The sequence below is a fragment of the Callorhinus ursinus genome, unplaced genomic scaffold (genome assembly GCF_003265705.2).
Source record: "Callorhinus ursinus isolate GAN/ISIS: 27379988/994484 unplaced genomic scaffold, GSC_fseal_2.0 scaffold17, whole genome shotgun sequence".
Taxonomy (NCBI): domain Eukaryota; kingdom Metazoa; phylum Chordata; class Mammalia; order Carnivora; family Otariidae; genus Callorhinus; species Callorhinus ursinus.
This window is the reverse complement of record NW_027397079.1, coordinates 23,603,118-23,675,206: the sequence shown is the minus strand read 5'-3', so window position 1 is coordinate 23,675,206 and position 72,089 is coordinate 23,603,118. Positions and strand designations below refer to the sequence as shown.

The 72,089-nt window shown below is 37.2% G+C and overlaps 1 long non-coding RNA gene across 1 annotated transcript; it reads left to right on the top strand.

The window, feature by feature from the left end:
• The first annotated feature begins 43,364 nt into the window (after nucleotides 1-43,364).
• On the top strand, nucleotides 43,365-50,068 carry LOC141374388 (uncharacterized). Its single transcript, XR_012381216.1, has 3 exons — nucleotides 43,365-43,488; nucleotides 47,252-47,408; nucleotides 49,710-50,068. It is a non-coding gene; the product is annotated as an uncharacterized lncRNA (long non-coding RNA).
• Nucleotides 50,069-72,089: the final 22,021 nt, after the last annotated feature.

The window sequence follows — 72,089 nt, the reverse complement described above, 5'->3', positions numbered from 1 at the left end:
TCATTATTAAATAAATAAACATATTTTATGAGTGTGTAAAAGGAGCCAAAATAGATTATAGCAGCATCCATCAATGTCACTGTACTGTTTAGAAGAGATCAGATTCCTCAAACCAGATCGGATGTCATCAGGCCAACTGACTGAGAAGATGTTCTCTGCTGAGTCATGCTACCCCACAAGGCCTTCCAAAGTCTGCTTCTTATAGATCAGCTATCAGCAATTTATCCTTGGCTTGCTCCGTGCAAATAATTTGATGCAAATAAAATTCAATTAAAAATCCCACACACTTCACCTCTGACTCATCCAAGGTGCACATTGCCATAGTAATTGGAGACATCTGTCCTACTGAGCAATACAGGAATAGGCTTGTGCAACTCAATCTCCCACGCTGATTAAGTGACTACCTCACGTGGAACTGAGATGGGGATCAAGGTTGGGTACAGAGGGGTGTGTGTGTGTGTGTGTACACACGTGTGCACACTCGTGCGTGCATGCACACACAGAGATGTTCTCATGTACACTGTCCGTTTTTCTGGCTCTCATTATTAGTTAAAACATATCCATTGTCAGTTCAACACCAGAAAATATTAACTCCAACTTTTGAAGTCACCTCACTCAAATACACAATTCTACTAGAGTGCACAAAAAGATAATATTAAACAATATGATTGGCATTACCAATAATCAAAAGAATGCATTACAATTTATCTGAACTATAAAATATTTCTTTTCATTATGGTCAGTATTCCACCTGTCAAGTTCCTAGCTAATACATCTTAATAAACAATGAAAAGTAGTTAACATAATAATGCTTATTTAAAATATTCATACTTAAATACTTGTTTTCTCTTTCCATAAATATAGGCTTTTTCTCAGTCTTATTATAGATAAAGAAGACCTCATTATTTACATCATTTTTGGGGTAAAATTTAAAAATTCAGCCTAAAGTGATAATTTTAGTGGATTTTGGGAAAGCCATCTACATTTTTAAAATGCTTGGTTTCCTGAGGGTTTGAGTGGCTCAGTCCATTAAGTGTCTGGCTTTTAATTCTGGCTCAGGTCACGATCTCAGGGTCACGATCTCAGGTCACGCTGAGCGTGGAGCCTGCATAAGATTCTGTCTCCTGTCTGCCCCTCCCCCCCAAAAAAGTTTATTTTCTTGAAATCAAATAATAGCTTAAAAATTCAGAATTACTGATTTTTTCTTTGCAAAAAGATTTTTTAATGTTTAAATTCATTAATATTTCTGGCTAAAGAAGTATCATATATGCATGAATCTTCGATAGTTTTTCAACCCAGCAAGTTCATCTGTCTGAAGTGTTTTGGATTTAAGTGTTAGTAGAATTAATAAAATTGTCCAATATTAGAAGCTATTTTCTTTTAAAAATTAGCCATATTTAAAATGGTATCAAGTTAAAATATTTCTGTGCTTGTAATTCTGATAGATTTAGAATTGATATCAACTCCATAAGCTGTGGAATAAAGCAAAAGAATTGTACTTCATGTCTTGCTGAAAATTAGTTTGATAGTATCTGAAGAGGATGATGAATTCAGACCTCTTGGCATTATCTACAATGGAATAAAATATTGCCTTGAATCTCCTACAAGCTTGTAGATATGTGCAAAAAGACCTGTTCAGACTTGTGTTCAAGAACCTCAATCACTGCACATAGATCAGAATCTCCTGGCTTATCTGAGGTTATGCACCCTTCTGACTTCTAATTTCTAAGTCCAAAAGTGAATTAACAAGACTTACTTTAGAGCAACTTGTTAGAAATTGAGATCTCTCAACCAACCTACTGAAAAACTCTTTCATTGGGACTTAAGAGGAGAAAGAAACAAACAGTGGATTTTAGAGAATACAACCCATTCTTCATGTGATATGAATTGTTAATCTGTGTCTGGTTTCCTACCACAAGACTCACACTCTGCTACTCTTCTCCATCGGTGTGGAATTTAAAGAAACAAAACAAATGAACGTGGGGGAAGAAAAGGAAAAATAAAATAAGATAAAAACAGAGGGAGGCAAACCTTAAGAGACTCTTAAATATAGAGACCAAATAGGATTGTTCAAGGGGAGGTGGGTGATGGGATGGGCTAAATGGGTGATGGGTATTAAGGAGGGCACTCGTTGCGATGAGCACTGGGTATTGTACGTAAGTGAGGAATCACCAGATTCTACTCCTGGAACCAATACTGCACTATATGTTAACTAACTTGAATTTAAATTAAAAAAAAAAGGTCTTCATGCCTTTCTTTCACTGCTAAATCTTAATTCCCTTCTATCCAAATGATCTATATTTTTGTTGTTGTTCCTAGAATTTGCAAATGAGCATTACCACCTCTGACCCATTACCCAGACCCTGACCAGAAAGCCCTCTATGTGCAGAAAGCACACTCTGCAAGGACAGAAATATTATTCTCTCTCTTTCAGACCCATTTCATATTATAACCCTTCCAAGAAACATCCTGATGACCCCATTTTATAGAAATACAGTAATAAAATAGAAGTGTAGCCTTGCATGTATATTGCCTTTCATATTTTGGTCTTTGCAATACCATGAACTGGCCATGAGGGTACTATATAGTCATTCACAATGAGGCAGGCTTAAAAAACGTTACGGTGAACTGATAAGGTAACATTGGCAATTCCATATTCTACCATCTTTCACTGTCAGGAAACAATGTATCCCATATAAGTGAATTACTAGAACTTCTTTTTCATTTTGTTAAAAAATACACATAATACAAAATTATTAGATGTTTTATTAAATGATGCAAGAAGTGAATGTTTCAGTTAGTAAAATACACTGCTTTAAGAATGACATGTTCAGAAATTTATATTGAACTATTTTTATAATGAATTAAGTAATATCTGATATAGAACAAAATTTAACTTATCTTGATGATACAGGATCAATATACACATAATTTTACTAGGCCAAAACATAAAAATAATAATAATGATGATAACTTTCATTGGTACAGTTATTTTAGCAATTGCAAAGTACTTTAATAAATACCGACATTCGGACAGTCCTGCAAGATATTTTCCACATTTCATAGATGAAGGTGAGGGTTGCAGGGTTCAAGTAACAGGAGGTTCACAGCAAGCACACAGGAGAGCCACATGCTTGAGCATGAAGCCACAGACATGTGGATAGGAACTGTCAGCCCTCCACTAAATGGCCCTAGACTACTATGTGCATTTTCTTCATCCTTTCGTCTGATTAGTCAGTCAGTTATCAACTCCTCCCGTTGCCAGAGAACAGTTAACAGTTATTTCTTCCTGCTGCCAGTTGTCATCATCTGTTTCCAGTCTATGAGCTGGAAAATCAGATAATCAAGGTTGCTGAAAATTAGACGTGAAACAGATTAAATAGCATCTGAGGGACAACTTCTATGAACTCAATCAAGTTCATGGCTTTGGTGCACAAGTCCCAGACAGACTATCATAGTAGTTCATGAGCTTTCTCCAACAGCCCCTTGGTTTATGACTAGATTTTAGAAGAGAGGGTATACTGTTACTGCTCCTTGGCCAGGTGAAATGTGACTATATTTACATTTTGCCCTCAAACTGGGGACAAGAACATGCCAACAGGTGTGCCTTCTCATCTCCACACCAACCTCTTCTGTTTGGCATTCTTCTTTATTCCAGTGTTTTAAGAGGGACCATTAATGGACACATGGATTACTTCTCCGTGTGTGGTTGCCCATGACACTCAGAGTGTGGGGCTCATTCCAATGCCAGTGTCTGAACCTGTGTTACCACTCAACTAAATAAGTGCAGAAATTAAGAGTCAGCACGTAAAGATGCCTATAAAAATTCAACGATGATGCAACATTTCAATCTTTTTTTTACAGCACTGCTATACAACAGATTGGGAATTTTTTTCCAGAAGTTCCATGCCATAGAGAATTTAAGAAGCATGAACTTTGGTGTGTCCATAACTAGAGTACTAAATAGTAGACAAAAAAGGTTATGTGAGAATCCCATCTGGCCCGTGAGTCTCCAGAATATGAAACACTAACTTGTCTACCCTTTTTCCAAATACTGACCTGACCTGCTTTCCCTCCTTACTCTGTTTTAGTTCTCTGGCATTAGGAAAATTTTCCCAATCTGCTTTGATAAGACATTGGCCTCCAAGTTAAATGGAGGCTTACAGAGTCTAGAATACAGGAACCAGGATAAATCACATTTAAGCTCTTACATAAGAATACCAGAAAGAGAACAATTAAAATAGTAACTTGAATATCACACTCAAATTTCCAGGGATTTTACATGTCCAAAGCAGTTGGACTTGTAATTCACTGACAGCTCTTTTATTTGTATACCAGTATAACTTGGACATATGTGACAATGCTTTCTACTGACTTTGCAGATAACCAGGTACCATAAACAGACAATTGTTCAGTAAATTCTGCTTTTGGTGGTTCTAAATATGATGGTAACAAAACATTAATCAATTTAAGTAGAACCAAAACCTTCTTTGGGTTGCATAAGCTGAAAAAAATAAACAACCATCACAATTGTTTAAAGAGGCACAGATTTGATGAGAAATTTTTGAGATAGAGATTTTCATTCCATAAAAATATTTAGTGTTCACCATGCCTGGCATTTTTCTTTCCTTCTTTTTTTTTTTTTCTTTAGATGCTTGACATAAATGCATGAATAAGATCAACAAAACTCCCTGGCTCTGTGGAGTTTACTTTCTAGCCAGGAGAGAGATGGAGACAAGAAACAAGAGACATATTAAATAACTGATTTACATAATATGTCAGAAGGTGCTAAGTGCTTCAGATAAAAGACAAAGAAAAGCAGAGTAACCAGGACCAGAAGCATAATAACACAATAATAACAGTGTGATGAGGACAGTTCTCTGAAATGTGATTTTCCAGCAAAGTCTTGAGCAAAGATTTGAGCAAAAAGTTGGAACTAGGCAGTGGCGAATAATAATATTATCTAGAGTTAACAGAATACTTACCTAAGAGATACTCACAATTTAATGACAATATTTAGCATAATCTTATTCAACCTGAGTAAATGTATTAAATGAAATGGAATTCGTGGTCTGCTCTAAGAAGTTTGAGTTTCAAAACCAAGAAGACTGAGCAAGTTCAACAAAATAATGTGAACTTTATGTGTGTACATAGTTGAGAGGTTCAATCCCATCTGCTCTCATTTTCTTTCCAATCTTTAAGAGAGAAATGCAATATATATATATATATATATATATATATTTTTTTTTTTTTTCTAATCGAGACAAGGGAGACACATGAGTTTCAGGCTGTCATTTTGAAGACACATAATTGGATCTTCGCCTCTTTTCTTTTTTCTGCTATAGTTTTAAAGGCCAGAAAAACCTGGAAAATAAAACCTTTCCCCCTCAAGCACTTTTTCTTGGGCTAGCTGAGAAGTGGAAAAGCTGAAAAGATGATCAAAGAGAGTGCTAAGAAACCACAGGTTGGAAAAAAAAGCAGATAGTGGTCAAAGGCTTCTCAGTTTGAAATCCCAATCTTCTGAGGAGCCACCAGAGATAGGATGACAACCCAACACTGGGAATTCCAGAGCTGCTAATAGGCCATGTAGGACCTCACAGTCAAGCAAGTATTTAGGTATGTATGTATGTATGTATGTATGTATTCGAGGTGAGGGAAGGAGAGGGAGAGAATCTCCAGGACACCGATGGAGGGCTCAATCCCACAACCCTGAGATCATGACCTGAGCTGAAATCAAGAGTGGATGCTCAACTGACTGAGCCACCCAGGTGCCCTTAGATTTTGATTTATAGAACCGCATTCTCATTTGGTATGGGAATAAAATTAGTCTTAAAGCAATTTCTGATATTCGAGATGAGAAATTACAGAGAAAATACCAGACATAAACATTTGTTTCTTTAAATTGTGCTCCTGGGGTATCACCTGTACATGTGAAGTAATTCTAATTAGTAATACTAAGAAATGTTTATCTAAAATTATCTGATATATGCATTTATCTATTAGTCTTACTCTTTGTTTAGTATATATAAATTTTACCTGGTGCTTTAGACCATGCAAACATTCTACATATCATCAGAGAGTCTGGTATATCTAGGTTCAAAATTTGTCCCCTCAAAGGTAATCCTAAAAACCTAATACATAAAATTAAAATTTCAAAAGTCTTACCCTATGCACTTGCTTCTTAGACTATCCTATAAAGCAACATTTTCCAAGTTTTTCGCTTCCACACTATTCCAATAGAGCTCATATAGAGAATTTGGATTTTTATTGTTTATATTAAAGCCTAATATGAATGCCCGAAACTTCTTTTTAGGTTCTTCCAAAGGGAAAAATTCTCACACTACCTGATTTTTCCTTTCAATATTTCAAAAAAGTGTTTGATCTCTTTTCTGAAAGAAAATACCTAAGATGATAGAAAGAATATGATTTCTGAATGTTCTACTATTTTCTACTTGTTTTCAAGCACTAACATTTTTTGGGTGAAGGAAAAATTTTAAGTTTTTAATAATCATCAGATTTTGTCATGACTGCATGATAGATTTTTCCAGAAAGAAAAGGAACACAAATCACAGATTAAGATAAAAATTGTGGACAAAACATTTGCTATTGTGCCTCAAAGTAAGACATGAAGAAGTTCAAACAAAAGTGCAGTAATTCCACTTATATACATTGTCAGATCCCAGCTGTGCTCAGATACCACTGGAGCTTGGGGCACAGCTGTGACATTATAAAAGGGACGCGATTGCCAATCAGAGCTTGGCTTGAGAGATTCATGGTCCAAGCTATTTGCTAATAAAGCTTCTGGAACTCTGTGTCTGTTTCAGTTATTGTCCCCATGAACAACCTTATATTGTGCAACTAAAGACATTGCAGAATTTCTCTATTATACTTTATTATTTGCCATAAGGAACTCTAGCTTTGAAATAAAGTTCAACAGTTTCTCTTATCACTATACAATTCTCTTTTTGAGGAGACACCTGAATATCATGGAGCCAAAAGCTAAGTCCTTATGTTTACTCCGTGATTGACTGGCTTATTGATGGTTAATACTCTTTGAACGCTTATTGAAAATGGCTTCTAAGCTAAAGATCGTACCATTCATAGAATCACAGAGGAGAATAATTGTCATTATTACTGTTTTGCACCTGAAATGAAGTCTCTAGTTGCCTAAGTCTGTACTGTGGGTATGGCCCAAAATGGCAGCTTTCCCAATAGTGTCTCTGTGAAACCTTAACCTCATGAAATGTGTTTGTTTTTTGTTGTATGCCTGCCAAAGAACATCTTTGGTCAAATAAGTTTTTGATCCTCCTCTTAGAGAGTAACAATGTGCACAAACTTTTTACAGATTCCAAGATATCCTGGAATAAAAAAAAATATTTATCTCTGTTTAATATCACATTATATCTCTGTAGAACACTTCTCCCTAGAATATTAATCCATATCCCAGGGCTTTATGTAACACAAATGGGCAAGGTATTTTAAGTGTTGTTAATTTTAAAAGAATCAGTTGCTGTAATCAAAATTTGTCTTTGATCACATAAGAAAAAGAATTAATTTTTCCAGAAACGACTGTATATGTGACACTATCGTTCTGGGAGATCTTGATTTTTTATGGCATAAGTTGTATTGAGCTGGACACATTCTGGATAAAATTCTGCCTTTCTAGAATACTTACAGATAGATATCCTATCCTCTAATTGTGTATAATAGTATTTACACTTAAAGATGCAGAGAAGTTATATAACAGGAAGCAGAATTCCATTAATAGACCCAAAGATATTGCAAGAGGTAAAGTTATAACTTCAGATATGGTGAATATCAGACAATGTCTTCAAAGTTCAAAAATATGTTAAATTCCTTGTCCTTATAAATCAGCATCACTTGTTTTTTACACTAGTTTTAATTTGTGACCGTAATTGTTTAAAAAAAAAGAATTTGAACATAATTTATGTTTAAAATGTCAGATCTAGGGTGCCTGGGTGGCTCAGTCGGTTAAGCGTCTGCCTTTGGCTCAGGTCATGATCCCAGGGTCCTGGGATCAAGTCCTGCATCAGGCTTCTTGCTCTGCAGGGAGCCTGCTTCTCCCTCTCCTCCCCACTTGTGCTCTCTCTCACTATCTCTGTCTCTATCAAATAAATAAATAAAATATAAATAAATAAATAAATAAAATGTCAGATCTGTTTATAGTATACATTTATTTAGCTTATCCTATGCCTGGCACTGTTCTAAGCATGTAATATCTATTAACACATTGATTCCTCATAACAAACCTACAAGGAATGGATTTTTATTGCGTCCATGTTAAGTATCTTGAACAAGGACACAGGGCTGGTAAAAAAAGAGTAAAGGCACTGATACTCCTAATCATTATGCAATGTTGCCTAAAAGTTTTTCTCTATTTCCAGAGATCATAAAATTTTTCTTCAACTGTCCTTTAACTTGTCAAATAAAATGAACTTGGATCATAATTGTAAGACTGATTAGAAAAATTTAATTCCATTAGAATTTAGAATGAGATTGCCCTAAATAGTTTGCTTCTCATTTTTTGGACTATAACAATTCTATAGCTTTTATGAAGATTAAAAACTCATGCATGCTCTTTGTTTTCTTCTGAAGTCTTTATTAGTAGAAGCCAGTTTCATAAGAAATACATTTTCTAAATAAACTTGCTTGTTGCTTCTTAGGTCCCTTCAGTCATGTTGATTCAAGTGAATAAAATATAAACCATCAAGTGATATTATAAATGCTAAGTACATTGATCTCAGAGGTAACTTTTACAAATAGCTTCATTTATTCCTTTTCTGGATGCAAGGATTAGGTATTTTTATTTATGAGATTAGATCTGCATATCTAACCCAGACTATATCATTCATCTTCATACATTACTGAAACAAAATCATATATTTTCATGGTGTTTAAAGGTCTGCAAATCCTCCAAATTCTATTCATTTAGAATAAATTCAAGAAAATTTAAAAGGCCAGGTTGCACACTGTTCATAATTCAAGTCTTCCGGACAATTATAAATGTGCAAACAGAAAAGAACGTTCTCCTGCATTTTGATAAGTCACTATCTACATGAAACCTAATTACCTATTATAACACCAGCGTTTACCCAGAGGTAATTGGGAGACACAACTGTTAGCATCACAAATTCAATATTTTGTTGTTTTTTTAAGATTTTATTTATTTATTTGACAGAGAGAGACACAGCGAGAGAGGGAACACAAGTAGGGGGAGTGGGAGAGGGAGAAGCAGACTTCCCACCCAGCAGGGAGCCCGATGTGGGACTCGATCCCAGGACGCTGGGATCATGACCTGAGCCGAAGGCAGATGCTTAACGACTGAGCCACCCAGGCGCCCACAAATTTGATATTTTGTGAAACAAACTTTGATTTGTAGATAGTCTATATATAATATATATACTAACAAAACCAAATAATAAAAGGAAAACTTCAATGTGCTTTGGTATCCTACTTTAATAATTTTGAAAATTCTGATAACCTTGTGTTAGAAAACTGGAATTCAAGCATCTCAGAATTAGCATTTGAAAAATGGGATTTTATTTATAGAAACAAAACGTATGCCCATATGTGCATGTATTTAGGACAATATTACATAATATTGTATTTAGGCCATATTCCAAATATATGTAATTTTTTTTCTGCAAAGCTTTTGCTGGATATCCTGTGTGTGTGTGTATGTGTGTGTGTGTGTGTGTGTGTGCGTGCGTGCATGCGCACTCATGCACATGCATATATGTGAGAGCTTAAAAATTAGATTGGCTCTTGAAATTGAATCAAAGAACCTTAGTATGACAACTGTAATTTTGAAACAATTCCCCAGTGAATAGTTTAAAAGAATATATATATTTTTTTCTTTTACTCATGAGAGGAAAATGTTATTTGAGGATCTAAAGACCAATCCAGAAGTCCCTTATCCATTGTAGAATAAGAAAAAATAGTGAATCCCATTTCTGTTTCTCTACAAGTTTATCAATTTTTGATTATGCTTTGAGTAGCAGAGTTTTAAGCCAAAGCCTTTATAAATCTATTTCAACAGAGCAAAGCTATCATCATGCCTTCTGAAAATAATGGCTTCCATGAGATTGTTATAATAGATCATCCTGAATTAGAAATCCTTTATGTACTCTCATTCAAAGCAAGCAAGTGATCTGAAATGGAATGTGTGCCTCTTTATTCCATTCACTTCGCCACACATTTTCAATTCAACAAAAGTTTCCCGAGTACCTACTCTGTGCCAGGCACTGTTCTTAGTTTAAGAAACAAAAAGATGAAAGCTGTCTTCACAGAGCTCATACTTTTGCTAAGGAGATGGACATGAAAAAGAATTACATCCACACAAAAACCTGAACATGGATGTTTATACAAGCTTTATTCTTCATCATCAAAACCTGGAAACAGCCAAGATGTCCTTCAGTAGGTGAACGGATAAATAAACTGTGGTACCTCCACACAATGGAATATTATTCAGTGCTAAAAAAAAAACATTAACTATAAAGCCATGAAAAGACATGGAAGTACTTTAAATGCCTATTACTAAGGGAAAGAAGACAATCTGAAAAGGCTACATAATATATTTCTGACTATGTGGCAGTCTGAAGCCAAAACTATGGAGACAGTAAAAAGATCAATGACAGCCAGGGTCTGGGAGGTGGCAGGGATGAATAGTTGGAGCATAGAGGATTTTCAGGGCAGTGAAACTACTCTGTATTATACTATAATAGTGGATATATGTCACTATACACTTGTCCAGACCCATAATGTACAACACCAAGAGTGAACCCTAAGGTAAGGTAAGAACTTTTGGTAAGGTAAGGTAAACTATGGACTTTGAGCAATAACAACGTGTCAATGTGGATTTACCAATTTTAACAAATGTATCATTGTGGAGGGGAATGTTGGTAATGGGGAGGCTAGGGGGAGGGGCATATGGGAAGTCTTTGTATGTTCTGCCCAATTTTGCTGTGAATCTAAAATTCTCCAGAGTAAAATCAATTAAAAGTAATAATTACAGTATACAGTGGTACATGCAAAACAGCATGACTTGGTGCAAGACTTGGAAGCAACAAAGAAACTGGAAGGAATCCCCAGTGGAATGAACAAACAAGAAATAGTGCATAAAATCATATCTAAGATGGGTTGTGAAGGCTGAATAAGTTTTCTTAATACCAAAGTTCTTGTTCTTCCTATAATTATGATTTAATTTCCATCTTCAGATAATAGCACAGTGAAAATATTTCTATTCTAGAATGGGAACAAGAATAAGGTTTTAGGTCCCAGAGTCCTGGGATGGAACCCCGTGAATTTATAGTTATAATATCGTTAGAGTAATAAAATAAAGATTTTTTAACAATGATGTGATACTGCTAACCTCATGGTAAAGATTTCATAATTTCAGCATAATGGCTGATAAGAGTTTTAGGGATATATTTGTGTCTAAAGCAGTAGATGTTAGCTATCCAAAGCATTTAAAGGAGCTAGAAAAAATGATGAGAAGGGATGTAAAGTCAGATAAAAAATGGAAGAATCCATCTCATGTAGGTAAAGTCATCAGAACTTCATTAAGTAAAATACTTATTGAATATGTACTACACACAAAGGACAATTCTAGGCTCCTAGAGTATAGAGACAGAAGCAATTTTCTTTCATTGAAGTCTGTAATATGGTAGAGAGACAATTTAGTAAGTGATGATAATGTGGTTAAAAACTTTAGCAGAGGTATCCACAAAATCATATGGAGAGACTCTAGCAAAGAAAAGACTAAAGAAAGTGTTAGCCACTTGGGAAAACAACAACAACAAAAAAATCAAACAACTGTGAAGTACAGTTTGAATAAAGGAAACAGAATCTACCAATTCGGCAATGTAGGAGACAAGATCGAATTGTAATTTTAGAGAACAGGATATATGGAGACAAATTTCCTAAAGGATCACTCAGAAAAGAAATTCATATTTCATTTTTTTATTATTTTTATTTTTATTTTTTCTAAGATTTTTTAATTTATTTTTTGACAAAGAGAGACAGCAAGAGAGGGAACACAAACAGGGGGAGTGGCAAAGGGAGAAGCAGGCTTCCCGCTGAGCAGGGAGTCCGACACGGGGCTCCATCCCAGGACTCTGGGACCACAACCTGAGCCGAAGGCAGATGCTAAATGACTGAGCCACCCAGATGCCCCACATATTTCATTTTAGATCAATATACCACATTTCATTTGTTCATGTGGAAATTATCTCAATTGAAACAAACTGCTAGAAAGGTCTATCATAAAGCCAATCTGTATTGAAGTAGTTTTATTCTAGCTAGAAGACTGTGGCTCTTATTCGTAATGCGCGAAGTTATTCATTTAAAAAAAAAAAAGGCTTGGGGCACCTGGGTGGTTCAGTCATTAAGCGTCTGCCTTCTGCTCGGGTCATGATCCCAGGGTCCTGGGATCGAGCCCCACATCGGGCTCCCCACTCCATGGGAAGTCTGCTTCTCCCTCTCTCTCTCTCTCCCTGCTTGTGTTCCCTCTCTCACTGTGTCTCTCTCTGTCAAATAAATAAATAAAATCTTAAAAAAAAAAAGTCTTACTGCCCAAAATGGCAAATAAGTTCACTATTACATGCCAAACCCAATTACCTCTTAGATGTTTGGTTGAAGCATTTAGTATAAAGATCCTAAAGCCTTGTCTAGGCCAGGAGGTAAAGAGTGCCATGCTTGATTGGTGGTATCTGCCACTCATCAGGAAGTAAGGAGTGTTAAAACTCAAACTAATTTCTTAAGAAGCTATTTATTTTGCATTAGGCTAAGATCCCTGGAAACAAAATCCATAATATCAGTGATGGCTAACATTTATCCAGCACTTACAAAGTGTTTCCCCCATAGAAGAGCTTGACATCTATTAATTCATTTAATCCTCACAAGAAACTTGAAAGATGGAAACTAAGCCACAAGAAAGTCAAAGAATGCGTACAAATTTGGCAGCTAGTGAGGCTTCCAACTCCAGCACTAGACTTGAGAGGAAGAGCTCTTGCAAGCTATACAATTTTCAGGGAGAAAAATATTTCTCTGTCTTTTAAGGGTCTTCTGGCTGGTCTAAGAATTAAATTGACATGAGACAGATTAATGAGATAAAACAAAAATAATTATGTACCTTCAGGAAATCCACATAAACATGAAAGATTCCAAAGACCACCAGGCAAAATGAGTTATTTCTTTCATTCTGGACTAAGGAGAAGGGGGAAAAGGTTTGGCACTTCAAAGGGAAACAAGACAATTTACAGCAAGAATGGAAAGAGTAAATATTTCATAAACAAATATTTTTTGGGCCATCCAGAAAAAATGGAGGCATAGAGAAGACTTTGATGAAATAGGCCTTGTTACGTTCTTCCCCATTTACCACACCAAGTTCATATTACATTATAGTTATCTATGATGATAGCTCCCTTCTTGGAGCAGGTTCTCTATCTAAATTCTTTTAGGTAGTTATGTGGGTGGCAAAAAGAAAAAAACCTTCTGTTTCTTAAAAATAATCAACCTAAAATAATCCCCCCTGCAAAGAGACATATTTTGGGGTGGCAAATTTTGCTCCGCTACATAATAGAGCCTCCCTGTCAACCATCCGTGCTAAATTATTCATAGGACAATGTCAGCTATATCAGTAATGCCCTAAAGACTATATATATTCAAACACTATTCAAATAAACATTCAACAGGGTTCATGCAGACATAGCAACCTCTCTCAGCCCCTTTACTCTGGAACCAACCAGAGTTTTCACTGTGCAGTCCTCTAACTGAGTTGCATTTTAGTGTCCACCAAATGTGGGACAGGGAAAGGAGTCTGTGGTTCGGCAGTTTTACAGACTCAAATCCCAGTGTCTGTGAATCTGCACAAATAACTTGTCTGAGCTTCAGGGTCCTCATGTCTAAAATGAGAATATATAAAATAGCACGTTTGCCAGTACTTGGGAGTAATATATCTTATTCTTCAAAGTTCCCTAATTATTTTGCTGAGGCATCCTATATCATAATAAGAACCACAAGGGCTAATCCAGCCACAACGCTGGCCTTGGTGGAGAAGGGCTGCAGAGATGTCTCCGGGGCACACTAGGAGGAAGTACAGTCAGGATGAGAGCCTTCACCATTACTAGCCAAGAGCACGGCTCTCAATAGGCTGGGACCAACATAACATATACCTGAACACCTAGCACAATGCCTGACATACTGTGTATCTTCCAAAATGTTACTTTCTATCACTTCTATATATCTTTGTATACATGAATAAATAAGTTAGGGCACTATTTTACTTTTTTAAAGATTTATTTATTTATTTGAGAGAGAGAGAGTGCTTGTGAGTGGGGGAGGGGCAGAGAGAGAGGGAGACCAGCAGACTCCCTCCTGAACGAGGAGCCCGATGTGGGGCTCCATCCCAGGACCCTAAGATCATGACCTGAGTCAAAATCAAGAGTCAGACGCTTAACCAACTGAGCCACCCAGGCACCCCAGGGCACTATTTTAAATGCAAAGTTTCTATTTTTAATTATTTAAATATAAAAAAGAGAATTCCATTGTGACTATTATTTCCCATTTTCAACTTATTTTCAATTTCCATTTCCATTTTCAATTTATTCCTTTTACATTCTATTTTGCAGGAAATGCATAGTTTGGATGAACAGGGACAAGACAAGAAACTGAATGTGTGTGGTATTTTCAGAAGAGGACCATATGAATCCTACAGTTCTATAATGTTGTCTTTGGGGTTATGATATGTTTAAATATGGTAGATCTTTTCCATTTCTTAATGCATATCTATGCTTGTCAACACCAAATTACTCAATATACTGCTGATATGTTTGGGAGAAAAATATTATTCATTTAAATATTCTTGAGTTGTACTTTTTTAAAAAAGATTTATTTATTTATTTATTTGAGAGAGGGAACGTGAGCAGGGAAAGGGATGGAGGGAGAAGGAGAGAATCTCAAGCAGACATCCTGCTGAGCACAAAGTCCAGCACAGGGATCAATTTCATGATTCTGAGTTCATGACCTGAGCTGAAATCAGGAGTCAGATGCTTAACCAACTGAGCCATTCAGGCACCCCAAATGGTAATTTTTTTAAGCAATTTCTTTTAAGTAGGCTCCATGCCCAATGCAGGGCTTGAACTCACAACCCTGAGATCAAGACCTGAGACCAAGAGTTGCATGCTCGCATGCTTTATCGACTGAGCCACCTAGGTTCTCCCTTTTTAAAGTAATTTTTAAGCCATATAAGAAACTTTCATAAAATATACATAAATATAAACTTTTGAAGCTTTTTAAAAGATAAAGACATTTGTTGAAATAGTTTATAAGAATCATGTATGAAGGTAAAATACACACACAGAAATAAATAACATGACTCTGTTTAGTGAAATTATGGCTCATTCCTGTGAGTAAAAACTGAGAAAAATCATTAAGAGTAAAAGACCCTCTCTTTCTTTAAAAACTCTCATACTGACTATGGCTTTGCATTCTGCATAAATCCTTGACTTACTAAGTACTCCTGAGATTTAGGTCATTCACTAAGATGTGATTATTTAAAATCATTTTTATACAAAGTATTGATTAATTGATATGGCCTCCTGTGTAATTTCATTTTAGCATGCTTCTGGATTATAGAAATTATCTTAAGATATTAGGTTTGTATTTATGATATGACTCTCTTAATCATCATTATAATCATGAATTATGTTCACTAATATTAGTTTCTTCATCTATGGCAAGTAATCAAGAGCATAAATGGGCTTTGGAATCAGAAAGTTTGTATGTGAGGTGGTGAACTAGCTGTGTGATTTACCAGTCCCTTACTTTGAATGCAGGAGGGTTGTATGCTATTTATTATGCAATATTTCAGTAAAAGGAATAACCATTATATATCCTTCAAAGCATGATTTTCAATGGCTTCATAGATTTAACATTTGTACACACTATAAATTGTTTTATAAAAGGCCAATTAAAGACATTTCTCCCAATCTTCCTATGTAAATCAATAACCTATATTTTTGCATGAATTTTCATTTCCTCATACTATGTTATTCACATCGGAAATCTTCCTCCATTGTGTATAGCGTTTTTGAGAATATTGATGTATCTCATCACACTTGAAACACAACACAGTGTGCGGCAGCATGTGCTCTTACCTGCACTACAAACAGACCCTATTTCCCTAAAGTCTCACCAACACGGGCAATGACCACATTTTTTTTTTTAATTTAACAACTTTCTAGAGAAAATACTATCTTTTTTTAAATTTATATTTCTTTCAGTACCAGGAATTTGAATACTATTCACATGCTTATATCCATTTTCCATATATCTGTGTATTGAGTGTCATAGTTAGACTTAATGGCTAAAGTACAACTTACTGGGGCACCTGGGTGGCTCAGTTGGTTATGCATCTGCCCTTGGCTCAGGTCATGATCCAGGAGTCCTGGGATAGAGTCCCAAGTGGGGCTCCCTGCTCAGTGGGGAGTCTGCTTCTCCCTGCTCATGTTCTCACTCTCTCTCTTTCTCAAATGAATCAATAAAAAATCTTAAAAAAAATAAAGTGCTCCTTATTGTCCACGCTATAAGTTTCAGTAGTTTTTAATTCTATTTGGCACACTATTTAGTTAAAGTAGCAGGCTAGTTCTCCATTATAAATTATACTTCATAGGTTTGATATATTTAATTTGCAAAAGAAAGTAAATAACCAGCAAGCATTCTGAAAATGCAAATTTAGTATCAAATAAATAAAGGGATTCTTTGACTTCAGCTCATATAGGAGTTATTACACAAAACCATGAAATAGCAAATTCATTACTGAAGTGGCTACGTGATCCAACTGTAGTCAACAGATATTTAAATACAAACGGTTCTGGGGCACCTGGGTGGGCTCAGTTGGTTAAGCGACTGCCTTCGGCTCAGGTCATGATCCTGGAGTCCCAGGATCGAGTCCCGCATCGGGCTCCCTGCTCGGCGAGGAGCCTGCTTCTCCCTCTAACCCTCCCCCCTCTCATGTGCTCTTTCTCTCTCTCTCATTCTCACTGTCTCAAAATAAATAAATAAATCTTTAAAAAAAAATACAAACGGTTCTAAGATAATAGCAGTTTTAGCTGTAGTTTTTATTTCCTTTGCTGAAAGTCTATGCGTCCCTCCCACCCTCTAATAAAATAGTTTTTCGTGTGAAACTCTTTACACACATGTCTAAATATAAACTTAGATTTAATAAACTTCTGAGAAATACTACATATGACATAATAAAATGCTTTTGGGTACTACAGCATTTTCTCCCTCCCCACATCAAACAAGAATGCAGTTTTCGCTCAGTCAACCCCAGATCTCCCCTGTAAGGGGAAAGAGGGAAGGTGATTTTGTTTTACATCAGGGCAGACATTGTCTGTTTCATGAGTTCTTCAACTGCAGTGCCCTCTACTTCCATCATGAAAGTCATTGGCAGTTTCTCAAAAGGCATATTAGTACTTCCTGACTAGATGCTTTGTTATTTTTGCTCCTTTCCTTAATCACTTAACCCTTCACCACACAGAACAGCTGGTGTGGTAACACACTCATCTAGAATGAGCGGCATGGAATGTTTTACCAGAGCTTCTCCAACCATCAGTTGGGAGTCTTAGGAGTTCATCATATTAAAGAAGACAAGGGTATTGTTTGATTTTATTTTTTAAATCAGTAAATAAACTAACCATACATTTGTTTTCTCTTTCAGCAGAACAGCATGAAAGCTGCCAAATGTATCTTAAAGGAGATTAGAAAACTCAGTCACCAAGGGAAACCGAAGCAAAAATGAACTACTGGGGCTTTATCAAGATAAAAACCTTCTGCACAGAGAAGGAAACAATCAACAAAACTAAAAGACAACCTATGGAATGGGAGAAGATACTTGCAAATGACATATCTGATAAAGGGTTAGTATCCAAAAATCTATAAAGAACTTATCAAACTCAACGCCCATAAAACAAATAATCCAGTTAAGAAATGGGCCGAAGGCAGGAATAAACACTTTTCCAAAGAAGACATCCAGATGGCTAACAGACACATGAAAAGATGCTCAACATCACTCATCATCAGGGAAATACAAATCAAAACCATGATGAGATACTGCCTCATACCTGTCAGAATTGCTAAAATTAACAACACAAGAAACAACAGGTGTTGGTGAGATGCAGAGAAAGGGAAACCTTCTTCTTACACTGTTGGTGGGAATGCAAACTAGTGCAGCCACTCTGGAAAAGAACATGGAGGTTCTTCAGAAAGTTAAAAATAGAGCTACCCTATGATCCAGCAACTGCACTACTAGGTGTTTACCCAAAGAATACAAAAAAACAGATATGAAGGGGTAGGTGTACTCTGATGTTTATAGCAGTGTTATCAACAATAGCCAAACTATGGAGAAAGCACAAATGTCCATCTACTGATGAATGGATAAAGATGTGGTATATATATACAATGGAACATTATTCAGCCATCAAAAACCAGAAATCTTGCCATTTGCAACGACATGGATGGAGCTAGAGTGTACTCTGCTACGTGAAGTAAGTTAGTCAGAGAAAGACAAATATTATATGATCTCACTCATATGGGGAATTTAAGAAAGAAAACAGAAGAACATATGGAAAGGTGGCCGGGGAGGGAAGGAGAGAGGGAAACAAACCATAAGACACTCTTAACAACAGAGAAGAAATGAGGGTTGGTGGAGGGAGGTGGGTGGGGGAGGGGCTAGATGGGGGATGGGTATTAAGGAAAGCACTTGTGATGAGCACTGGGTGGTGTATGTAAGTGATGAACCACTGGATTCTACTCCAGTAACCAATATTGCACTGTATGTTAACTAAAATTTAAATTAAAAAAAAGGAAATTCAGTCACAAAGTGTGCTTAATATTGACTTTCTTGGTGGTTTTGACCCTATAAATATAATTTTAAATTATTTTTAATATTACTTAAATTTATGTTTCTATGTTATAAATTTATGCTGGTCCATTTAAAATGGACCAGCATATAGAGAAATCACATCAAACAATATGGTGAGTTGTTTTTTAATATATATTTAAATAAATCAAGACTTTTCTTATATGTTTACTCTGTGATTAGGGACGCCTGGGTGGCTCAGTCAGTAAGCATCTGCCTTTGGCTCAGGTCATGATCCCAGGGTCCTGGGATCGAGCCCTGCGTTGAGCCTTGCGTTGAGCCCTGCGTTGAGCCTTGCTTTGAGCCCTGCGTTGAGCCCTGTGTGGAGCCTGCTTCTCCCTCTACCTCTGCCTGCCATCCCCACTGCTTGTGTGCTCTCTTTCTCTCTCTGTCAAATAAATAAAGTAAATAAAATCTTAAAAAAATAAAATAAATAAATAGCATGTTACTTGTTAAAAACAAGTAAAGGTGGAGAAACATTTTCCTTAATATTTTCAGAAGTTACTAAAATAGTAAACAATGAAATTAAAATATAAATTAAAAAATATAATGAGCTTTCCTATATTATAAAATAATTTGTTAGAAAAATAATTTCTTAGCATATAATATATAAAGATGAGGGAGCTGTTTTTTAATTAAAATAATTATGAGATTATATTTTATAGTAAAATAAGTTTGTAAGTCAAAAAGTTTAGAAAATGCTGGTTTCAATAAACCATGGCTCTCATTTGTGTTGTAGGTGGCAGGACTGTCTTGTGAAAGCCAAACACATTGCTTTGGTTTAAGCTGAAATGGGAGAATCAGCAGCTTTGCCTTGGGCTGTGCAACCCTTCTCCGACTTGCTCTCGCAGGGTTCTCTGTGGAAAACGATTTGAAAACCACTGCCAACCTTCTTCCCCTTCAAAGCAAGCACACTCTAGACAAGCTCTGCCCACCCACCGACGCTTCTCCGCAAATCGAACTTCACTGCCATCTCTGGACTTCATGTAATGTAGATGCTGATTTACCTACGGACAAAACTTTTATGTATATAAAAGTATATATATACATATAAGAGTTTTTACATATTACATATATATATAACGTGTCTCATTAATATATGTAAATAAATATTATATATGTAATATGTACAGCAACCGTGCTATATTGAATAATCCAAAATATCATGGGCTACAAAACCAAACATTCAGCTTAAAATTATTTTTTGCTTGCCACATGTTCATCTGGCAGGGGTGCACTGTTCAACCTGGTTCTCTGTCAATTAAACCCTTCTAGTTCTGCCCACTCTTATTAAGTCAATTAGAAAAATTCACTTTGCATTTGGGTTCATTAGCTTATTAAGTGCCCCACTGGGAAAGTTGAAACTCTTTGGCAGGCATATGTAGTTTTCTACAATACTCTTGATATGGTCTGCCTTTACTTTTCAGTGAAAATATTTCACTTTAGAGTAGATGAAATTATTTTTTCCCCAAAAAACACATAGGGTATGAGGAGTGATTATTAAAAACATGGTAAAATTTCAGAGATTTCTGAAAATCTATGGTGAACTAAGATGTTTTTATTAGGATTGAGTTTAAGACAGATGAATACTCATAATTGTGTTCAATTAAAAAGTGTACATTGAGAATTCGCTGGATGGAATTATTCAGCTCAGTGGTGTGAGAATTGCAAAAATGGGTACGATTAGGATTAATTAGGAGTTAATTGGTCTTCATGTGTGCTAATGTATGATGGATAGAGTTAGGAAGACTTATCTCCTACCAAGAACACAGCTAGAATGGAGACCAGAGATGCTACAGGTAGTTTTGTGAAGGTAATTTTCCATTATTTTATTATAGTAACGTGAATATAGAATGATATAGGAGCATATTAGAATGATTTTGTTTTTTTATATATGTTTAGAACTACAGAAAGTAAAGCGCAACAAAATCTCCTCGGTTCCTAATTGCCGGATTTAATCAAGACGTTGGGTATGCACTTTGGATATCAGATATAGATCTCAGTACATGGGAAGTGCCATGAGCTTTTTTTTTTAAGATTTTATTTATTTATTTGTCAGAGAGAGAGACAGAGTGAGCAAGAGTTGGGGGAAGGGCAGAGGGAGGGGACAAGCAGACTCCCCACTGAGCAGACTCCCCCTCCCCAAGGCAGGGCTCCCTCTCAGGACCTTGGGATCATGACCTGAGCAGAAGGTGGACACTTAACTGAGCCACCCAGGCATCCTGCCATGAGTTTTTATATTTCTTTATTGACATGATTACTAAACACAGTATTTGGGTTAACAAGCATTGCAAAATAGCTAACTAGTAGGAGAAATACACACAGAAAGAAATTCTTGCCATTCAAGGCTGGATGTGTATTGAATATTATTTTAGAAAGACAAACAATAGAAGAGACATGGTATAATGTAGATAGTTTGGAGGATCAGATTCCCTTTGTAGACTTGATGGCAACTGAACTGGGCCTTAAAATGATAGGATGAGTAACAATGACTTTGGCTTGGATGTATGTCTTATGGAAAGAAAAATAATGTTCTATAGATAAGTATAAGGGCAAATGTATTCGGCTTCAGAGTTCATTATATTTTTAGACCTGAATTAAAACATGTTTGTATACCTGTAGCTTAATTGGTGACATTCAATTCTTTTTCCTTGGGGCTGAGCCACAGTAGTTTGGGTTTCACATTGAGGTAACTTTAGTAGGTCAGTATTGAAGTAATTCTGAGATGTGATGTTTGCGCTTATCACTTATTATTAATTATTGATGCTTGCAAAGCACTTTCGTTTGTGTTTACATCCCTGTCTTACACGTATGGAACAATGTGACTACATTGATCTGCAACCTGGTGTGCTGTTACTCTGACAAAACAGATGTTCTGATCAGAGTTGAAGGCTCCTTCCATCAGCCAAATTGATTGCAAGTGACATCTGACAAAGTGGCTAATCAGAGCAGTAGTCAGTTCCCTTCGGTGCAGACACTATCCAATCAGACAGACCCTCACTGGCCAAGCGGAGACCAAATTAGAAGAAAAGGATCAAGAACATTCTCCACCACACCGTTTAATGAGATGAACTAACATCCAGAGACTGGCCAGTAGATTTTTCCATTCAAATATATGTCCTAACATGAATGCAAAAGATGCCATAGTCTCTAACATCCATTCATGCATTGATATTATATAGACTACATTCTATTAAATTATGTTGTTAGTACACTAATTTACATGCAATGATTTCTATTTTGGCTATGTGCTTTCGTATTGATTTTCATTCTACAGTGAAGAACATTTTTAATACTCTTGTGCACACTTTTAAAAAATTAATGCAATGGAATTTTTACTTTTTTATTAAAGAATCTAACATCTTGCATGCTTAATACTTTTTACACATACCATATATCATTACAGAATGTGTAAGTGCTAGATAAACCAGTATTTGAGATACTAGTAAAATAAAAATATTAGCTTAAAAAAATAAATCAAACATCAAACTAATGCACATTCAGGTTAATTTCCAAAATCATTTTTTTTCATTAAATAAATGAATTATTTACTTGTATCAATATCAGCTTATGGATTCCTAACTTAGTGAGTTATAACCTATTATTAGTGTTGTTTATTTTGAAGTTAAAATTGTCCCAGAGTTGACCAGTGAAGCCTCTTCAAGCCTGTTCCACCTCTGTGATTGAGTGCCATTTGTAATGTGTTGCAAAGTCAAGAAACATGATACATTTTTAAGATAATAACTCATTGAAATTCAGTTAAGAGGTTTCAATCTTGGCAGTCTAATAGGTTTGATAGTCTTATAGATGATTTCTTCTAAGACTGGACTGCTGACAGCTGCTTTCTTCACCTTCAAACCCTTCTTAACCTGCAGGGATTCAAAGACCTCTTCAGATGCATCCAAGTGAAAAGTGAACGACTCGCCAACCAGGTTAAAAGTATAGAAAAAAGTGGCAGACAGGACGAAAAATAGGGAAGGGAAATGGGAAGGAGGCCAAAAAGGGCAAGAAAAAAAATATATATATATATTGAACTGGGTCTTAAATATATATATGTTTATATACACGTATATATATATGTTTGGCTATATACACATACACACACATATATATGTATATGTTTGGCTTCTTTCACTCAATATAAGCTCCTAAGATTTTGTTGCTGTTTCTTTGTAATTTGTTCTTTTTAATTGTTGTGTAGTATGAATACCACAGCTTTTAGTTAGCCATTCCCTAACCATATAGGTTATTTCAATTTGAGGCCTATTACGAATGGTGTTATGGACATTCTTATTTGCATTTTTTGTGGACATATACATTTCTTTCTTTCTACTACATACCTAGAATTGGAATTCTTGGGACATAGGGTAGGTGTATATTAAGCTTTAGGAGAAAATGACAAATAGTTTTCCAAAGTAATGGTACCAGTGCTAGTGATATGTGAGAGGTTCATTGCTCCATTGTCTTATCAACCCTTGCTTTGTCATTCTTTATAATTTTAGCTATCATGATGAATGTAAGCAATATCTCCTTGAAGTATTAATCTCTTTTTTTTTTAAGATTTTGTTTATTTTGGGGGAGAGAGAGAGAGAGAGAGAGAGAGAGAGCATGAGCAGGGGGAGGGGCAGAGAGAGAGGGAGAGAGAAACCCAAGCAGACTCTGTGCTGAGCATGGAGCCTGACGTGGGGCTTCATCCCACAACCCTGAGATCATGACCTGAACCTCAGATGCCCAACCGACAGAGCCACCTAGGGGCCCCTCATTGTGGTTTTAATTTCTATATCTTTTTTGGTATTAACATTTTTTAAAATGCTCCCTGGGTGACTATAATGTACATCCAGATTTGAAACCACTGTCTTAAACCCTGTAGCTTGGAACTGAAGAATTGCCCCCGAGCTGGAAGGATGGAAAGTATTAGGAAGCTGGGAGGAGATAGCTTACCGTGAGCCCAGGCTACTGCAGTGGAAAACAGGAAGGGTTCATGAGAGATGAGGCAGTCAAGAAACAGAGGCCAGGGCCCATTTGAATATGGAAGTCACTAATGTTAATGTCAGAATGTGGGTGGTGAGAGAGAGAATCTGAGCCATAATTTAGAGTGTTCAAATTTGAGAGAAGAATAGTTTAAGCTGGGTTGTTTTATCCCTACAAGTTCACCAAGATTTCATCATGAGGAAGGGAGAAAATCCACAGCAACATGTTTTAACATTTGGAGCAGGGACACCTGCTCCACCTGCTCTCACCTTCCTTTACTTAGGAAAAAAAGGAGTTAAAGAAAAATCCTCCATTCACGAGGGCTTCATGGAGAGTGGTTTCCTAAGTAGACATGCAGGCTTCAGTGATTTTAAGACTATAAAAACAGGTGATAGGGGTATTTGCTAAAAGCAGGATAGAAATCCCACATAGCAGTGGGAAGCGAGTCGGAGGGGTGGTGGATGGGCTGAGTCACATACACGGACAGCACAGATCTGGATGTCCCAACTGGGGGAGAATCCACGGGAGCTTTGGGCATCTACTAGTGCCATGGGCAGTGATGGGATGCTCTGTGTTTGGGACTGGTCCTCATGGTTTCCTTGAGAGTTTCTGATTCCAGTTTTTTGTTCCTTGAGACTTTCCTCTCTACACTGTGTGGAGGTGTGTGGAGCTGCTCCCCAAGTCTCGTGGGGGGTGTGACTGAGATTTGGGGCAGAGTTTCTTTGAGGGGGAAAAAAAGATTTTCTGATCTAATAAATTTTGGAAATGATATATGCCTACAAATTATATTATTACCTAGTCTTTGAGAAGTCATGTGGTTAAAAAACAATCCAACTTTAATTTTGCTTAACCCAATGTTTTCCAAGATCTCTGATTACAAAGCATGTTGAGGGATAATGGTATCCATTGAACCATGTATGGAAAACATTACCCCCAACATATTTATTCTTGGTGTTAAGAAATTATCTAGCTGGTACACTTCTCTACATCACTCTAACCCACGTAACTAAGTTTCCTTGACCCCACTATAGGCTCAGTCCCTACAAATCCAGCAGAGAAAAATCTAAGGAACATGACTTCAAAATCCAATCTACCTTAGCAGTAACTACATCTGTATTCTAACTCAGGTTTGGTAACGGAGCTCCAACCTGGTGCCTGTGATTGTGTCTAATTCATAAAATTACAAATGTTTTCTCTTCCCTATTTAAGCCTTGCTTGGACAGCAGGTCTCATATTCTAGCCCAGCTAAGCTTCACACCCTGTCATGTTCATACCAGCTCCTGGAACTGGAGCCATGAACTCCATAAGCATGAGAGGAATTTCGTTTTCTTACTGCCACTGTAATAATTGTGAATTTCCTACTTATTTTTTTTTCCTGACACATAGTCACTTATTTATCTTTTGCCTTGTAGAGAATCTCCATTCTCTTCTTATATCCCTTTCTGCCAGGCTGGTTTTCCTCTCATCTTCTGTAGCTGATTTCACATATGAGTACTTGTTTCCACGGTGTGTCTGTCTGGTCTATATTATCACGTGCTGACCTACACCATTGGTCCTGAATATCCAATTGGAAAGACAGCTTACTGCTTCTATCTATCATTAGAGCCACAGATAACTGAGAGCAGGCCAATGAGAGTAACTAAGGGGAAAAAGGTTTAACGCCATTTTGAGTTTAATGAAATTTAACCATAGAAAAGAAAGTTGAAGTGGCAAGTTTGGTTTTACCTTTTTTATTCTTTCTTTCTTTTTATCAATGAAGACATCAGAGAACTCATTTCTGGTTAGTTTTTTTTTTTTTTTAAGTTTGTTAGTCACCATACAGTACATCATTAGTTTTTGATGTAGTGTTCCACGAACCATTGTTTGCATATAACACCCAGTGCTCCGTGCAGAACGTGTCCTCTTTAATACCCATCACCGGGCTAACCCATCCCCCCAACCCCTCCCCTCTAGAACCCTCAGTTTGTTTCTCAGAGTCCATCGTCTCTCATGGTTCGTCTCCCCCTCTGACTTATCTAAATTTTTATTTCAAAGTTTTTAATTTAATTTTATTATGTATGTTAATCCCCATACAGTACATCATTAATTTTCACTGTTTTCATTTAACACCCAGTGCTCCACGCAGAACGTGCCCTCCTTAATACCCATCACCGGGCTAACCCATCCCCCCACCCCCTCCCCTCTAGAACCCTCAGTTTGTTTTTCAGAGTCCATCGTCTCTCATGATTCGTCTCCCCCTCCGATTTCCCCCACTTCATTTTTCCCTTCCTTCTCCTAATGTCCTCCATGCTATTCCTTATGTTCCACAAATAAGTGAAACCATATGATAATTGACTTTCTCTGCTTGACTTATTTCACTTAGCATAATCTCCGCCAGTCGCAAACATGTTGATGTAAAAGTTGAGTGCTCATCCTTTCTGATGGCTGAGTAATATTCCATTGTATATATGGACCACATCTTCTTTATCCATTCATCTGTTGAAGGGCATCTCAGCTCTTTCCACAGTTTGGCTATTGTGGACGTTGCTGCTATGAACATTGGGGTGCATGTGGCCCTTCTTTTCACCACGTCTGTGTCTTTGGGGTAAATACCCAGTAGTGCAATTGCTGGGTCAAAGGTTAGCTCTATTTTTAATTTTTTGAGGAACCTCCACACTGTTTTCCAAAGTGGCTGTACCAACTTGCATTCCCACCAACAGTGTAAGAGGGTTCCCCTTTCTCCACAACCTCTCCAACATTTGTTGTTTCTTGCCTTGTCAATTTTTGCCATTCTAACTGGTGTAAGGTGGTATCTCAGTGTGGTTTTGATTTGAATTTCCCTGATGGCTAATGATGAACATTTTTTCATGTGTCTGTTAGCCATTTTTCAAAGTGCTGGAACAATCTTAAAATTTGTATGGAATCAGAAAAGACCCTGAATTGCCAAGGAAATGTTGAAAAAGAGACACAAAGCTGGGGGCATCATGTTGCCCAATTTCAAGAGAACTCATTTCTTAAGAAATGTTTCACTGTCACATAGGTTTCTGTTCTCATTGATATTTACCTGGATCGCCTTCATTCAGTTTGGATATTTCTGAGCAGAGATTCTGAAGAAAGCATTTCTTACCATTTATACATATGATATTATGAGTTTGACATAAACTGGCATGTCATGTTGCTCCATGAATATCAGATTTCTGACACCCAGACCCAAAGGTTCCAATTCTTAAATCATGACTGCCTTATCTTCCCTGACAAAATTGAAAGCAAGAAACACATTTTGCATCTAAGGTATGAAATTAATGTGATGTATTTGACCTTTGCAAAGTAGATGTGATATGACGAGGCTAAAACTTAGCAATGCTTCAGAACCTAGTACCTTGGCAATAACTAAGCAAAATGATATTCCCCTCCATTCTCCATATATATATAGATAAGTATCTGTAAGAGATTATCTAACTGTTGTTCCTAATGAAATTATACATAAATACCAAATAATGGTAATCATCTATTTTCAAAATCACCTCAACATTAATCAAAATATTTTAAAAACTAATCGCCCAACTTTTTATTTCTCTTAGCTCTTTTCTTATGTTAACTTGTATAGTTCAGTTCAGCTCAGTCCCAGCCTTACTCACTTGATCCTTAATCTCCACTTTTTTTCCTTTTTTAAGATTTATTTATTTATTTATTTGAGAGAGAGCAAGAGAAAGCATGAGTGGGGGAGGGGCCAGAGGGAGAGGGAGAGAATTCCAAACAGACTCCCTGCTCAGCACAAAGTCTGCCATGGGGTTTGATTCCATGACCCAGAGATAATGACCTAGCCAAAACTAAGAGTTTGATGCTTAACTGACAGAGCCACCCAGACACCCCCTCAGTTTCTGTTTAAATATGCACCGGCCTCCACCTCTCAGGCAGCATGCAGTTCAGAGGCTACCCATAGCTTATACGCCAGTGTCCCTTCTGTTCTCCCCTCCACACTGTACAAATAAAGTACCTAGAAATTACTAAATCCTGGAATGCTGCAAAAAAAGACACTATCTTTCCTTTCCATGGGAAGACTGGTTTACTTATTTGCTCCCCTTGTCCCATGTCTTGGCTGGAAAGAGGCTGTAGGATAAAATAGTTTCATACTTGGATATATTAGCTCTGCTTTTTCCTAGGTAGGTAACATTGGCAAAATTATTTTAATTCTGTAAGACTCAATTTTGCAAAGGCTCCAAACCTAGTTTGTATATGATCATACCACTTCTCTGCTTATAATCCTTGAGTATCTCCCCATTATCTATAGGATCGAGTCCATTCCTTGTCTATTTAAAGATGAGAACCATCTTTAAAACCCACACTTATGCACTAGTTAGGCCCAATCCCTCACTGCCAATGATTTGCTGGGCAACCTTGGACAAATTCCTGGCCTCTCTACGTTCTACTTTCCACAACCATAAAATACATATTGTGATACTACATACTTTATATGAATGTTAAAGTCAATATAATGTCTGACTCACATAAATTTTCAAGAAATGATAGTTACCAGTATTATGAATTGTTTCTATTATTTTGGCCATCCTTTCATATTTTTGGTAGGCCTTGTTCAAAATATGCCTCTAGACATACATAAGTGGAAAATTTCAGTTTCCACAATACAGACACAGATAATGCATGACTGTACAGAAATTTCGGAAGACACATGAAACTAGTTCTGGGAACATGGCAGAGTGAGGGGCAGCATTACTGGTTTACATGGATGTGACTCATGTCCGGACAATGGCATGGCCCTAATGAGACTGAGAGTGTCAGGGCCTGGGAGTGCCTTTACCCAAGGCTCCTTGGACCATGTAGATTTGTCACTTGTGCAGAGCTGCTGGCTGCTACTGCCAACCAATGAGGGTCATGAAGGAGACCTTGAGAAGCAGTGCTTGCTCAGCAGTCTAACCTCAATCACACCCTTGTGGTGTTCAATAAAGCTATGGAGCAGAACAGATCACCGTCCTTGAGCGGCAGTCCCATCCACAAACCCAGCCCTTGGAAAATACCTTGGAAATACCCCGGTAAGCCTTCATTGCTCCATCTGCCTGAAAGGCCCAATTCCCTTGACCTGTCCTTTTCACCAAATTCCCTGTTTTCCTTAATTTTCCCAATAGCTAAACTAAGTATTACACTTCAGTGAAATATACCAATGGTAAAACTGGATAAAAGTATTTAGTGGTAAGATGCCCTCCTAGTGTTCATTTTTAAACCTGGTTAGAAAATGCACGTGAGCAGTTCTTTGTCCCTAGACAATTCAATTTCTGAAGGGCTTGGTCCAGAATGCCTGTGTGTGCGTGTGTGTGCGTGTGCGTGTGTGCGCGCGTGTGCGCACGCGCGTGTGTGCGTGTGTGTGTATGTGTGTGTGAAAACAGCCCTCACTCCTACCCTTTTACGCCCACCTCAGATCAAGTATTGCTATTTAATAACACTAGTCTCAGGTATTTTGACTTCCAGAGCCTCGGATCTAAGTATCCTTCAGAGCTTTCAGCTGTGGGCACGCAGCTTACATAGGAAAATATGAACAGATCTGAAAAGAACATGCTATTATTTTCCTGTTCTGTTGTGCATATTAATTAGGAACAAAAATCTCTTTTTCCTTGTGCCTCCCATTATAATTTCAGTGACTTCAAAACAGGAACTGTACTTTGACATCCAGCCACAATGCCAGGTCCATCGTAAGACGAGTGATAAAATCATTATTTAATGAGTAAATAGATGCATAGGTGAATGAATGGATGCTGTTTTCCTAAGTCTTCTTTCCCTTAAGGTGCATGAAAAAAACCGAACATTAAAAATAATAGTGTCTAAATCTAGATAGGATATGCCTACATTTCCTTCTTTGTAATTGCATCTTGATTTAAACCTTTTTCCCCCTCTCTTCTAAATAAAGTTCTCTGTCATATTCAAAGCTGGCTAAAGGAGATTTTGCCAAACTCAGGGTATATGCAGGCTTAATGTGAGCTAAAATGTCAATATTCATACCGCTCCACTTCATTAAATCCACCTTCCTAGTAACTTGGACTGAGTAAAATTTATTTTTTTTAAAGTCCCAAAATTGTGCTCGTGTCAGCAATGCAGCACCTGTTAGTCATCCTGGACCCAGTTCACCTTTTCGAAGCTACTGCTCAGCGTTCTGACAGGCAAGGTTTATGACAGGCAAGCTGAAGGTGAGGGGGAGGGATGTACAAACAGCGGCAGACAGCCGAGCACTCACCTCTGCCAGATTGCGTGTGCGAGGCTCCGAGTGCGTGAGGTCACACTGTCAGCAGCCATGATGGGAGAGTGGGCTGCCATGCCCTTAATTGGGTGCACATGCTTTGGCACCACTGTGCCCTGATTAGCACGGTGCGGGCCGACTGGCACTAGCCTGGAGCACAGCACTTTCAGGGGCAGAGCATATGGGAAGTGCAGATGTTCAAAGGGTGGCTTCACCCCATGTGCAGCCAGCAACCCTCCTTGAAGAATGATCGTATCCTATCTTAAGTAAGTACATGCAGAAAGGATCTGCATAAAAGGGCTCTCTCATAATCTCCTATTCAGAGACTCCCCACTTGGTCCTCCTATCAGGCACTCTGATTTTAAAATATGTGTCATTGAAGCACACAAACATTCTTCCCTGTTCTATCACTGAAAGGGAAGAAAGATTATCAATAACACTGAATATCAGAGAAAATCAAAGATTCTCCCACAGCAAGCCAAATGTTACCAGGTCATATAATTTAGCAGTATACAGCATTAGGGTATTATTTATGCATATACTAATTAAACAAGTTTATGAAGCACCTACAATACACCAGGAACGTTGAAGGGATAATGGACCGAGGCATGCAGAGAAATGAAGGCCAAAAAAAGAAATTCATTTACTTACAAAGGACACAGTGTGGCATGGTGAAATGTAAATTAGATGACAGCTAAGTAATTAATCCCGATTCTTCCAATAATTAGCTGTGCTCCCTGGGCCTCAGTTTTCTCACTCAGAGCTAATCATGTTCAACTAAATGATTACAAATGTCCCTTCCAGGCCTAAAATGTTATGAATTGATATCCTTTATCTTCCTTATCATGTAGTTAATTTATTTCCATTCGAGAATCTCAGAGCCTACTCTGTTCCAGGCACAGTTCTAGGTGGTGGAGACACTCTGGCCATGAGACACTTGAGCTTACATTCTGTGTGGCAAGACAAATTTTAACATGTAAGTAAGTGCATACACGATATACTGCTAAGGACTCATCAGGACTGTGAAGAAAAGTGGCACAAGGAAATAAAAATAGAGAGCACTAGGTAATAAATTTTGTAAGGATGGCCAAAGTAGATGCTTTTATCACATTCTACTGGGAAGGTACCAAGAATAAACATGAATGCCAATCAATTAACAAGATAGTTTTAGATAGTGATATTTTTTTTAAAGATAAGAAAGTTGATAGTTGATGAAGGAGTGGGGCCATAGGTCATGCCTGGCTTTAGGGGAGTTAGGATCATCTTGGGGAGTTAGGATCATCATGTCAAGTTCAATGGAAATGACATGACAATTTTATCCCGAAGGAAGTGTACTCTGGTGGTTGAGTTTAGAGAGTGGATTGCAAAAGGGGGTATGTTTAGAAGCAGGAGGACCATGGGTGGTCCTGCAGAAGAGAGACAGCATTGGCTTGCATTGGAATGAGCAGTGGAAATGAAGTGAGTAAGTTCATGACAGATGGAATGTGAGGGCAGAGAAAGAGAGAACATAAAGGATAATTCCGAATTTTCACTTGAGCAACAAGGAGGATTGAGGTATTATTTACCAAATGGAAGAAGACTTGGGGAGATTAAAATCTGTGAAATAGGATCTGCAGAGGTTGAAATGAGGAGGTGGAGCAGGAAATAGACTGAGTCGGGACTCTGAGGCAGGAAGAAAACCAGAAGTGTGGGGCCATCTGTATATGCAAACTTAATAAAGGGTAGCATAGAAGGCTGAGCAGTGTTGAATACCTATTTGAGATTTTAGTGATTAATTGAAAGGGAAATTAGTCAGTAGGGTTGTGTGATTTTTTTGAGCAGTATACAGGTGCTCAGCAGCAGTTATGAGGACAATTGATGGCTTTACCCGTGACTGGACTTTTGTCTCATGAGTAGAACAGATGGCAACACCAACACAGGAGTGAAGCATGTTTGCAAGGAAGTGGTTGTAATGAGGAGTCATTGGCTGCAATCCTCAAATGGCAATGTGTTGGGCCACACGTCTTAATAACTGCCATGTAGCAACGTAGCAGAAGTTCTTTCCTGGGCACAGCTTTTGCCCATGGAGCACAGCTTGTGTCAGAGAGCAAAGTACAGGAGTGGAATCATTAAGCAAATAAAAAGAGTGAACAAACAAACTGGAGAAGTGAAGGACCAAGAATGTTTAAAGGAGAGTAAGTGGTAGAGTCAATGGGCTGGGGCTATCTATGTGCTCGTAGAACTCTAGAAAGAGGAGACTAGTGTTTAAAAGAAGGAGGAATGAGAGGCATCTGGCGACTCAGTCAGTTAAGTGTCCCACTCTTGGTTTCAGCTCAGGTCATGATCTCAGGGCCATGGGATCAAGCCCTGCATCAGGCTCTTTGCTCGGTGTGGAGTCTGCTTGTTCCTCTCCCTCAGTTCCTTCTTTCTCCCCCGCCCACCTCTCTCTATCTCCCTCCCAAATAAATTAAAATATTTTTTTAAATAAAAACAAAAGAAGGAAGAATGAAAGCTGGTTGTTTAACAGTGAAATGCTTGAAATGGTGGCATGGATACTTCAGAGATTTTAGGAATACTGACACCCCCCTCCCTCTTCTCTCTCCTGCTCTCTATCTCTCTCCAAGACTGGACAGCTGCTCCAAAACATTTACCACCCTCCTTTACCTGAGGTTCCTCATCTCAGGAATCCATGCTGCCCCAAGTTAAAAGTTAAAATTCACTTTCCCAGCCTCCCTGGGGCATTATGATCTAGAATCTGCCCATCATACTTGCTGGCAGTGTTTGATTTTAGAAGCTGGTGACTAGAAGCATGTACCCCAAAAATATCCATTCAGAAAATGTGGAAACACACACATCCAGCTCCCAGAGGTAATGGTGGCAGAGATAGCATCCTATGCTCACTTCAGCAGAGCCTGCTGGCTGAGCAGCAGCTATGTTTCCACTGGAGCAGGTCTTTATGGGATAATTTGGGTCTTGTTCCAGACTTTGAGGCCTCTAGTCGTGGTTCTTGCACCTTTGTAAAGATTGTGTGTGTGACTAAATATCCTTTGCTATATTCCTTGTCTGCTTAAGCTAGTGGGTTTTAACTGATACAGATATGATACAGTTCCTGGTGATGGTAAGCATTTGGTCATGGCAGTGGATGAAGGAGGTGAAGCCATCAAGAAATGGAAAGATCTGGATCTCAAATAAATAGAAAACTTTATAAATTTTTCCCTGGAAAAGTCTGGTAATGCTTGATACTCAAGTAAATGCATATAAACATCTGGACATCCAAACAAAATTCAGCGAAGAACTCCTTGCAGGTCACTTTTCCAGCATCACATCTACCACTCAACATACCCACACACTGGAAAGGATATCAAAGGCCCTGGTGTCCCTGCCGGGGACACAGTGACACAAAGATGCCTATGTTTTCCAGTCCTTTCTAGCCCAGGATTTTGTTTTTCAAAGATTTATTTATTTATTTGAGAGAGAGAGCACAGTGGGGAGGAACAGAGGGAGACAGGGGGCTAGATCTCATGACCCTGAAAGCACGACCTGAGCCAAAATCAGGGGTCTAATGCTCAACCGACTGAGCCACTCAGACAGCCCTCTAGCCCAGGAATTTTAACATAGTATTTACACATACTAGACGTACAAAAAGTCAGGCTAAACAATTATCACCTTAGTTAAGAGCTTATAATTTTCTACTTGGATGATTTAGCAGCCTCCCATCTATTTTAAGTTTTCCACATAAAAGTTATCATGCCTCTTCATTTCCAAAGAACATCAGTGAAAACTTATTCTCTTTTATAAGACCAAGACCTTCAAGAACATCTGGAACAGAATTCTATCTGTTGAATCTTATTTGCCATTGAAGTTGACAATAAGACATAATAAGGACACAGGCTTGGACTTTACCCAGCTTTATCTTTACTCTCTTACTTTCAAAGCAACCTTATGCATGCTTCAGTTTTCTGGTATATATAAAAAATAATAATATAGTTTTTACTTTTGTGAGTTAATAATTTGCTTTATGATTTATAATAAATCTTTATTTTTCTCTGATGGCTAGTATGTTCCAGTGAACAAAAACCATTACTTTGGAAATAGTTGTTTTTATTTTTACCAAGTCTCCATTTTAGGCACGTCACTTAATATTTCATTCTGCACAAAACAGAGATATTAATATCTAGCTTGAAGGACTGGGTGAGGCTAAGATACAAAAGTAAAGCACCGAGCATAGTGCCCCATAGTGGGCACATAAACATACACAAATCACTCTGTTCTATTTCTGCAGAATTAGCTAGAAGTTGGACAGAAGAATCAAGTTGTACATGAGTTAGCAGGACACACAGAAAAATATGATTAAATAAATGCACCAAACTTTTCTCTTTTTTTTAAGATTTACTTTTATTTTTATTTTTTTAAAGATTTTATTTTTTTTTTATTTGAGAGAGAGAGAATGAGAGATAGAGAGCACGAGAGGGAAGAGGGTCAGAGGGAGAAGCAGACTCCCTGCTGAGCAGGGAGCCCGATGCGGGACTCGATCCCAGGACTCCAGGATCATGACCTGAGCCGAAGGCAGTCACTTAACCAACTGAGCCACCCAGGCGCCCTTTACTTATTTATTTTAGACAGTGAGGGAGAGAGAGCAGGAGGGGGAGGTGAACAGGGAGAGGGAGAGAGAGAGAATCTTAAGTCAACTCCCACTGAGCACGGAGTGGGACAATGGGGCTCGATCTCATGACCCAGGGATCATGACCTGAGCTTAAATCAAGAGTCTGACACTTGACTGAGCCACCCAGGAGCCCCTGCACCAAACTTCTCTAATTATAATTTTTAAAAATTTTTTATTTATTTATTTGACAGAGAGAGAGAGGTAGAGAGCACAAGCCTGGGGGAGAAGTGAAGGGAGAAACAAACTCCTCACTGAGCAGGGAGCTCTACGCGGGGTTTGATCCAGGAACCCAGTGATCATGACCTTAGCCAAAGGCAGACACTTAAATGACCGAGCCACCCAGGCCCCCTCTAATTATAATTTTATATCAGTTGTGATTTTGAATAACTACCTAACAATCGGACAGAAGAATCAAGTTGCCAGCAAGTTAGCAGGACACACATACATATACAAATACATACATATGATTAAATGTTTATTTTTTTTTCATTTATCAGTTGTAAGCATCATCTCTAAATTTGCTCTCAACATCCTTTTACAATGATGAGAATTAAGCTCTCATTTCCTTTCCATCATTTTCCCAAAGTATTTGTAACATATTTTTTCATTTTGCTGAAAACATACTTTTTTTTTTTTTTTTTTTTGCTGTCCTTGATTCATCCTGATTCATTATTATGACCATGTAAATGTTTTCAATGCTAGCCATGCAGTGCACTAGGATTATATTCCCTCTTAACATTTTCGGGCTTTGCTCGGTTGTATTGGGCATTCGTTTGCTCAGGCTACCACAACAAAATGCCACACACTGGGAGACTTAAACAGAATCTATTTCCTCACAGTTAGAAGCTGGGCGTCCAGCGTCAAGGTGCCAGCAGAGTTGTTTTCTCCTGAGGCCTCTCCTTGGCTTCCAGATGGCTACCTTCTGGCTGTGTCCTCACACGGCCTTTTCTCTGTGTATGCGTCCTGGTGTCTCCTCTTCTTCTTGCAAACACACAAGTCATAGTGGATCAGGGCGCCTCTTTTTAACATAATCACATCTTTAAAGACCATATCTCCAAATACGATCACCTTTTGAGGTCCTGAGGGTGGAACTTCAAGACATGAATCAGAGGATGGCACAACTGAGCCACCACATGCCACATAATAAACCACCTCAACACTTCCCTGGCCTCTAGCAACATTGATTTCTCACTGACATTACAGGTAGGCAATCGGTTGGCTTCAAGTATGTTCTGCATACCTTTTTCATACTGTGATTTAGGCTGAATGGGAAGACCCAATCTGGGACGTGCCATTCCTGAAGCAAAAAAATGGGAAATTGAGCTGAACTATGTTATTTCATTCAAGGTTTCTGCTTTGATGTGGTGTGTGTCCCCATATTCTATTGATCAAAGCAAGCTACTTGTAAAATACCTCCCTTTGGAGGGAGGACAAGAAGTAAGTGTATGTGTACAAATTACATTCTACCACAAATTTTATTTTTTTCTTAATTATCCCAGTACCTCATGCTAATTTTGCTAACATCTCATGAGATGGGTTAAATACCTTTAAATACTAACTGATCAAATTTCTCAATCTCCTAATTCCATTTGGTTTTCCCCTGGAGATCTTCCTCCTAAATATTTCCATCTGCCTACTTCAGTCTAACCTGTTGACTGAGCCTATGGCACAGAGGTGATCATAAGACTCCTTGTCAACCTATCCGATGTTAGATCATGTTTCCAGGATCCTATGTCTTCTCTTAAAGAAATCTCGGTCACCATGCAGATTACAAGATGTGTTACATTTTGTTTTCACTACCGCAACTCAAAAATAGTCAAGCCATTCTTAGAGCATCCACACATAAGGTACCTAAGCTCCCTATACACAGATAATAGATAGAAAATTATATTTGAAAGCAGAAAAGGGGAATTACAGATAATTTAAAACACATGTCTTTGGAAGAAATTTATTAGGTTAAAGGTTTTTTTATAAACTAATGGCTCATTTAAAATGTCTCTCTGGGTCATATTAGAAATGTTTTTTTAGGATTATTTATTTATTTGTTTGAGAGAAAGGAAGAGGGAGCACACACAGAGGGAGAGGGAGAGGCAGACTCTCCTCTGAGCAGAGAGCCCGACATGGGGCTCGATCCCGGGACCCCAAGATCATGAGCTGAGCTGAAGGCAAGGCGCTTAATCGACTAAGCCACCCAGGAACGCCAATATTTGGAATCTTTTCTATATCTAATTCCAAAAATATTAGTTTCTTGCTAATTCTGAAAGTATCATAGGCGAAATCAAAATGCCTGAAGTTATTATTTTATATTTCCTATTTAAAGCACAATAATAAAGTGTTTTTGTACACACACAAATCTATAATTATAGTCCTTTAATATAGAATTCTTGATTCAAAATTACAAAATAAAAATAAATGTTTGCATACCCTTACTTAACTGAGTCTAATTACTCTGAGCTAACAAAAATAGCAGTTGTCAGTTTCTTCCATAGCTTGCATAAGTGCTCATCAAAGTTCATACACTGCATCTCATCTCCCATACAGCAGATGAACCCAAACTGCCCACGCTCACACTTGCTAAAAGAGTCTCCATATATATTAAAATGAGTGGATTTTTAGTGAGTACGTTTTCAAAACAAAACAATGACGAGATTATTTACACCATTTATTAAGGAATAGTTTCTCTCACATCCTCCATAAACCGCATATCCACATGGACAGCTTTGTTGTAAAATACATTACAATTTGGAGGAAGTTTCAATTTAGAAAATAATCACCAATATTCTCAAGTTATGGATGCAAGAAATCATCCCCATTGAAAAATATATAATTAGGTCTAAAATATTTAAAATACAATTTTCCTAAATTAATGACACTTTTATTTATTTTTTTAAGTACTTATTTCTTTATTTGAGAGAGAGAGAGGGGGAGAGAAGAGGGGCAGAGAGAGGGGGAAAGAGAATCTCAAGCAGATTCTAAGCTGAGCGCAGAGCCAGATGTGGGGCTTGATCTCACGACCTGGAGTTCAGGACCTGAGCTGTGGATGTTCAACCGACTGAGCCACTCAGGCACCCCCTAAATTAGTGACATTTTCAAAAATGCATTTATGTATTTGTTTGTTTGTATTGATTATTTGACCATGTAAATCACTTAGCAAAAGTAGGTGATTAGGAAAATATCACCCAGTAAACCAGTTAACATACTATGAATAGTTAATAGGATTTCCCTCCCTCTCATGTGGCCCCAGGTCTCTTATTTAATGTCCTCAGTTCTCCCTAAAGTCTTCCCATTCTTTTGTCTTGGAGTTTTATCTTGAGTTGAACATAAGGGAATAGAAAAACGGGTGTTGGGGAAGCAATGTGCTGTGGCTCTGCCAGTCTTGAGTCCCTGAGTATCAGAACAAGAGTTCTTACAAGGTATGCCAAGAATTTAAGGCCCTCACTGCTCCTTCCCCCAGCTATTCTCAGGACTAGGTTTGTAGCCAGCAACCTTGAGGGATGAGGTAATGTCCATCTGGGGCAAAGAACTGCCATGTAGCCTTGACTTTGGGACCAATATGATGTTAAGATTCTGGGCTCTTATATTCTTCTGAAGAGTGCTTGGGTAGAGTTTATACATAGAACATGGGTTCCTCCCTCCCTTTCTGGATCTTTCTTTGCTGGGATTCTCCCTACCCATTTTTAATGGCTGTGATTGACCCAAAGTCTCTCCTCTAGTTCCTCAAGCCAGCAAAGGTGAGATATTTTATCTAAACGTTAGCCACCTTACAGGGTACTCAGGCTAAAAAGTCATCAAAAATGGAAATTTCACTGAACGCTATTCCTTTCCTCTCAAAGTCAACTCTTGTCCAGTATCTGACTGGTTTCTTGTGGCTTTCCAATGCATTAGATAGTCATTTTCCATAATTTGTCTAGAGTTCATAATCTGTGAAAGGAACAGACCAATAGGAGATAGATTGGAATATTACCAGTAAGAGAGAAATTTTAAAATATGTTACTTATTTGGGGACAGCTGGGTGGCTCAGGCAGTTAAATGTCTGCCTTCGGCTCAGGTCATGATCTCGGGATCCTGGGATTGAGCCCAGCATCACTGGGCTCCTTGATCGCAGGGAGTCTGCTTTTCCCTCTGCCCACCCTCCCCCCCCGCTCATGTGCTTTTGCTCTCTCTCTCTCCTCTCAAATAAATAAAATCTTTAAAAAAATAAAATAAATAAAAATATGTTACTTATTTTATAAAGGAATACTACAACTTGATACTGTTAATCTTCTGGGGGATATTTAAAATTTTTTTATAGTTGCATATAGTAAAATATCACTCTGTATGATTGATTTAGCCCATTTGAGTCAGTAAAGATATAGAACTAGGAAATGTATGCAAAGACATGCAGTTTTAATTTTGTTCAAGAGAATTCAATAAACAGACCTAGGTTAACAAAGTACTGCCTGGTAGGAGTCCTCAAGGAATCTGGTAGGAAGAATATCAATTGTTGAGAATGGCACTTTCAATGTACTTAGGGATGAGTTGAAGGTACTTAATTTCTTTCCCATGTCTCGTATACCTCTTGTGTTTGTCTAGAAAATCCTTTCTTTAGAGAATAAATCAAAAGTAAACTTTTTCTCTGGCCCAATATTAATGTAGTTCCACTGCACTGTATGATTTCCCACTAATTTAACAAAATTATTTCTCTTTAGAACTTCCTAAGAGAAAAACAGAGTCCAGTGAAAATTACTATAATATGTAAACAATCAAAACTGTGATGTGCCCACAAACATAGGCACATTTAATAAGCAATACTAATCCTCATTCAGGAAGTCAATTGGTTATTTGATTGTTTATATTGTCCCTCTTCTGTAGGGATTTTTGCATAGCTTTTAAAAAGGTAGTCTACATCATAATTTCTTACATGTAGAAAAAGTTACATTAGAAAGCTACAATATTAAGTTTGACAAAATAATTTAGAAACTCTACCGACAAATCATTTGGCTATAATTTAAGTTTATTACCATGAAAAAGGAGCCCAATTTATTCCTTCATGACCGTCAATGATCTTTTAGAATCTCTTTTAAAGTGCAGATCCTTTTAATGCACTTTTAAACTTTTGCCATAGTTGTACTGTCTTCATTATTCTGCAGTGACTTTGAATATTGCTTTTCCAAAGGTTTAAATTATTTTTACACACATAGTGCTTCACATAAGCCCAGTGAACCAGTATGCATGACTGGTTATTACTGTCATAATTTGAAAGACATCCAGAAAAATACTTAAGTGAGGTCATGGGACACTTCTACTTGAAATTGAGTCATTAGTATTATTTAGATTTAACTTCCTGTAATTTCTTTCTAAGAAGAATTTTCACTGCTTCATCTTACTTATTTCATTTTATACCCATTAGAGTGGAGGGTTGCCTTGATTCAAGGTTTGTACTTCTCCCTAGATTAGAAAAAAAAAGTTTGATTCCCCGAAATTATTTTATTTTTATTATTCTAATATTTTATTCTGCTTCTCACTAAGACTCAAATTTTCCACATTTTAGGATATCCCTTTGAGTTTCTATCCTATGTTTTCTCTCTACTTTCCAAATTTTGGTATTCTCCAAAATTTCCCACTCTGGAAATTCTTTTCATTCTGTATTTTATTCCTGTATAATTTCATGTGTGGCCAAGGCATCACCCACTCTACACTTCTGTGCTCCAAACTCCTGTAATCAAATGCTCACCGGACATAGCTATCTCTATGTCTCAGAAGCCCCAAACCACAAATATCTGAAGGAGAATTCAGCACTTACCATCATAGGTCTCAATCATCCCATAACACCATGGAGAACACCATCATTTTCTCATGCTTTACCCAAACACCAAGCCATTTTCACTTTTGCCTGCTCCCTTCCTGCAAACATATTGTATGACTGAGGCCTATTGATTCTCTTTTGCTCGTTTTCATCACTATGTCCACTTGACTTCAGTCTCCACCAGCCTCATTTTCTCCCTATGCTGTTTCAAAGGACTTCACTGCCTCCATGTCTTCAGGCTTAATTTTCCTAAATTAATTCCATATTACAGTATTAAGGGGGACTTCCAAATGCACCAATTGGATCATGTGAGCCCTTCAAGATCTGGACTTGATCTTCGCCCCTTGCCCGCCTACACCCATGTATCATCCAACCATACAGAACGACTTGTTTCAAGTGCTACCTATTCCTCTCTGCCTCGTTACTTGTTCTGGCCTCTATTTCTTTTTTTTTTTTTTTAAGATTTTATTTGTTTATTTGAGAGAGAGAGAGAGAGCACATGAGAGGAGGGAGGGTCAGAGGGAGAAGCAGACTCCCTGCTGAGCAGGGAGCCTGATGCGGGACTCGATCCTGGGAACTCCAGGATCATAACCTGAGTCAAAAGCAGTCACTTAACCAACTGAGCCACCCAGGTGCCCCTGGCCTCTATTTCAAATTCCATTTTCCCCCATCTCTTCCTTTACACACACACAACACACATGCATTTTGGTATTCCTCCCTTACTTTCAACGCAACATTCAAACATTCCTTCCCTGTAAGACTTCTTTCTCCTGCCACAGGAAGCCTTATCAGGACTCTATGCTTACTGCTATTGTTCCTGTGACACCCCTTGCCACATGGTCTTATAACTGCTGAGTGATTGATCCAATCCTCTGAACAAGCCATGCAATTCCTGGGGTCACCATGTCTATTTCTGTAAGCCCAACACTTTGTTAAGTGCTGAGCACAAGGTAAGACTTGAATTTGAAGTGCATAAGTGCATTTTTAAATGATTGGATCCTTGTTTCACACTTTTCTGTTCTCCTATTCCTATCTTAACTCAGTTACTGCTAGCAGCTTTGTTCTAGTATTTGTGTTGGTTAACTTAGAAATCTACCCTATTTTTTCATTCTCTGGTCATTTTGGGGTTATTTTTAGGCTTTTATTTCCCTTCTGTGGGGTATTATGGTAACTGTTCTGATAGTCTAAACATACTTTCTTTATATCTGTAAAGATAATATTCTCCCTAACTGAGCTTTATAGTTGGATTTTTTTTCAGATTTCTTTCACTTACTATTTTTAAGATTTTCATAATCAAATTTTATCGTATTTTGTCCTCTATTTCATACCTTCTGATATAGTTGCTTCAACTCAAAATATTCTACCAATGTATTCAATTACTTCCACTTCTTCCATTTTTAAATAATCTCTATACATGGAATATATTATTTTTTTTATTTCTTTTGAGAATGTGCATCAGTAGGCTTTTAGACCATCTTATTTCCATTCCATAGCTTTCAAATTCTGCCACCCAGTCTCTCACTATGAGATTTTTATTCACAGAAAATTTTTGACACCAAGCCCAATACATTATCATGGAGGAATATATAGTTGGGAAGCAAGAAGTTTTCTCTGTATATGAAAAATGGCTTGAACTGACAAGCAAATACAGTCTCTCTCAAAAGTAATATCTTTATACAAATCATCTATATTCATTGAGGTTTTCACATGATATGAATAATCAATAACTAGGGAGAGAAAAACCCTTCTAAAACTGAAATTACCATGAATTATATTTGAATATGTGGTTATATATATATAATAGTTTGTATCTTTAAAATATATATGTAGATGGTATGTAAATATCTATAGTTTTTAAACTGAAATGATTGTCTGTTTAAAATTCCTAACTTCGTATAATTTCCAGTCATTTATTTCTATATATGACCTTATTTCATTGCAGAAATCACGCTTATATGTACACACACATATTTGCATACACACACAGACAGTTCTCATAGTGATTATTTTTTAAATATGCATACTGAAAATCTTATATCACAGAATTTAGTTGTCTTTAATTTCACAATTGATCTGAAGAATCAGAGCTAGAAGAGACCTCAAGGAATTATTCAACCTTGTGCATTTAGTTATATAAATCTTATTATCCTTACTCTATAGATAAACCAACTTTACAAAGGTCATCCAGTAAGTAGCAGCAGTGAATGTCTGAGAAAAAATTTTCTTAATCCTATTCCCTTTACAATGCTATTTAAATACCTTTGATTGCTATCCATTGACTGCTTACCAAGACTTCTTATGAAATATTTTATGCTTAATTTCTACCACATCTTAGTTTTCTCAACTTGATAAAATGATTTTGTATGAGTTTCTTAGACTATCCTTGTATTTACCACTATCAACCTCAGAATTCATCATCCTTCTTTCATCCGTAAATATTTATTGGCCTCCTATTCTAGGCCATGCGCTGTGCAAGATAAAGAAAGCAAATGTAAGCCATCATCACAGAACTCATAGTCCATAAGCACTGCAGTTTGAAAAGCATCACCAAACCTCCTATGTCATGCCATGCAGAAGCATGTTAGAGAGACAGCTAATAGAAATGGAGATGGGGAGAAGAACACTATCCAAAACAAGACCTATAGGATGAATCAGAATAGCCAATTGCCCTGAAAAGAATTCATGTTTTAGGCATAGCAAGTACCATGCATAGAGGGCGTGGCACATCTTGGTGACTGAAAGTACTTTAGAACATCTGGGTCATAGAGTGTAGAAGCATTGTCATAAAAGAAGCAAATGATGATGTGGACAAGGGATCAAATCAACGTGAACTTTGAAATCCTTGTAAAAGAAGTTAGAGTTTATCCCCAAGGCAATAAAGAGTAGAGAGTTAAACTGTTATCCTAACGTCCTATTATGCGGTAAGTAAACCATTCAACATCATTGTGATATTTATTCCTGGGGGCTAATCCCATTCTAAAGAGACTTATCTTTAGGATTATCACCCTGCTCAGTTTTCCAATTCAAATATCTATCTCTAGGTCTGCCCACTCTCGGTTCTATGGTGACAATTTAGGCTTTAATGCTAGAAAACATAATAATTACCACAATTTATTGAGTGCTCAACAGTATCAGGGACCATGCTAAGTGTTTTACATTTGTTATCTTGATTTATTACCAGTAAAAATTACAATACGATCCTTTTTATCCCCACATTATATATGAGAATATTGATGTTCAGAGAAGTTATTTGTCAGAAATCGCATAGTTAGTAACTTGTAGAGTCAGTTTTATATCTATGATCTTCTTACATCCATACTTCTTTTACATACAACGTGTTCTTGCAAAGAATTCTGAAAGTCTAACATGCAAAACTTCAAAACAGTGAGTACACTTTGTAAGAAAGGCCTTCTTTTGCTAAAATCTTCTAAGATATATTAATACCATTTAAGATATTCCCCTAATTTAATATCTTTTTTAAAGTATTTCTTCATCACTGCACACACAGTCAACTGAATCAGACCCAGCAAACCACAGACTGAGTTTAAATATTTGTTGAATTCTTTGGGTCCTACTTTTTTCTATAGCATCAGGTATATAGGCTCTGTGCTCCTAATATTAGAGTCAGCACTTTTATTTTTCTGCTTTATATTAATTTTTATGAAACAAGAAGAGCAAAATACGATGAAATCTAATATTCAAAAAATTAACCTTACTGGACAAAAAGGGATTACTGCTAAAACTGAAGCATTGGCTGATAGGCAGCATGGATACTCAGTATTCCAAAAAGTTGTTTATTCATTTGATGATCAAAGCCCATATTCTGAGTACCTAAATGCAGCTGTATAGATTTCATCACATAATTTAGGACAGTGCAGAGCTTTAAAAGCATCCTGTTCAAAGTCTAGAATTGCTTATACTCACAAGGTTATGATGAGTATCACAGAAATTCATATGTGTTAGTATTTTCCATGTGTGTATATCTCAAGATTTTACATTGGGGTAGAAGTTTCCTTCACAGTTTTCCAAAAGTTCTTTCTGGCTAAGCCCACCCAGCAGTATATTGGTCCAATATGTTTGGGAACAGTAACATACAGGGCTTTTCCCCCCGGATGCCATTGTTAATTTCACTTTTTTCATCCTATTTGTACAGTTATGATAATTGACCCCTAAATGTATTGCCTTAATTTTGCTCACTGTAGGATTCATATATTAATTGATTTCACACTCTTGATCTTCTCTAACATCTGTCATTTATTTTGGTCATCTTGGCCTATCATTAACTTGCAGAACTTAATATCATCTGGGAAGCCAAAGAATGCATTTCCCACATCCTTTTCCAGATCACTTATCACAATATTAAGCAAAACACATGCATCTTGAAATCTGTCACTCTTCTTATCTACTTTAAAACCTATGCTCTATTCTTTATAAGCCATAAATGTGTATGCATGTGTTTCATTTTATGTGTCTTTAGGCCTAGAAATGTGTGTGTATGTGCACACATGCACACACAAACACACACACACCCTCAGAAGAGATGAAAGATGAAGTAGCCAGGTGTAGAAATATGTAAATTTAGAGAAGACTCTGCTGTTCAACACTAAACAAAATTATCAATGCTTAACAAAAATTCTTCCAGTGTGAATTGTGCAGTACTTTTTCCCTCTGCTACATGCCACTTCTGCACTAACTAACCAAAAGAAAGACACCTAAAATTCTGATGATTATATTAGCTGCTCTCAACAAGTATTCCTCTGATCACCATAATTATAATTTGGGAAGACTGCAATACATAAATAATTGCATTCGGAAAATGATAAACACTAGATCCATTTGCATATTATCATGAGCTCAGTTTAAAGGTCATCATCTCTGAAGGCTTTCCTATACAAGGACAACTGGAAAATCTCCCTATATCTACATGTTTTATTTCATTATTCTGCTACCGATGATATGCAACTGACACTTTCAGTATGTACAGTGGGGTTTTGTGTGTGTGTGTGTTTTTAATAACAGCCAGACATTTATACCCATAAAATGAAAATGAACAGGTAGTAACTGACTGGGACTTGAGTTTAAGGTAATAGACTAAACCCCTCTAACAATGAATTTCTAAGCACTCAGAGGAAAGAATGTAAGGAGTACAAATTGCATAGGGCCCATGGGCTTTCCAGAAAGACTTTGAAATCCTTTAGCTTGCATATGAAAATTTATTGCAAATGGATTTTTACAGCACAGGGATGTTACTTAAAGAGTAATTCAAGGCTCAGTGTGATATTTAGATTTAATATTTTACAAGCTTTAGAGTTAACTTCTTTTAACTCCTTGGAAATGCAAACATGGCGTCGTCTTCTAGCTGAACAGATGTGTTAGCCTTTTCATTCATTATGGTTTTAGAGACCAGTCCAGTGGAGTATAGCAGCAGAAGCAGCATAGGATTTGTTGTCAGATCACTGAGGTTTTCATCCTAGATCTGCTACTCCACCAAGCGTCCCCTGTTGTTACTAAGATGCTTAAGAAAAATGGACGGGTAACAATGCATCTCTCTTAGTAGAGTTGAGATAATATGTACATTGTAAGTGTAACAAATTTTAGGTAACTTCCATCCTAGGAAATACTTAAGAAGTTTCTGACCTCTTAGGAATGCTTCCTCATTTTTCAAGGGAAGAAAAAACAATTATTTAGAAAAATCTGATTTTCAAAGTAATAATTATTTACATAAGCAAAGTTCCCTCTTTAATTTATAGTCCTCAGTAATAATGTTTATACTGCATAATTTTTAAGTACTTAGAGAAGCAATTTGATAAAATGAGTTAACATAAAATGAGAGATGGCCATATTCTTCCTACTAAGTTTCTCAGAAAGGGTTTTTCTATTAGTTTCTTCAATCTGAGTGATTAGCATATAATTCCATGAATTATTCTGAAGGGTAGCTAAGTTTCTTTGAGAAATCCTTAAACTGAATGAGATATGATGAAAAGAACAAGATTGAACTTGAAAACCTAAACTCTACTCACAGATTTTCTATTCACTATCCATACCATCTTAAGCAAGATATTTACAATTTTCTGTCTTACTGGATCAAAACCCTTGCCATGTCTAATTCATGGGGGTATAAGGATCAAATAAAATATACAGATCTACTTTATAGCAGTCTGAAAAAGCTTTGCAACTATTTTCGTTTTACCTATTTATGAAATTTCTTTGAATTCAGGAAAATCAGCATTCAAAAATTCACAATATATACATGACTTCTAAAATGTAATAGTGTAATCTGGGTCTCAACATTAACCACAAAACAAAGATGAACTTTGGTGGTTTTCCATAAGTGGCATATTTGTATGGGTAGGTGGTCTGCTCTGATTGACCCCTTACAGGAGAAGGCCTTTAGGAGGATGGTTTAAAAAGTGAATATGAAGAAGGAAGAGTGAATGAAATAGAGGTGAGTCCACTGAAGACTGCTGACCTCCCCTGGGCCTCCCACAGGACACACAGTGGTGACCTATAATGACCAGAAAGGTAGACGCTTCTTTATGGGAAATTGCTCAGGACTGGTCTCACGGACCAGAGACTGACTAGATCTGTCTCCACGGATTTCTAGTCCCTTGCCACAAACTCTAGCAGGCGATGTCAGCATCTTTTTTCTCAGTTTTGCTAACTCATTAAAATTCTCTTCTCCAGTTTCCAGCAATGATCTGGCTTTTGGTGAGACACTCTCTCTACCTGCCTGGCCTTTATCTTCTGGGCAGCTTCTCCATGCTGCATGTATCTCTTCCCCAAGTAGAGGAAGACAACTCCAAGAAGTCTGGAGTCTGGCCATCTAGGAAGTGTGCTTTATGTAAGAAACTCTTCTATGTGAAACTCAAATATCATCAAGGTTGGGTTGAACCTTAAAGAAATTGAAATTTAGGGGCATCTGGGTGACACAGTGAGTTGAGCATCTGACTCTTTATTTTGGCTCAGGTCAAGATCTCAGGGTTGTGTGATCAAGCCTAAAGTCAGGCTCTGAGGTCAGTGTGGAGTCTGCTTGAGATTCTCTCATCTCTGTCCCTCTGCCCTTCCCCACTGCTCTCTCTCTTCCTCTCTCTCTCTCTAAAATAAATAAACGAAATCTTCCAAAAAAACAAATAAATGGAAATTTAGGATTGAGGTTATTTATATATATCCATAGTGTAGTCTGAAGAGTGTCAAAAATAACAACAAAACCCCATGACCCTCTGTCAGCGTTCTTTGAAATTCCAAAATTCTCCCATTAATTTCACTTCAGTGGTTAAAGCATTTTCTCTACAATGATAGCATGTTAAATGCTTACATACTGCCTTAAATATAAGGCACATCAGCCTGTCCCAACCTACTCCATAACCTATTGTCACATATTAATTTTGTTGCTTTTTTAACTAGGCTGTGCAAAAATTGGATATAGAACATTAAATATGTAATGGAGGCCACCAGTTTGGGACAGGGATGTAACCAGGAAGGTCAGGTTTGAATAAGGGATCACAGCTGGGAGGTATGAAAAAATACACACTTCCAAAGAGAAGATGGCATACTTTGTATTTCATATGCTTAATAATTTTATGGAAATAATTTAATTTTACTTAACAATTTTACTGAAATAATTTAATTTTACTGAAATAAATTTAATAAAATAATTTAATAAATACATCTGCCCTCAATTGAAAAACTCATTTCTAGAGAGCAACATATAGAACATATGGCTGTTAGCATGATGTTCCAGAAGGAGCGCCACACCTAGCCTTGCAAAGATTGTCCACAAACCTGTGGCATTCCTGATGTTGGGAGTAATTTTTTGAGCCTTTAAAGAATTACATGCATTCAGTTAAAAGCTGCTATAGAAAAGACTCATTTTAGGGGCGCCCGGGTGGCTCAGTTGGTTGGGCAGCTGCCTTCGGCTCAGGTTGTGATCCCAGAGTCCCGGGATTGAACCCCGCGTCAGCCTGCTTCTCCCTCTGCTCCTCACCTCACTCACTCACTCTCTCTCTCTCTCTTGCACTTTCTCAAATAAATAAATAAATAAAACCTTAAAAAAAAAAAAGACTTATTTTAAAGGCAGAGACATGTTCATTGTCCTATAAACTGATCACAACCCATCCCAGCATGCTCTTCCTACACAAAGGGCCAGGCTGCTGAGCCAGCAAGGTAGCAGAGGAAGGAGGCTATGAACATGTATCATGTGGCATATTTTGTGTTGTTGTTTTTCATTCAGAGAAGTGACCTCCTTCACTGTGTTAATAATCAGACCAGCCTCAGAACCGCAGATAACAACCTGTGAAAATATTGCTTGACTATAATTTCATTTCGCATTTTCTAGTGCTACCCTAACCTTCTTTTCTGACTTAATATGAAGGGGGAAAAGAAAGAGAGAAAGGATGAATTGCACCATCTGCAAATCCTGACTAATGATTCACAATGAAATTAATACACAAGATTAATGAAAATGACAATTTGCCATGGTTAATTTTATATGTCAACTTGGCTAGCCCATGGTGCTCAACTGTTTGATCAAACATAAGTTCAGCTGTTGCTAGGAAGGTATTTTTAGATGCGATTAACATTAAGTCATTTGACTTTGAGTAAAGCAGATGACCCTCCATAATGTGGGTGGACCTCAGCCATCAGTTGAAGACCTTAAGAACAAAGAAGGAGGTTTCCTGAAGAAGGAATCTGGTCTCAAGACAGCAACATAGAAACCCTGCCTGAGTTTTCAGCCTACCTGCCTTATGATTGTCAGACACAAGACTGTGATAATCTACTCTTAACCTGACTTACTAGCCTATGGAAATTGCTCTGTAAATTTCACACCTGCCAGTCCCCACAATCTCTTGAGTCAATTCTTTAAAATCTTTTATATAATGGTCTGTTTCTCTGGAGAACCCTAATACACGAGTTATAGCTCTGACTCGTGTCCCTGTCTCTTGTTTCCATTTCACCTGCTTACTCTTTGTCCTATTTTAAAAATATTTCTGAAAGGTACCCCCATTCTCTTTTCATTTTTTGGTGCATAAAAGCAAATCCTAAGGTCCCTAATTTGGATGCAAGCTATTAGTCTTGTGTCCCTGTGCTTGTTTGCTTCCCTCCTCTCTGGCCATTGAAACTTTCTCTGCCTTTTATTCTCCAGCCTTGGAAAACCACTACATTTCTCCAAACTGATCATACTGCTCTGACATCTGGCTGGACCTTTTCCCGTGCTGTGTCATCTGCATGCCATGACCTTTCCTTTGGTCCCACTCCTTTCGCCTGCCTGGAATACACTTTTTCATCTTTCCTAACTGAACAAAGACAACATGTCATGTAATAGCTCAGCCTGGTACATCAACTTCCTCCTCTGGGCAACCTGTGAATCGGTACAGAAAATTGTACAGCCTTTATCATGTCATCTCAGTCTCTTTGGCTAGACTTTGCAACTTCCTTCTTCCTCTTCCCTGTATCCTTAGCACCTACCCACCAGCTATCACAGAGCATGCCTTAAATAAAACTATACTGACTGATAGATAGCCCTGCTCTCTTTTGGTTCAGCTACTTTAACTTTAAATTTCATAATATAGTATGTGAATCAATGTCTTCCTTTAGATATCTCTTGGGTTCAGAGTTCAAGCTATGCAAAGATATCATTTTTTATATTCGTTCTAGAAAACATAAATAGTTACAATACATGGAGTCCAGACAAAAATATGGACTATCATTCCTAATCTGGGGAGAGGTGCTTCCAGACTAAGATACGCACTTTCCAGACTTTGAGTGTATCTAAATAATTTAGACGTCTTTATATTCCAAGATGGCATTCATTTTTAAACTGCCCTGACATTTTATGGGGTCATTTCCTTTTAAAAGCATACTGAACTCTAAGAAGGAAATGAGTATGATGATAACTTTTGAAGTATCTTTCATAAAGGAACATGATGGTATAGAGCTAAAAGGGGCATTGCAGTGCTAGCACAGCAAACTCCATTTTTTGCGAATGAGGAAGCTGAAGACCAGGGATTTTTGTGACGTGGCGGAAGGCACAGAGATGGTGAGTGGTAGAGCCTGGACTACAACTCTACCCTGAAAGATTGTCACATCAGTTACCTCTCTTTTATTCCAGGCACTATCATAAACTATTTACATTCAAAGGAGCAATTACACAAAATGCCTTCGGTATTAGGTGCAAAATAGACAAATGCTTCTAATTTTTTGCACATATTGGCATTGTGAGACAATATTTTCCTGCTGCAAAGTCTAATTCACTAAAAAAAAAAAGTGCTTGCTTCTCAATTTTTCTCTATAGCAATTTAAGCTCCAGTGAATCACTGACATAAATACAAATCATGTGAAATATACCACGCCCTCACCCCCCAAAATCAGCAACTTAAGTATTACTCCTCAGGAAACTGATCAAATTACCCAGATCAAATTAAAAGACCTGGCTCTCTTGCTATAATATTACAACTTCAAATTGACACTTAGAAGATGAAGCCCGCAGATATAATGGGAGCTCTTCCTCCCTGCAACGTATAAGAAGATGAAGGAAACTTAAACACATCCAAATACCTTTGGGTATTTTATGAGATTTTATATTTTTGGCTTTTCTTTGAAATTTTTTGAGATTTTTGGGGAAAGGGATGCTTACAAAAGAAAAGAGGAGGAAATTCTATCTGTTAGAGGCAAAATGGGTGACTATGAAGGCCAGTGGGCATGTGGAGGGAGAAAGACACTGGGAAGAAGAGGGTGTAAGGAGAGAGAGGGAGGGAAGACCGTGGTTGCAGGAGAGTTACAGGTCAGTGGGAGAGGCGGTAAGGAGAAAAGAAAAGGAGATGGAGCTCTTCCAAGGTCCCAAGCAATGCTCAGAAATCACTTTTCTCACATAATCCCACTTCAGGGTAAACGCGTCTTCAATTCCTGTCCTTTTAACAATGAAATAAACTATTAATTTTAGTTGCCTAACATCTATTATTTGCTGCACTATAACTGTTCTCTCGGCTGTTGGCCGCCCTTTGTCCGCTACCACCCCCATCACCACTCCAGTCCTAATCCAGCCAGAAGAAGTTGCTCCAGGTCTGTGTGCTCAACTTTCCTCCACACCCGAAAGGACTTAAGCCCAATGAGGAAGTCAAATACATGTCTTCTCTGCCTCCCTCAGCAAGGTCCAGCCACCTCCTTCCCATGCCCCTTTTTACTACTGTATTCTCTTCTTCTGTCTAAAAGAAAGGAGGAAAAAAGGGATCTTTCCTTAGAGTGCTGCCTCTCAATAAGGAACATCATTTTGACAAAGACTTTCATGGAATGTGCTTCATTTCAATTGACTGGGAGTTTAAAATCTATGATATTTGACAAGTCGTGCATTTCTACATAATTACAGCGTGCTTTGGGTAGCGTTTTAAGTTATGAAGCCAAAAGCAAAGTGATTTTAACAACTTGAAATGCTAAATTACTTGTGTGGAATGTTCCTTATGGAGACTCACTGCTGTAATGAAATGGAATATTTTTGTCACAAATAATAGGAAAAGTGAGAAGTTCAGTCAGAGTATTTGGAGGATATATTTGACTTAACTCTATTGTATCATTAATAGGCATGACGATGGCTTCAGTGTTAAGAACCATTACAAAATCGGGCGCCTGGGTGGCTCAGTTGGTTAGGCCACTGCCTTCGGCTCAGGTCATGATCCTGGAGTCCCGGGATCGAGTCCCGCATCAGGCTCTCTGCTCAGTGGGGAGTCTGCTTCTCCCTCTGACCCTCCCCCCTCTCATGTGCTCTCTCTATCTCATTCTATCTCTCAAATAAATAAAATCTTTGAAAAAAAAAGAACCATTACAAAATCATTTCAAAATATGAATATGACAAGAAATAAATTAGAAAAATTGAGCTATTAACATTAAAGAAACCCATGCAAGTAGAACACAAGTGCGTTCCGTGTATTTACAACAGTTATTGCTGTAATTTGGAGTGCTGTGCTTGGCAGATTTTCCCCTGTATAATAACAGAAATAAGATCTTGCTGTGAGAACTAGATTATGATAAGCATTAGAAAACCCTTAACTTAATAGCATATTAAAGAAAATCAACATATGTCACAATATATGACAACCAAAGAAACTCAATCTTCTGTATGAGGAGGAAAAATGGGATTGCTTTTCTCTCCCGTTTGCCATTTCCATTATAACATTGCCCTCCTTCTACACCAAACTCCAGGAACAGTTATAAATTTCATTTTTATCTTTAACGTGTAGTTCACATATGAGATAAGAACCTTCTTCTACTCCTTCTCCTGGGAAAACTTCCAAATTAGTATCTTTCTCCTAGCCCTGCCCACTGAGATTTAGATTAATGTAGATACTACATAACCAGCAGATGTACTTAGGTGGTCTATAAACCCATCCAACTCAAGAGTTGCCATATAAATGGACCATTTTTCTCTTCGAAAACCTTATCCCTCCAGTATTCTCTGTCTCAGTTGATGGTGATCCCAAGAGAAACCTAGGAGATACCCTCCCTCTCTCTCAGTACCACATCCAGCCAATAAATTCCTCTGCTTTCTAATCCTCTTGATTCCCTAAATCGACTCTGTTTCAAGTCAAGTCTCCATCATTTCTCCTGTGGAGAAATGGTAGTTTTTTGACTGTTCTCCCCATTTGCAGACTTGACTTTTTCTAACGCACCTCCCACGAAGCCATCGGAAGGATCCGATACCTCTTGTATCCAGCACATGTTAAGTTTTGCCTCTTGATCCAATTGGTGAGTCCCTTGGTTTAATTGAATGTTCATTCCACTTACATTTATCTACATTTATTGATGTGACACATATGCTTGATCTGACTTCTACCATCACCAGTTATGTTCTTTTCTTTCTTTGCATTTATTCTGAAAATTTAGATGTACTTTTGTTCTCGTGGTTACATATAACAGTAATTTTACATAATATCCGAATCCTCTTTTTTCCTGAGTTTCTCTACTATAATCAAGAATTTAAGCAATAGGGCGCCTGGGTGGCTCAGTCATTAAGCGTCTGCCTTCGCCTCAGGTCGTGGTCCCAGGGTCCTGGGATCGAGTCCCGCGTCGGGCTCCCTGCTCCTCGGGGAGCCTGCTTCTCCCTCTGCCTCTCTCTCTCTCTCTCTCTCTCTCTGTCTCTCATTAATAAATAAATAAATAAAAATCTTAAAAAAAAGAATTTAAGCAATATATTTTCCTTCCCCTCTCAATTTTACTGAGAGTACTATTTTCTTAATATTTATATTTATTCTATTTAAGTATACTAATACTTATATTATCTGATTTATGACTTTTAAATTATATCTTTTGACCCTCAGCTTTAGAAACCCACATCCTTACACTACTTCTTAGCTTTTCTTCTCTTCCCTCCTCCCAAGCTCACCCTTTGAAAGATATGTAATTTTTACGTTGTCAAGGCTTGTAACATTCACATTCTGTTTTAAAACTGTAATTCTCATACTTATTTTAGCCTTTTATCCTTCATTTAATTGGATTCAATGCTCACTGCCAGTCTTTATCAAATGTATTATTGACTGGATTTTAACATCATGATCTCATCAAAGACCATGGAAATTGTATTCAGTGATTTCTTACACGTTAAAAAAATGTTTATCTGCTGCCTTTATAGACATTTTGCTTACTTTGCTCTAAACTCTGACACACCTTTTTTTTAAATTATTTTTTTTAAGAATCTCATAGACTCCATTTCCTTTTAGTCCTGATTGTTGCTATGGGTAACTATAAAACTAAATTAATTTTACTGCCCTATAGAGAACTTGAATTTTACATGTCTGCTTAGGCAAATAGTTTTGTTTTTAGAATTTAGTAATTTTACTAGGCTATGTCTCAACCACAATTATTTCCTGTTAATTTCTTGAGGATATGTTTGGTCCATCATTCTGTAGATTCAGCCCCTTTTTTTTTTTTTCCCCTACAAAAGGTTCTTCAACTGTATTGTTCATAGGTTTTCTGCTCCTTATTTTGGTTCTTTTATTCAGAGATAACAACAAAGGGCATTTCAGATTTCTCGTACATTCTTTCTAATCCTCTTTAACTCTTAATTTTGTCCCATATCTTCTCTAGCCTGTCCTCTAGTGAATTTTTTTTCATTTGTCTTTTGTTTCTCTTGTTCTTTTTCTAATTTCCATTTTCTTGTGGCATCTCTGTAAAAGATTCCATGCTGGTTTCCTTGTAATTATTTCTCATCTTTGGGTCCTGGAGAAGATATTTATGAGGAAGGCAGAAATGAGGTGGTTCAGGCCATGCTCCAGCCTGATTTTCAATGAAATTTTGTAATATTTGATTTCCAGTATGAATTTGGTTTGTAGCCTTTACTTTCTTCCAGTCAGTTTCTTAAAAGCAATCATGCCATTCACAATGCCTGGTCACTGTCCTCCATCCATATTGGCTCACTGAAGGACTCTACATGTAAACTTAAACCCACCATCTACTCTGTGTCAAACAGAGCCCAGGAAGGTTTTCAGCACCATCCTGGAGTCCTGCCCCCCTTCTTCACAAAGAGTGGGTTGATGGTATGTGTTATGGATAGAATTATGTCCCCCAAAAATTCATATGTTGAAGTCCTAGCCTTCAGTACCTCAGGATGTGACAATATTTGTAAGGAATTGATTGTAATGAAGGAAGAGGAAACTGATGAGAAATAAGAAAAAAAAGAAAACATCAAAGTTGCATGAGAGATTGAGGCACTGTACTATCTTGCATAGTTCTTTCGATTTGTTGCTTTTATTACTCTTGGCACTTAACTAGAATGTGATTTTCTTAAGGGTAAGAGCCATGTATCATGTATTATATATGTTTGATAGACACAAAGTGGTTTTGTTTGACTTCTTTTGAATCCCCAAGACTCACTCACCCCCTCTACCACATGGTGTTTAGTCCATATTAAGTAGTTAATAAACACATATTGGCTAGTTAACAGATAACACACCCACACAGAGAGAAAAAAAGACAGAGAGAGATGGACGAAGAGGGGGTCAGGAGAATGAGAGGCGGGATGTGGGAGGTAATTTCCAACACACTAAGTGATCTACAGAAATTACTAAATCCATGTTGGCTTTTTTTGCCCCCTCTAAACTACAGATCAAAGCACTGGATTTCACAGTTGGAATTACTTCATTTATTTATTCATTTGATTTACTTCTACAGACAAATTTCCATTTGAGATCAGGAATGCTTCCTTACATCTGTAGCTTATGAACTAGTAGTCACATTCAGATGAAGTATCTACTCTTAAAAGTAGACAGACGGATAGATCTTAACACAAACAAAATAATAACAAACTGAATTACAAAGATGTTCAGAGAAAACTGAAACTGTACCATAAAAACAAAGAAACTACAGATTATAAACATTCATGTCAATATCCCACCTTTCTTTGTCAATTATAAATGAGTAAATTTCCCCAGTTGCTATCGAAGTTACATAAAATGATAAGCCTTGTAATCACTGGAGAATCAGCATATAACGGATCATCTCTTCTTAGAAATGCATGCTACTAATTTTACATGTATAATTCATATAACCTAAACTTCCCTCATTAAAAAAAAAAAAACCTTAGGTAAATTATCTAGCATGTTAAAATGTTCTTTTACTTCCAATTCTACTAAAATGGCCTTTTAAAACATGATTTTCTGAAATAAACTGTTCTATGAGAACTGATAAATTAATTCAGGAAAGTCTCAGGATACAAAATTAATATACAGGAATCAGCTGCATTTCTATATGCTAATAATGAAGTACTAGAGAAATTAAGAAAACAATCTCATTTACAATTGCACCAAAAAGAATAAAATACCTAAGAATAAACTTAACCAAGAGGGTAAAAGGCCTGTACTGTGAACACTACAAGACATAGATGAAAGAAATTGTGGAGACGACACAAACAAATGGAAAAAAATATTCCATGCTCACGGACTGGAAGAACCAATACTGCCCAAAATAATCTACAGATTTAATGCAATCCCTGTCAGAATATCAACATTTTTTCACAGAACTAGAATAAATACTACTAAAATTTTTATGGAACCACAAAAGACCCCAAAAGGACAAAGCAAGCTTGAAGGAGAACAACAAAGTTGAAGGCATCACAACCCCAGATTTCAAGACATACTACAAAGCTATAGTAATCAAAACAGTATGGTACTGGCTCTAAAATAGACACATAGATCAATGGAACAGAAAAGAAAGCCCAGAAATAAACCCATGTTTACAGGGTCAATTAATGTATGACAAAGAAGTCAAGAATACACAATAAGAAAAAGACAATCTCTTCAACAAATGGTGCTGAGAAAACTGGACAGATACATACAAATTACTGAAAGTGGGCCACTTTCTTATATCATGCAGAAAAATAAACTCAAAACAGATTAAAGACCTAAACGGGAGACCTGAAGCCATAAAACTCCTAGAATAAAACATAGGACTTAATTTCTTTGATATTGGCTATAGAAGTGTTTTTCTAGATATATCTCCTCAGGCAAAGGAAACAAAAGCAAAAATAAACAACTGGGACTACACTAAAATAAAAAATCCTTTGCACAACAAAGGAAACCATCAACAAAAAGGCAACCTACTGAATGGTACAAATGATATATCTGATAAGAGGTTAATATCCAAAATATACAAAAAACTTACATAAAACAAAACAAAACAAAACAAAAACAAATAATCTAACTAAAAATGGACAGAGGATCTGAACAGACTTTTTTCCAAAGAAGACATACAAATGGCCAACGGACACATGAAAAGATGCTCAACATCACTCATCGTCAGGGAAATGCAAATCAAAACCAAAATGAGATATCACCTCACACCTGTCAAAATGGCTAGAATCAAAAAGACAAGAAATAATAACTATTGACAAGGATGTGGAGAAAAAGGAACGCCTCGTGCACTGCTGTGGGGGGAAAGAAAATTGGTGCATCTACAATGGGAAATCAGTACGGAGGTTCCTCAAAAAATTAAAAATAGACTTACCACATAATCCAGTAATTCCATGACTGGGTATTTGCCCAAAAAAGCAAAAACATTAACTCAAAAAGATATATGCAAAAAGATATATTTATCGCAGTATTATTTACAATAGCCAATATATGGAAGTGACCCAAGTGTTCATCAATAGATGAATGGATAAAGAAGATGTGATATAGGGTGCCTGGGTGGCTCAGTTGGTTGGGTGACTGCCTTTGGCTCAGGTCATGATCCTGGAGACCCTGGATCGAGTCCCGCATCGGGCTCCCTGCTCAGCGGAGAGCCTGCTTCTCCCTCTAACCCTCCCCCCTCTCATGTGCTCTCTCTCTCTCTCTCTCTCTCATTCTCGCTCTCTCAAATAAATAAATCTTTAAAAAAAAAGAAGATGTGATATATATACACAATGGAATATTACTCGGCCATAAAAAGGATGATGACTCTAGAAGGTATCATGCCAAATAAAATAAGTCAGTCCAAGAAAGGTAAATACCATATAATTTTACTCATGTGGAATTTAAGAAACAAACAAAAACAAATAAAGAAAAAAGAGACAAACAAAGAAAGACTCTTAAATATAGAGAACAAACAGGTGGTCGCCAGAGGGGAGGAGTGGGGGCGGGGTGAATAAAATAGGTGAAGTGATTTAAGAGTACACTTATCTTGATAAGGAATGAGTAATGTATAGAATAGTTGAATCATTATATTGTACTTCTGAAACTATATCTTATGTTGTATTAACCTGTATGTTAATTACACTTCAATAAAAAGAACAACAAAAAGAATATTTCTCATTAATAAGTGGATTTACTACTTCATAAAATCCATGATAACTTTCTGTCATTTATCCCTATGAAAAATGAATTTTTTTAAGACTGATTTATTTATTTGAGAGAGAGAGAAAGGGAGAGTGAGGGGAGGGGCAGAGGGAGAGAATCCTTAAGCAGGCTCCCCACTGAGCCCAGAGCCCAACTCGGGATTCGATCTCATGACCCATGAGATCACGACCTAAGCTGAAAACAAGAGTAAGACATTTAACCGGCTGAGCCAACCAGGCACCCTGAGAAATGAATTCTTTTAAGAGTTAAATTCTTTCTTGTATTTCATGGTCTTGACTTTTAAATTAATATATGATAACCCTTTATATTCAGTGATTATCTTGCAAAAATAATCAGTGAAGTAATCACAAAATATTCTCATGGCCATGGGAACATAGTTGAAAATACCGTGCCATTTGAAATTTTTTAAGAAGTGACTGCCTGGCACCATGGTCAATCTCCAAATGAGCAAGTCTGTTTTCGAGAAGAATGGAGAACTCTGGTTGGCACGTGGTCATTAATGTTCTTTAGATCAATAGTCTCCAATGTCACTGTTTTATGTTCTTCATAGATATCACACATATCTTCTTTTGATGAGCATGTCTATGATGCTTTTCAGACAACAAAGAAGTTCAGCCTACATAGACATATTAATCATTTTATGTCTGCTATGAATTTTAAGGCACCCCAAAGATTATTGATTACATGTCATTGCTTATTCAGATGAGCAAAATAAATATGTGAAGACATTAAATAAGTTGTTTAAAGCAACAAAACTGGTAGCATTAGAAGATTTTTCAAAGAAATCAGGATCTTAGCACATCCTGATGTCTAATGTAATATACTTTTGCTTATTAATCTCTAATATAATGTGAGTTTTACTTAATCTCTAATGTAATGCAAGTTTCACACCAAAGGCTTTTTTTTTAATAAAACCTTATCTTATAAACCCATACCCAGTATATCTTCTCTTTCTTAGCTCCATTAGCAATGGTCAGTATAATTCAGCGATGATAATTATGATTTTGTGCTTAATCTACTATGTGCCAAGTGACCAAGTAATCTGATAGATGCATATTATCTAAACTTATCCCAAAAATAACCCTAGGAGATCTGTGCAATTAGTTGTCCTGGTTTTGATGAAGGAAACAGGGCTTCAGAAGGTTAGGTAACTTAAATAAATGTAAATAGCACAAATGTGGTGGGGCCAGTATTTGACCCACGTTTATTTAACTCCGATATCCAAACTCCACCGATGGTTATTTAGTTTTTATGTCCTCAAATTGTATATTCTCATTTTGATCTTGAGTTCCTTAAAGATATAAATCCTATTTGCACTTCTTTTTATTATGTATAATGCCTCAAAGCTTAAATGATAAGTGATCTTTGATTTAGAAAAGGGGTAATGATCAATAAAGGTGACATGCAGACCATTAGATAGGCTGTGGAAATCTAAGACTGCAAATACACGATGGCTCCATTTATTAGAAAAATAAAAATAAAAAAAAGCTGTTATTTTCAAAACAAAGAAACCTGAATTCCTAGGGAGTGGCATTATCAATTTCACTAAAATGGAAGGACTTGGAATGTGGCCCTTGTTGGTGCTCCTCTTAATCCAGCACTTTTAAGTAACCCAATACCTTGCCCACAGTGAGAAAATAACACCTGACACATAATTCCATTTTACAAGTTAGTTCCAGAACAGCCTGAGCCCTCATGAACATTTTATTTTGCTTCAGGTCTCACTGCTACCCAAGCCACCACCTTTGCTACTCTTTTTCTCACTCCTGTCCACACATCTCCCCTAGTTATGAATTGAACATTCTTCTGACATTCATCTCCACATTTCGCCAGTAAGTCAATACACTTTCTTGCGTTGCTTCCACATTTCGCCAATAAGTCAACACACTTTCTTGTGTTGCTTCCCATCAGTGTCAGACTCTGGCTCTCTTGCTTGTGTGCTTCTGTGGGGGTCGTCTCTCCCCCACCAGCCTCACCTACCCTCCCACTCGGTATAGAACCCACAAATGGCCCAAAGTGTGGGTTTTTGACCTTCCATTTACTTGAGGTCCTAGAATGAGATTTTACTCTTCCATGGTTAAGGAGATACAATGTGTGTGTATATAGATATATGCCTGTGTGTGTGTGTGTGTGTGTGTGTGTGTGTGTGTGTGTGTGTGTCTGTTTCTTGACTTACAACCTGGTGATTTTGTGAAATGTAATTAATTTCCTGGATGTTGAATAATAAAATCTAAACTTAATAAGAATTCTTCAAAAAATTACCCCTTGTATTTAAAACTATTTAAAAAGGGCACATTCAAATGAAACATTAAAATCCTAGGGGAACATGAAAGTATCTTATTGCAACAATATTTAAATTATATACCAATTTCTCCTTAAATCTCTTTGTTCAGAAATGAGGAAAACATTTTCCATAATCCTAAAAATACACCGTGGTTGCTAAAGACACATGCAAGCTTAGGTTTGGAAAAGACCACTCATGTTCTTTAGTCCAGTCATCTCTAAGACAGATATTTCTGCAGCATCCTAAATTCAACACCTACTGAAAAATACTTAGTATCTGAACAAAAGTGCTGTAGTCTTAAATTAATCCTTGATTTATCTTCTCTTCGACAGTGCAAATAATTGTTTTTCTTTTCCATGACACCCTTCCCACAAATCTTTACTTATTTCTCAACTAGCTTTGTGGTGCTTGAATATTTTCAAATATAAGGATTCTTTTCAACTCATTGGAAAAAAAAAATATTTCCTCCTCTACATTTTCCTCCTAGAGTAACCTTGACCCATTTTTCCCAGCCAGATGGAAACTTTAGTCAAGGGAGATTTCAACTATGTCAGTGAATTTCTGAATATCTTACCTTGTGTATTTCATAGTAAGAAAACATCAATTTTATTGTCTGAGGGCAAGTTTTGGCAAAATGATTAATTAGCTTATCTTATCAGAAGACAACACGATATGGAAGGACATGAGATTTGTACTCACACATGGGATTTAGTTCTTATTTGTACTAAGGTTTCTGCTATGACCACAAAATTGAGTGAATCATTAACCTCTCTGTACTTGTTTCCCCATCTGTAAGTGAGTGTAATAAAACTCACTTTATAGAACTATTGTAGGGTTCAAAAGTATCCAACACATAGTCAGTGTTTCAAAATTATTAACTCATAATATTCTGCCGGATGTTGTAAATTTTGCCCAGAAGCTACTATGTACACCAAGAGGTGCTGGGGCTTTTCTAGCTAGTGGGGCAGATATCTTAAAATTGTGCAGTCTTTCCTGTATGTTTCACGGCACAATCCCACATGCATGATGGGACATCTACACATGTGATATCATTAGTCATATCCCTTCTGCAAAGGCAGAAATGAGACAGATTCTCAACAACTCAAAGACTGGTTTTACTCTCCCGCCATCTTGTTTTGGCAGACCCAAAAATTCTAGTAGCTTATTGCATTTCTACCAATAGACAAGTCTAATTGGTTTCAAAATATTTTCAGATACCATTGTGATCAGTGAATTGTCATTTGGAATAGATCTTATACACATGGGTATGCTAAATAACTTGCCAGAAAAGTTGACAGTGTTTATTTAATGAGATTGATTTTAATTTCATACTATAATTAATTATTCATTAACATAAATCTTCCTTTTTATGTGGGTTCAACTAAGTTAGTGTTAGCATATTAAAGCTTCAAAAGCTTAGAGAGAAAAACAAAAACTAAAGAAGAGGGTCGAAAACCTTAAATTTACTCAGAGTATTAAGTCATTTTCTGCAAACAAGCTAGTGTACCTATTGCAACATTCACTGAGAAAATATAATGCACAGAATGCATTTATCAACCTAGCTTTCTTACTAATTACCATGTAAATTAAAATGATGCTTTATTTTTATTTATATTTATGACATTCAACGAAAAGGTTATTATGCCATTAGCATCATCATGGCATGCCTCATAATGTCATTTCCCTCTCATCCCTTGGTGTGAACACAGCAGCACTGAAAGTGTGTGTCAAATCACCAATCTCACTGAAAAGAAAAAGAATCTGGAAGCACACTACCATTTGCTGAGTATCCATGTGCTGTGCAATGCACACAATACTTTATATAAGTTGGCATTTGACCGTATTATTTCTCACCCATGTTTTGCATAGGCAACCATGTTTAGGGATGCCTGAATTCATATACACAGTAAGTACTGGAGCTGAGATTCATGCTGTCTCCTCAGTCTGTGATTGTTCACCTATTGCATGAGAATCTGTCCTTCAAAAGAAGCAATTATTTTGCTGCTGTACAGTTATATTAATACCATATATTTAAAGCAGTAACACATTTTCTGCAAATACTTCAGGAAATATCACTCATTTTCTCCACTATAAAAGTAACTTGGCCTCAATTTTTCCCAAAAAAGCATACTAGCAATGCATTTATTTTACATAAATGAAGATATTAATTATTTTAATAAACTGCAGAGTCTAGAGGGTTTTAGATACAATGAACAGTGCCTTCATGAGTTAGACATTTGAGATCTAAAACTAGGGAAAATACGAGCTCCTCTTTCTAAAGGGGAATAGACCACGGGTGAGAACATGGCTGTGCCTTGCTGATGGGACATCTTTTCCTTCTTGCCCTCAAACACAGATGTCATCCTTACTGGATGCCAGTCCTTAAACCATCAATGTATCATATAACACACACTGTCCTACAGGAAACGATCAGAGAAATAGGCCCAATTCTCATGGATTTTGGACCCCGATTGCAAACAACTACTATTTTACTCTCAGCTTTCCTTCTGGAAATTATAAACAAAGGTGAACCAGGATTTTCAATTTCTTTCTGCTTAGAATTTAACAATAGTCACAAGCCCCTAATTGTCATAAGATAAATACCATTCTTTGTTTAAACTTATTTGCATATAAGATATTCATTGGAATACATTTTATTTCTACTAATGGTGGAAACCAGTGTCTTCAACCTATTGAAAATTTGACATTAAAATGTTGGGTAATTACCATAGTTTTATAAGTAATCATTTCATCTAATTTTACAAACAATTATACATGACTAACCTGAATAGACTTAAGTTTAATAATTTAATATAAAACTCAGAACAAACTGTGACTACTTAGTATTCATTTCTTTGATTTCTCGATTGCTTTTTTCAGTTGACTAAAAATGAATAGATTTTTAATCTCAGGAAACAAACTGAGGGTTGCTGGAGTGGTGGGGGGTGGGAGGGATGGGGTGGCTGGGTGATAGACATTGGGGAGGGTATGTGCTGTGGTGAGCGCTGTGAATTGTGTAAGACTGTTGAATCAAAGACCTGTACCTCTGAAACAAATAATACATCATATGTTACAAAAAAAAGAAGAAGATAGTAGGAAGGGGAAAATGAAGGGGGGGAATCGGAGGGGGAGACGAACCATGAGAGACTATGGACTCTGAGAAACAAACTGAGGGGTATAGAGGGGATGTTTGAGGGCACATACTGAATGGAGCACTGGGTGTTATACACAAACAATGAATCATGGAACACTACATCAAAAACTAATGATGTAATGTATGGTGATTAACATAACAATTTAAAAAAACTTATTGTGAAACATAAAAAATAAAATAAAATGCGGAATAAATGTTAAAAAAAATGAATAGATTTTGGCATGGCCAATGAGCATGATACTAATTTCAACATTTCTCCTGCCTTTCTGGGACTTGGACAACTAAAGTACTTCTTGAATTTAAATTAATGTAAATTTCTTAAAACATCGCCTCTAAACATGCAAAGCCTGAGTTCTGGTGTAGGTGTTTCTCTTCTGCCTACTTTTGAGACTTACCGAAAACTTACTTTTCACAGTACAGTAATGCTCTTCATGTAAAGAATCTGGATGGAAACCTAACCTTCTTTGAGTTTATATGCAAGATTGAGAAGTAAAATGCACACAATCAAGACATCTGTCTCCAGGCCACTCACAAACTGGGCTTGGCCATTTCTTACCAGTTTGATCTTGAGTGAGTTACTTAGCCTCTCTGTGCCACCGTTTTACAATCAAAGCACTCATCTCTTAAGTGTATGACGGGGACTGAGAACATAAACAGAAAGTGCTTACACCAGTGCCGTGAGCACACTGAGCATTCAATAAATCTTAGCTATTGTTGTGGATCATATTTTATCAATATAGCTGTCAAAATGTGATAATGTGATTTTAATTTATGGATGAAGTTATTGCTGAGTGAGTTAATAATGTGTTCAGAGAAGGATGAATGAAAAAGGAACAAACAATTGAGTATATAGGCATCGTTCCACAAAATGTGGGTCAGTCATATTGTGTGAGATTATACAGTTGTCAGACCATTTAAATTTAAATCTGTGGCCTAATCAAAGTAGTAAAAATGTTTGAAACTTCTAGCATAGGCTTGTCCTATATAATTAGTTGACATGTTCTTCGTCAAATTTTTTTTATTATGTTATGTTAATCACCATACATTACATCATTAGTTTTTGATGTAGTGTTCCATGATTCATTATTTGCATATAACACCCAGTGCTCCATACAGAACGTGCCCTCTTTAATACCCATCACCAGGCTAACCCATCCCACCACCCACCTCCCCTCTAGAACCCTCAGTTTGTTTCTCAGAGTCCATAGTCTCTCATGGTTGGTCTCCCCCTCCGATTTCCCCCCTTCATTTTCCCCTTCCTGCTATCTTCTTCTTCTTCTTCTTTTTTTTTAACATATATTGCATTATTTGTTTCAGAGGTACAGGTCTGTGATTCAACAGTCTTAGACAATTCACAGTGCTCACCATAGCACATGTTCTTCGTCAAATTTTCAGTTAGAGAGAGCATTAAAATTTGTTTCTCGGAGGAAAAAAATGGTTGAATTTTAATGTTTGCAGACAAGGGTCATAATATCTCTAAGAAATAAATGTAATCAATCATTATTTGCCATTTACTTACATAGCGACCCCAAGGTCTAGTTCAACAGTTATAAGAAATATAGTAAAGGCAAACAAAAAATGCCATATGTTGTGCCAAACTATACTGCTTCATCTTTAAAATTAGTACTTGAAGTAGAAGCACCTGGGTGACTTAGTCAGTTAAGCAGCTGGCTCTTGATTTCGGCTCAGGTCATGATCTCAGGGTTCTGGGATTGAGCCCTGCATGGGCTCCCCACTCTGGGGGTAGTCTGCTTCTCCCTCTCCCTCTGCCTCTCCCCCCATTCATGCTCTCTCTCTCTAATAAATAAATAAAAATAAAAAATAAAATAAAATTAGTACTTGAGGTTTGATTTACACACCCCTGAATATAGTTCCCAAGACCAGTATCTGCATTTTTCTGTATCTGAGCATCATATCACTATATGGCAACATTACTGAGTGTGGAAGCTCAGAAAACACTAGAGACATGTTACTTCCAAAGAGGCAGCACATTGGGGGCAGCACACAGACAGTACTAGATCCAAATCAAAGGTCTTCATCTCCAGAAGTACAGTTCAAACTTAAGCACATCCCTGAAAAGAAAAGATATGTTCTCATATTAGGAATTAAGTAGAAGAGTAAGAGCCAGAGAAACTGATTAATTAGAACTTTGTCTGCAAGAGCTCCAGCAGGTGGGAAGTAAGAAGATACAGCCAAGGGTTGACAGGAAACAAACAGATGGTTAATGACTCGTGGGTCGATAAAAGGGCTGGTTTGGGACTAATCTCACAATCACCATCTCTTCTTACACTTTTTGTCTTCATGCCAAACAGGTGTTTGGAAATCTGAATACTGAAAGGTCGAATAGTTAATTTAGGAGGCTGGAAAATTAAAATAGCAAATTAACACAGGAAATGCTAAATAGCCAAAATAAAATCTGGACATCTTTCTTCGTCTAGATTGATAGGTGACCTGAATTTTTCCTTGAACAATTAAGGCTGATTGCTTTGATTCTGCACATTAATTTGGTGTCATCTGTTTGATTGACAGTTATATACATATTTAGAATAGAAAATTGAGTCATTTGATAATCTGTTTTCATATTAAAATAAATGTTTTGATTTATTACTATAGACATATTTGAACTGAGAGGGTAATCACTTTTCTCACATACACCCTTTTCTCTTTACTTCTTTTGACCAGAATGGATGGTGGATGAGCACATGCTATCAACAAACTTTTGACTGAGTTAATTCAATTAAAAACAACTCTTACTGAATCTTAAAAAGAAAGTTGTGTTTTTTCAATACTTTTTTTTTAAAGATTTTATTTATTTATTTGAGAGAGAGAATGAGATAGAGAGAGAGCATGAGAGGCGTTAGGGTCAGAGGGAGAAGCAGACTCCCTGCCGAGCAGGGACCCCGATGCGGGACCCGATCCCGGGACTCCAGGATCATGACCTGAGCCGAAGGCAGTCGCCCAACCAACTGAGCCACCCAGGCGCCCCTGTTTTTTCAATACTTTTTACATTCACTTGTATCTGTAGAGACCCTCATCATTCTGGAAGACTAAATCATCCCATGTCATATAGAGATCCTATACTTTTGCCACATATATTTCGGATTACATTCCACACAGACACCTTATGCTTGAGTGTAAAGATTAAAATAAATCAAAATATTTCCCAAATAAATTAGAATTACCCGACAACCTTGTTAAAAATGTAGATCCAAATTCTACCACAGATCATCTCACTGACCTGTTGGAGATGGAACTCAAAAATGCATCTGATATAATTTTTATGCACACCTTTAAAGTCTGAGATGCATTGCTATAGATAGCATCAAAAAAATTCACTAAGAGGACTCTAAATTTTAAATCATGGCTTTTATACACACTACTTTAAGAACATCTATGTGAAAAGCACATGAAATGGTCAGTGAGAACACTGGTCTTAGGATCACTGAAATAAACCCTGTGACTTGTAGGTCCGTAACGTTTGACAAGTCTTTTAACCTCCCTAAACTCTGGTTTAACTATCTGTCCCATTGAATGCTTAAGGATCATTCTTTTTTATCCTAACATGCCGCAATTCTACAACTGGTATTATACTGATGCACTGTTATCATAAATCCTTAGAACTCTGTAATTAATATTAGATACAGATAACTTATTGTTTCAATTTCTTAAAAGATTTTACTTATTTATTTGTCAGAGAGAGAGCATGCAAGCACAAGCAGGGGAATAGGCAGGCAGAGGGAGAAGCAGGCTCCCCACTGAGCAAGGAGCCCAATGCGGGACTCGATCCCAGGACCATGGGATCAGGACTTGAGCTTAACAGACTAAGCCACCCAGGTGCTCCTGTTTCAATTTTTAATAGTTGCATGTAAATGTGTATTTATTGCCACCCACTAAACTATTTTAAAATGCTTACTTTGTGTTCACAATAATTTGGAAGTGGGAAAGAAATTTTTTAACAAAATATATCTAGGCTGAGTATTAAATCAGAAAAGTGATACGAGAATTATTCTAATTTACATATATTAAATGAATATTCATTCCCTGTACTCAGAGAAAGGAAATAAATTCTTAAAAAGCTGTTTTGTATATTAACGTCTGGATATCTAAGGTGTAAAAGAAACCAGGCAATTGTAAAATCTCCTTGGTGATCTTTGTAATATAACTTTTAAAATTTTACATTTCAAAAGAACCAGGAAAACCAAATTTTAATGTCTCTCTATTATACACTGATCAAGCCCTGTAAAATTCAACCTGATAGAAAAGAATTGAGATATCATCACATGTGTTATCAGGGCTTCTCAAGAATGGAAAAGCTTTCAAATATTTAAAGCAGACCTGTTTAAAGCTATTCACATTACTGCTTACAAGACAGCAGATGTGCATCCAACAAAAACTGGGATATGCAGAATGTCATGTGAGAACTGTTTGTAGATTTCTGTTGGCCACATATGACAAGTGTGTACTCATAGTATCACATTCCCAGGGTGCTGTTAGAATTTTTCTGAGGTCGACTTCGCCATTACTATAAAAACACAAATTTCAACCCTGGCTCTGTTCCTTAGTAGTTCAGCAGCCTCAGCAATAATGATGAACCAATGAATAACTTTCTCAAAGAAAACGGTAATGTTAGGTTTTCTTAGGTATAGGTAACATGATAAAGAATGTTTGGTTAGATTTTAAGAAGAGAAAAGTTGGATACCTGGTTGACTCTCATAGAAAGTCACAGATTTACACACTTATTAGCCACTCTACCAAATTCTCTGAGTAGTCCAAATTCCTTATCACGAACTGAGGCTGAATTATCCAAACTCAACACAGGAGTATCTTGATATATAGATTAAAAATCACTCTTTCAGGGACACCTGGGTGGCTCAGTCATTAAGCGTCTGCCTTCGGCTCAGGTCATGATCCCAGGGTCCTGGGATCGAGCCCCGCATCGGGCTCCCTGCTCCGTGGGAAGCCTGCTTCTCCCTCTCCCACTCCCCCTGCTTGTGTTCCCTCTCTCGCTGTGTGTCTCACTGTCAAATAAATAAATAAAATCTTTAAAAAAATAAAAAATAAATAAAAAGCATTCTTTCATATTCTGTCTACCATGGTAATCATGTGCTTGCTTCATTGCTAGTATTTTTGCAGCCTAATCAGCACAACAATTGCTGAGAAAAGTGTTTCAGTGATACCCTCCCGTTTATATCAACATGAGTAAGATTCATTTAGGAAAAACAAGCGTATATTGTGTGACTTGAGGTACAAAATTTCCCAATTTTGAATTTGGTTTAAATAGTGGATTGTTGGACCTCATCATGTAAAAATGTTAGAACATTAGCACTTGTTTATTATGCCTCAAAGTGAAAAGCTGTGTTTTATTGTATTATTTTGCCCTCAAGATTAATTGATTTGTGATGATTTGAGGTGTTAAGCATAATTTAAGTTATGAAATTGAGACCAGAAGTTCTAACAATCTACACAATACTTTGCTCATTAAACAATCTATATGTGTGCTGAGTAATTTTACATGAGTGTCAACTTGTAGAAATATAGCAATATAATTTGCTCATAAATATTTGAGTAGATTCTGCATGCCAGGTTCTTTTATGGGCCCATGGGACATAGCAATATACAAGATAAACAAGAGCTTTGTTTTTGTGATCCTTACCTGCTGGTGGGGGGAAAAGAAACTACATAAATTAAAAGATAAGTGTAAATAGAGTCCCATGGCTGAAATAAAGTGGGAGAATGGGACAGAAAATGATAGGGCAACTCATTTAGATTGGATAGTTTCTGAGGAGACATTTGAGGTAGGAATTCAATGTCAGAAAAGGAGTTATCCTTGTGGGAAGCACTTCTCAATTAAAGAATAGCAACACACAAGCCTCAGGTTATTGAGAGACTAGCACATTCCAGGACCAAGGAGATGGCAGTAGGATTGGAACATAGTGAACAAGATGAAGAGGGGGATGGGATGAGCCAATATTACCTTCATTTTATCCAAAACCATGGGCTCCATACTGTGAAGTCAGAAAAGTCATAATACCTCTATGATAAATAGGTTTTAAAAAAGCATCTTAATTATATGACTAACATTTGACCTATTCAGTTCAGTCCCTTACCAGATTTTCACTTTTATACTTTATTCACAATGATAAATTATCCCCTATCATTTGCTGATATCATAGTGAACGCAGTTGAGTTAGCAGTTTTAAATTAAAATGAAATCGGATCCCCCCAAAGCATGAGGACTACAGGTTTCTGGAAAAGAAGTGTACACTCTGCATACTCTCTCAAATGTTTTCTGTGACCAAGCATAATTCATTGAGCCAAGAAGCTCCACTCATTGTCAAATCAGTAACGGTTTCTTGCGCGTACTCATCTGATGGAAGCGAGCAACAGGCGAAAGCAGGGTAAATGCAATCACAGCTCATAGTTTCAAAACTTCATGATTTTCAATTATTGTAATTGAAGCGTTGATAGATCAAACCAAATGTGCCTTTATTTCTGCAAATTCAATTTTATGTTCCCAGGAAAACTCACCTGAAAGTTCTACTCTTCCCTAAATCAGACTGATTTTTAACAAGGATCAAGCCTTTTCAAGAAGCAATTTACTTTGTCAACTCATGCTCAAACTGATGAACTGCCTCATAAAAGAGAGCAGTTCCATATTTTGAACAAATCATAAAGGTCTCAAGATATGCCTCGAGACACAAAAGAGGCTCTGTGTTGTCGTTCGGCACTGTTGACGCACCAACAGGGCCTTAGCTGGGATGAGAAAAACCAAAGTGTGCCTTATCTAATGCATATGAGAAACAGCTCCTTTGGTTTCCTGATGGTCTGTGAAAAGAGGGGCCATATAATTTATCTTCCAAACTGGGACGCTTTCAAGATTAAAAGGAGGTTCTATTTACAGCTGCGGGGAGACCACGGGCACTAGCCAGGACTATCCCAGGCAAACTGTGACACGTGGCCTCCTATCGACAAAGCACAGGCCCCAGGAGACTTCAGAAAATTACACCTTATCTCTTCACAGAGAAATATGAAGCATAATAAATTGTAAACATTTTTGATGAAGGAAAAGACTGGGCCACCTTATCTAAAACCTCTGAGCGTTAGAACTTCCCTTTCACTTCACTGACTTTGTACTGTGCATAAATAGTGAACACACTGATATAAAGAGGCCCTGAGCTTCTTGCAGAAAAGCACCCCACTCTTTGGCTGCAGTTGTCTGTGCACGGAAACATTGCCTTTGTGACATAGAGAAGACTGACCGGGATGTACCAAGAGTCCCAGCGGACCCCCACCTAACCCATTTATTACCAGGTTTGGAAAAATTCCTAGTGCTAGAAGAACAGGTGCAGGGTCGTTCTCTACAAATAGTGGCAGGTAAATCTCTCCTCCCTATACCTGGCTACCCTTGGGAATTCAGGTGGTATTGGCCTTATTACTACCAAGCTTTAACTCGTGGCTTAGAAACCTCTCCAGCCTTGAACATGAACTCCTGATAAGAAAAGAGGTGCTGCAGAAGAAAATTAAAGGAGTAGAGAGGAAGAATAGATGGGAGGGGAAGGAGCGATCAAAAAGAGACACAAGGGGGAAAGGGAAGACAATGAGGAAGAAGACACAGAAAATGAAAACAAGATTGAAGCTAAAATGGTACATATTCCTTCTCACATATTTACACTTTTTTTATTAACCTGTTTGGTACTTGAGATTGTTGGGTGCTATGAGAGTCTCACAGAACTGAAAGAAAACCCTACAGACAGATCATTCGCAGCATCTCACTCACACCGTAACAAACTGTGACTTGCCCAGTATCACACCGCTCGTCAGTAGCAAAGTCAGTTGCAAAACCCATGTCTCCTGACTCGTGAGCCCAGTGTTTTATTTACAAAAGTGCTTTGCTTTTCTAAAGTGCTAATCAGTTTATCTAATAAAACATCAAGTTGGAGTTTCTCTATTCAGTTCTGGTTTCATCAGTTTAGAAATGCTGCACTTGTTTGAAAGATCCCAAATATATCTGTTTCTGAAATGTTCACCCGTTTCATATCTTCCCCCAGTTTTTAATTTTAATATACCTTTTACTTCTCTTTACAGAAATAATATAAATTTTGGCATGCAATAAAATTTGATTGAGTAAATAAATGAAGAGAAGGCAGTAGCCCTACAGGCTTTATCCAACTGTGATTTTCCAAATATAAATTATATACAGAAAACACAGGGTCTCAGTCACAACAGATAATGCCAAATAGGAGAGGAATAAATTGTGTAGCCTGTGTG